Source organism: Panicum virgatum, chromosome 3N (assembly GCF_016808335.1).
Source record: "Panicum virgatum strain AP13 chromosome 3N, P.virgatum_v5, whole genome shotgun sequence".
NCBI classification, from domain to species: domain Eukaryota; kingdom Viridiplantae; phylum Streptophyta; class Magnoliopsida; order Poales; family Poaceae; genus Panicum; species Panicum virgatum.
In genome coordinates, this window is record NC_053147.1 from 4,427,768 (window position 1) to 4,497,275 (window position 69,508).

Here is a 69,508-nt window from a genome sequence, read left to right on the forward strand (position 1 = left end):
CCTCTTCAAGCAAAAAGAGTCTCGCCGCCAAGCACTCCTGCAAACACCAACCAAGGCGACAAGACTCATCAAGCTCAAGTAAACAAGAAGAAGAGGATGAGGAAGATAGTGATGATGAATCAAATTCAAGTGATGAAGAATATCCAAGGGCCGTGCTATACCACCACCGCAAGATTGCCGAGCATGTACATGAGCTCTATGAGCTTGGGTACAAAACACTCATTAGAGGGAGTGCGGTTGGGATGGAAAAGATGGCGAAGAAAAAGAAAGTCAAGATCCTAAGCTCTCTCCGCCATCTACAAGCCCAAGAAAAGTGGTGAAAGCTCAAGTCACAAGAAAAATTCCAAGAGCTCCACCACCCATCGCCCTCGGAGATTATCACCACCACCCATGTGTCTTATGGCACTAGGTAATAACGATGTAAGTGATGACTCCTCCTCAAATGATAAATCCGATGTTGAAACCGATGAAATTAGTGAGATGATGACACTTCTCCATAATCAACAAGAATATCTCACTAAACAAAATGAAGAAATCAAAGCTCTCAAGGGTAAAGAAAAACTTCATGCTTTATTTGTCTCAAGATATGAGAACTTGCTAAACAAATACAATTTGTTAGACAATGAGCATGAAGAGCTTAAAATGAAATATGAGAGTCTTGAATCTAAAAGTGAATCATCATCGGATAAATCTTTTCTTTGCAATATTCCTTGTGCTATTCCCATTGTCAAGGTAGATGTGTCTACCTCTTGTGATCTAACTCCTTGCAATGAGGATGTGATTGTAGAAACATGTGATGATCTCATTGCTAAGGAAAATGATGAGCTTAAACAAGAGGTAGAAAGGCTAATGGCGGACTTGAGGCGGCTCAAAGGAAAGTACACTCAAGAGCAAGTCCAACCTTCTCAAGATAACACCTCCACGGGCGTGAAGAAGCTTGAGAAGGGAGAAACCATGACTTACTTCAAGTGTTGCAAAGAAGGCCACAAGTCCTACCAATGCAAGGAGAAAGAGGGCAAGTCAAAGGGCAAAGAAAATGGCAAGCCCAAGAACTTGAACAAAAGCAAGAAGGGACACAAGAAGGCTAAGGAGATCAAGAAAAACACATCTCCATACTTGAAGGCTTCATACATGTACACCAAGCCCACCCACAAGAACAAGCAAAAGAGCAACCACTACATACTTGAAAAGAAGAAGAATGGCAAGGTGGTGGCTCATGTCATGGGGTGGAGAACATATGGATGGAACCGGCCTATTTGGGTGCCCAAGGATATTATTCATACCATGGATGGCTCTCAAAAGGTTTGGGTCCCTAAGACTTAAGCACCAAACAAGTGAACGGGGAATTTGGAGGCTTGGCAAGGTTTGGGATGCATGAGTAGGGATGCATCATGCAAAGATGTAGTAAAGCCAAGTTATGGATTAAAGATTAGTGACCCAAATTCCCCTCCCCTACATATGAGGTAATGAGCAAGGTAAAAGGATGATCTCAATTCATTTGATATCCTTCATGCATCATTGTAGCTCAATGCCTCTCTAGGATTGCATGATCTCATCTTCAAAATTGGTCTTTCATTTGATATGCTTTCCTAGATATTTCATATGGTAGGTTGTCTATGCTTCATCATATCTTGTTGCAACCTACATGAGCTTAATTGTTGTCCTCTCATGGCATATGTCGTCCATAGCATATCTTGCAATTTGATATCTCTCATACTCGTGGTAAAAATGCTTTTGATATCAATTGCTTGCTTAAAGTGATTCAAACACTAATGCACACATTTAGAGGGAGCTAACTCTATAACTTATGTTTGTGTGACTAATATGCTTTACAAGTGCTATTTGTTGTAGTCACCTAGAGCTATCTCCATGAGTTCAATTTCTTTTGAACACTACCCATACAAGTCACAATTGGCATCACAATTGGTGTCAAGATAGGAGGTGCCACAAACTTTGAAAAAGGGGGAGCTTGTTCAAACAAAGGGAGATATGCCAAAGTTAGTGGGTATAACACTCTATCACTAGTAAATTCCTTTTGCTACTAATGCTCTTTGTTGCTAGTGGTTATAAAGCTTTTAGGTGTTTGATGATAAAGGGGGAGAAATGTACCCTAAAAGCAAGCAAATAGTTTGGAGTAAATGATGCCATTAGCAAGGGGGAGGAATGGAAAATGCAATGCAAAAGGATGCATGGTGATAGGGGGAGGTACTTAGTCAATGTGGGGGAGAAGTGCAATTTGATGATTCCATGGACTAAGGTACAAAATTTTTTCATTGCTCATATGGTTCAAACCACACACAAGCCATTGTTCTACAATTGGTATCAATTTCAAATACCGGTGGCTTTTAAAATGAGCATTGAAATGTCATCCGAGCAAGCTAAGTAATTTCTAACTTTTCAAATTGGTATCAATTTCATATCCTTGCAATTCATCTTGCTTGCTTTGGTTGTGTTGTCATCAATCACCAAAAAGGGGGGAGATTGTAGTGAAAATGGCCTCGGCGCTGCCGAGCTCTGCTCAGTGTGCAGCGTGTGCGCGGCAGAGAAGAAGAAGGAGAAGGGAGGGAAAGGAAAAAAAGAAAAAGGAAAAGAAAGAAAAAGGGGAAAAAGAAAAGGAGAAAAAGAGCATGTGGTGCGGCGGCGGCGGTCGGCCATGCGCGTGCTGCGGCGTTCGGCTGGTCAGTGACGAGCACGTGGAACGAGGGAAAAGAAAGAGATGGGACAGTGATTGGTACTGGTGTTGGGATGGCGGATCGCCGGGAAAAATTTTGGGAGATCAGGATCTCGGACAGAAGGATTTGGAATGAATTGAGCTCAGCGTCGAAAAGATTTTGAAAAAAATATTTTTAGCGAGTAATTTATTTGGGTGGATTTTCGGGATGTTACAAACCTACCCCACTTAAAATGAATCTCGTCCTCGAGATTCGGCTGGTTCCTAAAGAGATGGGGAAACTCCTTTTTTAGAGCATCTTCGCGTTCCCACGTAGCTTCTTCTACTCCGTGTCTGCTCCATTGCACTCTGCAAATCCTAACCTCTGAGTTCCGTGTTCTTTTTGTGACAGTGTCTAAGATTTTGACAGGCACTTCCTGATACCGAAGATCCTTTTGCAGATCAATTATTTCCACTGGTACTATTTCTTCTCTAGGTACGCTCAAGCACTTTCTGAGCTGAGAGACATGAAATACCGGATGTATATCCAACATTTCCTCAGGCAATTAAATACGGTATGCTACCGCTCCAACTCTTTTCACTACTTGGTATGGTCTAATATACCGAGGAGCTAATTTTCCTTGAACTTGAAACCTTCGAGTCCCCCGAATCGGAGAGACCTTAAGGTATACAAAATCTCCAACCTCAAAACATAATTCTCTTCTTTGCTTGTCTGCATAACTCTTCTGCCGTGATTGGGCTGCTTTTAGCTTCTCTCTAATCTCAGCCACACGTTCTTCTGCCTCATTTATGAGAGCTGGTCCAGTTAGTGTACGCTCTCCCACCTCTGACAACATCAAATGGGTCCTGCACTTTCTTCCATAGAGAGCCTCAAATGGTGACATGCCTAAACTTGCCTGATAACTGTTGTTGTATGAGAACTCCGCATAGGGTAAACTTTGTTTCCAATCTTTACCATAGGTAAGGACACATGCCCTTAGCATATCCTCCATAATTTGGTTTACCCTTTCAGTCTGTCCATCAGTCTGCGGGTGATAGGCCAAACTAAAATCTAATTTGGTCCCCATGGCCTTATGCAGACTTTTCCAAAACTTGGAGGCGAACTGGGTCCCTCGATCTGAAACAATTCTACTAGGCACACCGTGCAGCTTTACTATATTATCCACATAGAGCTGGGCTAGCTTTTCTCCTCCATAGTTGATCCGTATGGATAGAAAGTGAGCGACTTTGGTGAGCCGGTCCACTATTACCCAAATGGAATCATAATCTTTCTGGGTCTTGGGCAATCCTACCACAAAATCCATTCCTATCTCGTCCCATTTCCAAACTGGGACAGGTAAGGGTTGTAGTAATCCTGCTGGCTTTTGATGCTCAGCCTTGATACTTTGACAGGTGTCGCAATAGGCAACGAATTGGGCAATGTCTGACTTCATTCCATTCCACCAATACTTTTGTTTTAAATCCAAATACATTTTGGTGGACCCTGGGTGGATAGAATATGCCTAGTTATGAGCCTCGTCCATGATCATTTGCCGGAAGTCTCCTTCTTTGGGCACACAAATCCTATCTTTGTACCACAAGGTTCCCTATCGTCCACTCGAAAATCTGGTGCTTTGTTCTCTCCGGTATGTTTGCGGATTTTCATTAAATCTTTGTCCGAATCTTGGGCTTTTCTGATGCTGTCCTCTAGGGTAGGTTGAACACTCAGCTTGTGGCTAGAGCCTCGAGGGGTAATGTGCATATTCAATCGTGCCATTTCCTCTTGAAGACGGGCATTCTTGGGTCCATAAGATTTCCGGCTTAAAGCATTGGCTACCACGTTAGCTTTGCCAGGTGGTAGTGGATTTCCACATTATAATCCTTGACCAGTTCTAACCATCTTCTCTGCCTGAGGTTTAGATCTGGTTGTGTGAAGATATACTTCAGGCTTTTATGATCCGTATATATCTCACACTTGTTTCCAATCAGGTAGTGCCTCCAAATCTTGAGGGCGTGCACTACGACTGCAAACTCCAAATCATGTGTTGGGTAATTCTGCTCATGAGGCCTGAGTTGACGGGAAGCATATGCAATAACTTTCCCATCTTGCATCAGTACACACCCTAGTCATTGTCGGGATGCATCACAATAGATGACAAAATCCTGATGAATGTCCGGTAAGGTGAGTACTAGGGCGGTTGTCAATCTTCTCTTCAACTCCTGGAAACTCCTTTCACAGGTTTCCGTCCAAACAAACTTCTTTTCCTTCTTAAGTAGCTCTGTCATGGGCCGGGCGATCTTGGCGAATCCTTCAATAAACCTCCAATAATACCCAGCTAAACCAAGAAAGCTTCTGATTTCACTAACATTGGTTGGCTGCTGCTAATTGGAAACTGCCTCAACTTTCTCGGGGTCGACTGCTACTCCATCTGCGATCAGGATATGACCAAGGAAAGCTACTTTCTCAAGCCAAAATTCACACTTGCTGAACTTGGCATATAGCTTATGTGCTCTTAGCTTTTCCAGAACCACTCTTAGGTGTTGTTCATGCTCTTGAGCACTTTTGGAGTAGATGAGTATGTCGTCAATAAAGACTATGACAAACTTATCTAACTCATCCATAAATACCTTGTTCATGTGGTTCATGAAATAAGCAGGTGCATTGGTGAGTTCAAAAGACATCACAGTAAACTCAAACTGCCCATAACGGGTGACAAAGGCTATCTTTGAGATGTCACTTTCCTTAATCTTGAGCTGGTGATATCCTGATCTCAGATCAATCTTGGAGAAGTACTTGGCTCCTTTTAGCTGATCGAAGAGATTATCAATTCTAGGGAGGGGATACTTATTCTTGATGGTGACCTCATTCAGTGCACGATAATCTACACACATCCTCATACTTCCGTCCTTCTTCTTGACAAATAGGACTGGGGCTCCCCATGGGGACGAACTAGGTCTGATAAAACCACTTTGTTGTAATTCTTCTAGTTGTTTCTTCAGCTCTGCTAGTTCTGAGGCTGCCATCCTATAGGGTCTCTTGGCAATAGGAGAGATTCCGGGGATAAGTTCAATGACAAACTCTATATCTCTGTCAGGTGGCATTCCGGGGAGTTCTTCTGGGAAAATATTAGGGTACTCATTCACAACTGGAACTCCTTCTAGGGATTTCCCATCCATACTGAAAACCATTGGGTCTGGTCCACTTCCCCGAGTATGGCATGTCACTTGCATCCCATCTGAGTTGGTTAGGTGTACTACCTTGTCAGCACAACCTATGAGGCCATTGTGTAGGCTTAACCAGTCCATTCCAAGGATCACGTCTATTACCTTAGACTTAAGTACTACTAGGTCCGCTAGGAATTCTACCCCACTTAAATTGATCCTTACCCATAAACAACCTAGTTGACACTTGATGTCACCTCTAGGCGTTCGGGTTAATAGGGGTGTTTTTAGTAGTACCGTAGGTATTTTATGCTTATCCACGAAGCTTGACGATATGAACAAGTGTGATGCTCCAAAATCAAATAACACTGTTGCCAGAGTTGAGCTGACTAGAAACTCACAAAGTACCACTCCTTGTGCACCCTGAGCCTCCTGCGCGTCGATGTGGTTGACGCGGGCTCATCCATAAGGCTGCTGGCTATTGTTGTTGCCCTTGTTGTTGCTGCCGACGGGGACACGGTTGGCTTCGGACACCGGCGGCCTAGACCCATTCACCGAGTTGGAGAAGGCTGATGCAACAGGCTTGTTTTTGGCATAGGGGCAGTTGGCAATGTAATGCCCTGTCTCACGGCAGTTAAAATAGGCCCTAGCATTATTGTTGTTAGTGGTGACTTGGCTGGCATTGTTCTGCGGGACTTTCATGGTGTTCTGGTTCCTGAACTGTGTGTTAGGGGCCTGGGGGCCTGTCACTTGGGACTGGGTCCTATACTGCATTGGGGCCAGAGATCCTGGTGCAGTATAGCTGGAGCTTCTTGGTTTCTGGAAGCGGTTCTGCTGGCGGGCCTTGCTTTCCAGGAACTTACGTTTGTTTTCTTTCCTTTCTTCAGCTTTGGCCCTTTCTGTGAGAATGGCCATGTTCATCAGAGTATTGAAGTCCGGGTATATATGAGGGGTAAGCAAGGTTCGGAGTTCTGGGCTTAATCCCTTCTCGAACATGTCCTGTTTCTTTTCATCCTTATCCACTTCCTCTAGTGCATAGCGGGCAAGTTCCATGAACTGGTAGGTGTATTCTTCCACAGACATGCTCCCTTACTGTAATGCACGGAACTCATCCACCTTGCGCTTCATGGTGGCTGCGGGGATATGGTAGCGGCGGAACTCTTTCACAAATTTGTTCCAAGTGATGGTGGTGGCATCTTCGGCAGCGGCACAGTAATTCTCCCACCAAGCTAAGGCAGTTCCGGTGAGTTGGTGAGCTGCCAGAAGAACTTTATCTCGGTCTTGGCATTCGAATGGCTCGAGCTTCCTTTCGATCACATGCAGCCAGTCATCTGCCTCCAAGGGGTTGCTGGATCCGGCAAAGGTGGGTGGCTTGGTTCTCAAGAAAGCTGTCAGCTTGTCATTCATGGTCTGCTCTCGTGGCCGCTTATTGACGAGGGCATTGGCCAGGGCTTCCAGTATGAGGGTCTGATTTTTTATCACCTGTGCCAGGTCCCCGACAGCTGGAGGTGGTGGCAGTGGTGCTTCTCCTTGGCTTCCTCCTCCTTGCTGGTTTACCTCCTGCTGTCTCTGAACAGGGTCCTGTCCGTGCTCATTTTGCGGTCCTCCTGAGCCAGGGGCTGCAGAGGTGCAACTGTGGGAGGCTCTTGAACTGCGTCGGGAAGCCATCTGTAGATTGGGTAGAGTCTTTATGAGACTGGGATTAGGATTAAGTGATGTTTAAGTTATTTAGTTCGTAATTTTGAAAAGGCTGAATCCACCTCCTGCCGAAAGCACACCAACTAACGACAAACACACAGACTAGCAAGCAACAAGCACAAACAACTCCATTACTGCAAGGGGGGTACAACACTGGGGCAAGGCCAAAATGCGTACTACACGTCCGGCTACATAACTCCAAAAGAAGGGGGGCACAACTCTAACTTTGGACCACACGGCTTCATCTCTTGACGGTCACTAGCACTTAGGCAGACTCATTGACTTGAGTGGGTTCTCCCCTTGGAACAAGAAGAGAACACACATCCTCCAGGGGAATGAGCAGTCCTTGCTCGCCGTTCTCTAGGTCTCCGTTTTCTGGGGGTTGCTTAGCAGCTTCTCCTTCAACGGCGACAGTAGACCCTTCAGGGTTCTCGGGTGGGGCTTGTGGGTTCCCCAAAAGTGGACCCCATCCTATGATGGGCGTCCCAAGTTGGACATGGTTTTCCCCAATTGTCGAGACTGGCATTCCACTTCAGGTCCATTCTTGCATAAGCCGGTCCCGGGCCTGCCTGAGGCTCTCCTGAGCAACCGCTTGACTACTGACCGCGGCTGCGGCTCTTGCCTCGGCTTGAGCCACCCGGATCTGATGCATTCTTACCTCGAGCTCTGCTTGCTCGGCCCGATGGGTCTGCTCCCTCAAGATGTTGGCTTGCTCGTCAAAGAGCTGATCCAAGGAGGCTAGGTAAGTAGCCACTTGGTACAGGGGGTCCTCTTTATGGTGGCGCCATTCCAGGCTTCTCATGCGAGCCTCCCAAACTGGGGTTCTGATGGCCGGAGGAAAGAACCTCATTGGTGTGGGGGCGACGTGTCCCTCGAAAATCCAGCACAGATAACAGAGCGCCTTCCTGACGACCAAGGGATAGGTGTCTTGGTACCTAAACCCGGTGGTAGTCACTCGCCATGGCTGGATGTCGGGGTAGCGGTCACTTTTGGCGATGACCAGGATCACCCTGCAGCGGAGGGTACCATGGTGCTCGTACTCCCTGCTGTAGTACCTTGGGCGTTCCAAAACACCAAGGCTCTCCAGGGCATTGATCAAAAGGCTGGGGAAGCTACCTTGGGCGTTCCAAAACACCAAGGCTCTCCAGGGCATTGACCAAAACACAAAGATAGGGTGAACAAGCTTTGCACAGATACTTGGGTACAAAGGGGATAGATGGTCTTTATTATTACAACAGGGTGGGGTACATTTTCCATAGATACACGATTATTAGGATAGCGGCTCTAGCTTAGGTGTACTACTCTCCTATCATGGGGACTCTTCCTCGATCTGGATAGGGCGCTTCTTTAGTGGAAGACACTGCTCCAACACCTCATCCTCGGTCTGAGTACCCTTATCCCAATGGGTTTCTTCAGGTTCTTCTTCTAGCAACCCAGCTTCTGTCCTAAGCGCCTTGTCGTTTTGTCTTTGGGTTTGGAGAGCGGCTAGGGAGTTCTCAGCTCGTACGGCTCTTATCCGTTGTGACTCCATCTCTTGGATTGCCTTTTCTGCCCTGCGGATTTGGTATTTCAGTTGTGTCGCCTGTTCGCGGTAGAGTTGATCCAAACCGGTGAGGTAGATGGATAGGTGGGAGACCGTATCTTCTAGTTCTTCTTCTTCCCTTCCAAGTCCTCTCATCTGGACAATCCATGAGCATCCTCTTCCTTCAGTAGGCGGGAAAAATCCCATAAGAATCCGCTAAAGATGATGTTTGTAAACCACACGCAGACGTCGCAGGGAGCCAGGGCTTTTCGGACGGCCTTTTGGTCGGTGTCTGGAATGTAAAAGCCAGTGGTGAAGATGAACCAGGATTCCACGTCAGGATAGCGGGTGCTTTTTCTCACAAAGATCATTATGTCACACCGACGGGTGCCCCAGGAGTCGTACTCCCGGTAGGTGTACTCTGGTGGGTCCACAACTCCGACGCGTTCCAGGCTGAGTAGCAATAACTTAGGGAGGCCAGGCTCTGCGGGGCAGATTCCGCCACTCCATCCAATGTCAGCCATCTGTAACAGGCAAGAGTCAGCGGTGAGTGTTTGTGTGGAAAAAGGGTTAAGCAAGAAAAGTCCTAATGTGGAAAGGCTTAGAAAAAGGGTCTCGATCCTATGGGTCACGTCCTACGGCTAACCTACGGCTCTGATACCACCTGAACCGTCCCCTCATAAGAGGTGACTTAAATGTGATACAGATATCAGTCCCAGGAGACTGATAACACATTTATTATCAGATGGTACATCACCGTACAACTCTACGTGGTAATGGGCAACGAAGCGCCACTATCGTGAGGACAACAACTAAAACCTAAACAAGGACATTAACTACGAAGAGGTCATCAGAGTCTTGCGCCATACGAAGCTTCTTGCGGGTGACCCTATCCACAGGCAAGGTTGGGTGCAGAACGGAACCCCTACTCAACGTCCTTGGGGATAAAGTCTGGATCTTCCTCTGTAAAAATTAAGCAAGGGTGAGTACAAACATACTCAACAAGTCCAACCACACCCACGGAGGGGGTATAAACAGAGTACATGCACAGGATAAATCAAGAACAAGACTATGGTTTAGTTTGCAGAAAGCTTTTGTTTTGAAATAGAGTTTTTCTTAAAACAAATCTTTAGTACTGAGTGGGGTTGATCCTACACAAAGGATCCAAGTTTTAAATTGCTACCAGACTCCTCATCCGCCGTAGCACATGGCACAGCTGCCGGACACTTTTCCAAAACAACTCACGCCATCCCATCCATTCCCAGAAGAAGTACTAGTTGTGTGACCAAACGTAACTCGCTCAATACCGTGAGCACGGCTATTCGAGTAGGTTTTAACTCTGTAGAGGTGTGCAACTTTACCCACAAGCGGGGTACCACAGCACGATCACCTTAGTGTCGATGCAGATCCCAACAAAACCATTACCCACCTTAGCTAGACCTAACTAGCTAACACAGGATCCACCAAGGGGTCATTGACCTATCACCAAGGTTTACCCGGGGGATAAGTCACCATGATCTTATCCCTTCTCCTTGATCACCCGTTGCTCTCAGCTCTCCTGATGGCTATCAGACTAACTAGTGGAGTTTATGCTAAGCTGTTGCCACACACAACGGTCGAGTGGTTTGCACGATAGTTGATTTAGGCAAGATGACACATCAACTCGGTCCTTACTGTGACAAGATGGATATCTCCCATCCTTCTTGCTCAACCACAAAGGTACGAGCACACCTCCTTGCAATTCACACAGAAATGACATCCATCTCATCGAGACACATCTTTTATTTATTTTCAACAAATCCACCTTTTTTCCTTCCCACACACGCACACATTTTCCTTTATAAATAATCATATTTGATGTGTAGTAGAATGAGTATAAGGTCCTAAGCAATTCTAGCGGTGATTAACATCCACATAGAACTAATCGTATGTAGACATCAATCTAGGTGGTCAAGGAATGGTTACAACAAGTCAAGGGGTGGCTATCCAATCATGTCTTAGCAGTTAAAGCATATGCAGTTTTGTAAAACAGGCCAATAGGTTGTGTTTATAAAACTGGGACAAAATATGCATCAAAGGATAGGATTGAACTTGCTGTTCACAAAACCTTCCGAGAAGTCCTGATCGTGGTACTGTCCTTCGGGTTCGGGGTCGCGGTACTGGTCCTCGCACACTTGCTCGCGGTACTGCTCATCGACGGGTTCTCCCTCTGTAACACCCTAATTTAAATTCCAGCATTTTATTAATAAATTTAATTGGCTTTATTTAATTTTCCAAGGTTTATTGTGTTTAGAATGGCATTTAATCTAATTTTTGTTCCACAGGAAATTAAAATTTTGTCTAAGTTTAAAATTTGTTGTTGCATTCATGCTGGTGCATTGTTTTATTTGTTTGAGTACTAGAGCTAAATTCAAATTTGAATTTGAATTCAAAGGGCTTTAGTTTAAGTAGTGTTTGAAATAGGAAAATAGAAATAGAAAGGAGAAAGAAAATAGGAAGGAACCCAGCCCAGCACCCAAATCAGCCCAACCCGCTCTTTTTCCACGCGGGCCCAGCTCTCCCCTCTCCGCGGGCCAGCGCCGCTCGCTCGCCCCGCACGACCCACCGCGCGGCCCAGCTCAATCGCTGCCTCAGCACGTGCTCGGCCCGCTAGCGCACACGGCCCAGCGCACCGTGCGCCGCTCAGCGCCCGCTCAGCGTCGCTCGCCCCGCCGCTGACCAGCGGGTCCCGCCTATCATCCCCCAACTCCGCCTTCACCGCGCTGCAACGGCCGCGCCGCAATCCCCGCCGGGATCACGACGGGCACACCCCCCCCCCCCCCCGAGATCCCCGGACTTGCTCCTTTAAACCACCTGCGATCCCCTGCGCCCCATCCTCACCCCCGCAGCCGCCGTAAACCCTAGCAGCCGCCTCCACCAGCTCCGCCCCGCGCCGCTCCTCTGCGCCACCGCGGCCACGCCACCGCGGCCATGCCGCCCCGTCGCACCGGAGCCCCGGCCAAGAAGCGCGATAGCTCCGCCTCGACGCCTGGAAACTCCCCGAGCCGCAGCCATCGACCCTGGTCCACGCCGCGCCGGGAATTCGCCTGACATCCGCCTCAGGTGAGCGCCGCCGCCCCCGTGATTCCATGCCGTCGGCGTGTTACGGCCCTCACTGACCATGTTCCACCTCCGCAGCACCACGGCGCAACGATTCGAGGGGATCCGAAGCTCAGAGAAGCACCCCCGCACCCAGACCGCGAAGCTCCCCCATCGCCGCCGCTCGACCTCGCCGCCGACGTCCCGCTGCGTCACGCCCCCGCCTGATCCTAGTACTCGGTGAGCATCACGTCGGCCCCTCCTTTTTTGCGCTGGATATTTAGGCCCGTAGCCCACATCCGCGCCTAGAACACCACCGCCGGTGCACCACGGCCGCCAGCGCCGCCCTGCACAGCCGCACGCCACGCCAGTTTCCCTACGTGCCTCCTAGTGCCCCTGGACGAGTTCGCCTTGCCGCGCGCTCGCTCCTCGACCAAACCCAAGCCAAATCCGAGCCCAGAGCCACTCAGCACCTGCACGCCGTCAGGCACCACCGCGCAGAACCGCCGCCGCCCGTGCCCGCGTCGTCCAGAACCCTGCCGAGCTCAACCGAGCCTCCAGGTGAATTACGTGTACCCCGACGAGCATCCTAGACCCAGATCCGGGTCGGATTGACCCCTGGGGCACCGGTTTTGTCAACCCTGGCGACCCCCCCCCCCCCCCCGCCGCAGAGCAGAGCTCCGGCGGTGTTCCGCCGCCGCTCCCGCGCGCAAATCCTCTCAGCCACCCGATCCAAGATCGACGGCCACGATTAGATTTAGATCCCATCGAATCAGAGCCCTCAGATCTCGATCCAACGGATCAGATCTGAAGATACCTCTTCGGCCTGTAATTTTTGCTAAAGAGACCCTGATCTATCCTATATTCAACCCGCAGTCCATAGTAGTGTAAAACTATTTGCACTGAGGCCCAGTTTTTAGCACTTAGGCCCCTGCGCTTTCCAGTATTCGAACCCGCCGTCCAGCCCCTGCCTTTTTGCGAGTTAGACCCTAGAGTTTTAGTTTAATTATATTTTAGTCCTCGGTTTTTTCCCAGAACCCCCAACCCCCTGGAACTCCAGTTTTCTTACAAAGAGGTCCCTGGAACTTGTTTTTTGCCTAGATTTTGCGTTTTAGCTCCGTTTTAGGCGTTCTTTATGTCCACACGATCGTTGTTCCGCATAGAATAGTTTTAGAGTAGTTTTGTTTGCTGTTTTTATGGATTGTTGTACTGTTCCTTAGTATTTGCTATTGTTTGCATGTATGTTTATGTTGTGTATTGTGTTTGGCTATGTGTTCGTGAGTAGACGTTGATCCATCTGAGGAGCCCCAGTACCAATACCCGGAGCAGCCGTCTTCCGACAAGTTTGAGCAGCAGCAGGAGCAGTATGAGGAAGGCAAGTATAACATGAACAACACCCATCACTTTTAAATACATTTTCATACTGCATTTTAATATTGTATGCCTATAAGGATTTCCTAGCCACTTTATATCCTTTATATATATCCTTTGGGTTGTATTTTGGTTAGTTGTGCTAGGTGCCGCGCTATAACACACTTGGTCCTTTTTAATTAATTTGATTAATGGTATATGCAACTTAATTCTGAGAGTGGCCCTCTGTGTTGGCTTGAGTGGCTCACGTCTCGTTAAAATATGTTTTGTTAGAAACATGGTTTAGGGGGCCAGCACGGTGCTTAGTGCTTGGTTGGCCACTCTCCATAAGGACCGGTTCATAGAGCGACAACCTGGGACAACAGCGCTACCACAAGACTGGAATGAGACGGTCTTGGCTTACTAATTAGGTCTTTTTGGTTTGGAGTAACTTACCTGCGGGGCAAAGGGTGGTAAGCTTCAATGGTCCCTGCTCCTCCGGCTTGGTCTGTGCTTGGTTTGCGCACCTGTGCTTGTACCCCCGTGAGGTGGGCCCCATCGTCGCCGATCCAACTCTTTCGCGGTTACGCCCTACCAACGAGATTCTTTGTAACGGCCTCGTAGTGAGTTTGCTAGCCATCTCACCTAAGAAAGTGGGATGAACAACTAGCGTAGCTCACGACTTGTGGGTAAAGATGTGCAACCTCTGCAGAGTGTAAAACTGGTATACTAGCCGTGCTCACAGTCATGAGCGGCCCAGATCCTCCTTTTGATTAGTGGGGTTATCTTCCTTTGACGAGGCAGGTTTCCCCGGGTGGCTTGGTTCGGTATGGTTCTCAGTAGTAACATGATTAATTTTGATTAATTATTATGTAACTGGGTTTATGGTAATTCATCAACTTGTAGTAAATAGCTTTAATAAAATTTTGCCAAGACTTAAAAGCTAATGCAGTCTGTCAGCCAACCTTAGAGCCTCATAGTTTGTGTTATACTTGTTGAGTACAAGTTGTGTACTCACTCTTGCCTACCCTACTCTTTTTCCTCTTGGGACATTCTACTGCTGCTCAGTTCCTGCCGATGCGAGGGAGTTTGCTCAGCGCTACCAGGACTACGAGGACTTCTAGGCGTTTCGTCTCCCAGTCAACGTCCCTGTGGCGCCCTGCTCAGCTTCAGAGAGTTTTTATCGTATTTGTACTTCGCTTCCGCTGTATCAGACATTTTTGTCATTAATGTAATAAATAACATTCATACTCGCTTTATTATATCTTTTTACATGATATGTGCTGTGATATACTGTTCATTCTGTTGTATATACGTGTGACTTGATCCTGGCACATATATGACTACTCGGTTTATGTCCTTTTATAAACCGGGTGTTACACCCTTGTTCACACCGTGATCTACGGCGCACACAATAAAGAAAAAGAAATAATGGTTTTATCGTTGAGCTCGAATCAGGGAAAAATTAAGATATGGATATGGGAAGAATATTTTCGGGAGATTTTCTAATGGTGCATCCAAAATTATATTAGAAATGGCGTGGTAAAGTTTCGGGGCAAACGGAGGATTTTTGGCGCATGAAATGATAGGTCGAAGAGGGGTTTCAGGGCTAAATAAGGATATAGGGGCTTCTTTGTAATTATTTTTGGGATGGCAAGGGCTTGATTATAATTATTGGAAACATTTGCATCACTCAGGAAATGGGCAGGGGTCTATTTGAAATTATGTTTATATAGTGGAGAGGCTTATTGGAAAATACTTTTAGAAGAGGAAAGGACTTGGTTGTAATTTTTAGAAATGTCTGGGTTGAACTAGAAAGGTTAGGGGTCTAATTGAATTTACTTTTATGTGGTGGGAGGGCTTATATGGAAAAGGGTCTAGTGAGAGGGGGCTCTTAAACAAAAAGAAGAGAAGGGAGGGGCCTAGGGGCAAAACTGCCCCTTCTTCCTCCTCGCGATAGGGGAAAACAGGGGAGGGGACGCAGGGGGGGCGGTGGCCCTTGCCGGCCGTCCAGGGCACGGAGGCGGCCGGGGATGGGGGCAAAAGTGAGAGGGGGTCGAGGGGATTCCGTCCCCCTGCTCACCTCGGGCGGAGGCGGCTCAAGGAGGCGCGCCCACGAGGTCCGGCGGCGGCGGGCAGAGGCGGGCGTGGAGGCGGCGCTGTCAGGCTGGGGCGGAGCTACGGCGGCGGCGGTGGTGGTCGTGGGGGCTGGAGCTCGGTGGAGGGCCTATTTATAGGCCGGCGAGGCGAGGGAGAAGGGCGCGTGCGGTGGCCGGCCGGACGACGGGTTCGGCGGCCATTAATACTGTGGGGGCGGCTTCGGTGTCATGGAGCGGCGCGGTGGCGCTCAGAGGCGACGGCGAGAGGACAGGTGGGCCGAGGGGCGGCGCAAGTGGGAGGGGGCGGCGGCCAATGGCGAGGCGGGGGCGCCGTGCGGGGCCGGCTGCTCGGCGTCGCCGAGCTCTGCTCGTGCCACGGCGAGCGCGAGCGACGAGGCGGCAAGGGTGTACGGCGGCGCAGGCGATGGACGGCGAGTAGGGCAGCGCAAGTGTGAGGGCTGGACGTGGCCGGCTGGTGGGGCTCGGCGCTGCCGAGCTCTGCTTGGTGTGCAGCGCTTGCACGGCAGAGAAGAAGGAAGAAGGAGAAGGGTGGGAAAGGAAAAAAAGAAAAAGGAAAAGAAAGAAAAAAGGGAAAAAGAAAAGGAGAAAAAGAGAGTGGTGCCGGCGGGATTCGCGGCGGCGGTCGGCCATGCGCGTGCTGCGGCGTTTGGCCGGTCAGCGACGAGCATGTGGAACGAGGGAAAAGAAAGAGATGGGACAATGATTGGTACTGGTGTCGGGACGGCGGATCGCCGGGAAAAATTCGGGGGATCAGGATCTCGGATAGAAGGATTTGGAATGATTTGAGTTCAGCGTCGAAAAGATTTTGAAAAAAAAATATTTTTAGCGAGTAATTTATTTGGATGGATTTTCGGGATTTTACAGACTACCTGCATTGGGAACGGTATCGTTCCCTGCAGCACGCAATAGGTAACAAAACGCTGCAGCGGGGAACGGTACACCCTACGGTAAAGCAACGGAAGCAGCCTGTTTCGATAAACCAAGCAGAGATGAAGGGCGCCCTCTACATACACCATGGCACGGGACCCACCCACCCGACCGCCGCCAGCAGCCGCGCCGCCGCCGCCTGCCCCGGCCGCCCGACACGCCGGCCGCCCCCGCCCCTTCGCCACGCCCGCCCGCGCCTACCGCCGCCTACCCGGCCGCTCACCACGCCATGGCCGCCCCTTGCCCCGGTCGCTGCCGCCGAGGTCCTTTGCGGTGCTCCACCCGCCGCACCGCCGGGAACCGCGCCACTGGGGAGTCGTGCCATGGACACGGCAGCTAGCCCGCTCGCACTCCATGGCCTCCGCGACGCCACCGCCGCGCGCTCCACTGCGTCTACGCCGCGCCACACCTCCGCCGCCCAGCAGGAGCAGGCCGTTGCAGGACCTGCTCCCCGCCAGGACCTCCATTTATTTATAAATAGATGCTGCTAAAATACTGAAACACGTGAAGCACACAACCCAAATACTCCTCAATGGTAAAACCATTTAGTTTTTTCTCGGAGCACCAAACAGACGCGCCGCCTTCACAATTTCGCTTTGCTTCGCCTCAACGCAAGCTTCGCGATGACGCCACGTGCCATTCATCACTATCATCCGCCCGCACCAAACACGCCCTTAGTTTTGAGACCCATACTGATAAACCTGGCTGCTACGATGTCGACATGTGTCTGATCTCTACCAAACTTTACTGCCTTCAAGTTTTTCGCGCGTCCGCCGCACAAACAGTCTACTCAAGCTTACCATCACATTCCTTCTTAACTTGACTAATGTTGTCTTCGTCAGCATCTCACCCTCCATATACTTTTTCCGACCACTATTGGTCCTCGATATGAATGAAATCAAAATCTCTCTGACGTTTTTATTGGATTTTTTTATTGCTGTGGATTTGTCTTCACGTCTTTCAACTGTGTCTGGACATGCATATTGCTATAGAGAAAGCAATCTTTATATATGGATATCTATCCGCTACTCATAATTAGCCAACATCAAATTTAAATGAATCATATTTTTAGCTTGCCTACAAAAACATCCAATTTGGTACGGATTCTCCGCTGAATCTGCCAAGAATTAGAAATGATTCTTGGAGCTCCTGCAGATGAGCTGTGAAAATCCCATGGAAACAGCTAAGAGATGTGCAAGAAACGCACGGTCCTCGAGGATGATCCATCGTTCAGCAGAGATTTGTTTTTTTGAGCTGTGGAGCAAAAGAAATCAAATTACATCATGTGAGCATCCTGGTTAAAGATTTCAGTCTTGTATCTGTTGCATGACCTACACGCTCTTCCTTCATTTCAATCTAGTTTCAGTCGTGTTAAGGCTCTGTTCGGCTGACCGCATGAATAGTGTAGGACTGGTAGAATGAATAGTATTCTGTGAGAGGAAATAAGTCAAGACAAGTCGAGACAAGATAAGCCGAACAGCCTCTAAGTGATTGAGGGGTGTTGTGGATTTTCTTTCGTTGTTGTTGAGCTGCATTGTCCCTGTCGTGGTGACTTTGCTCTAGGATGTTTTCTGAAATTGTGTTGCTGATTATCTTTCTTTTAATAAAATATACGCCTCAGTCTGTCAGTCATGCTATGTTCTGGAGGAGGGGGGGCGGGGGTGTGGAGGAGTACCAGCAGAAATAACAGATGAGAGTGCCTGTGTGAAGTTGCCAAATCTGCTGGGCCTGCCACTGCATGGCCACATCTCAGCATCCGGCCCGTCTTTTTCTTTTTTATATTTAAAAAAATTTAAAATTTCAAAAATATATGTCTATTTCGAAAAATATACCCCGGTCGCTCGGTCGCTCGGGGGGCGACAGGGGTCGTGTCGCCCAAGCAACGGGCGACATGACCTTAATGTAATTTTTTTTTGAATTTGCAAAGAGGTCCCTGGCCGGGGGTGTGTGGAGGGAGGGGGCCTGTCGCCCCCCCACGGGCGACAGGCCCCCCACGGGCGACAGGGGGTCTCCCATCCTATATAAGCCCTGGCCTCCATTCTCTTCTCATTTGAGCCTAAAAATTACACCAAAAATTCAGAAAAAAAGAGAGGGATGAGGGGAAGAAAAGCGGCGAAGCTCTGCCGAATTGCGCACTCTACCGGTAACTTCCGTATGAATCCATTGATATTGTATAAAAATTTAATTTAATTATCGGATTAGTTGAATTAGATTTGATGCTTTAGAACACTCGTTTAGTATTACAATTTCAGTACTATTACAGACTTATTTTTAAATTAATTATGAATTACAATAGAATTATGACAGTACCTTATTGATATTGCAGCATAAGGCAATGCCTGCCTCCAATTGTGTAGGATTTTCATGGACCGAAGAAAAATCTGGTATAATACTTAATATCATGACCCATCTTGTTATCAGTAAGAAGTTGGATCCGTTAGCGGATGGTACGATAGAGATGGTGTTGTCCAAAGTAGTAGAGTTTAAAGATTTCACATTATTTCGAGTTATTACAACGCAAGATGTAAAGGGACACCTGCTAGAACGTCGGAAGATATACATGAGAGTATGTGAATTAGCGAATCATCCTAATATCATTGGATTCTTACAAAGTTCTTGTAAGATATGGATGCGGCCAGAGGTGTATGAGATGCACATTAAGGTAACTCTCATTCAATTGTAATCTCATCTGTCATTTGGAATCTATATGTATGAAACAGTAACATTGTTATTTAATTATATGTTAGGATTACCCCGAGGACACGGAGTTGATTAACAAATCGATACCAAATTTCCGTAAATTGGTATGTATCTTCGGTGGACTTATGCCACAAACTAGGCGAAGGAGGTGGAGAAGATGTTCGGGTGATAGTACTTGGCCTCCACAAGAATAGATGACCGGATGTTCGTCAAGTCATGCTGCAGCACCTCAAGCACCAAGTTGTGTTAACTTGGATGACGACATGGATGACTTCATGCCCCCCAAACCATGGCCTCCAACACATGATGTTCCTTCCCCTGTACATGAATCTAGATCCAGAAAAGAGAGAAAGGGAAAGGGAAGAGGTTCGTCAAGTCATGCTGCAGCACCTTAAGCACCAACTTGTGTTAACTGGGATGACGACATGGATAACTTTATGCCCCCCAAACCATGGCCTCCAACACATGATGTTCCTCCCCCTGTACATGAACGTAGATCCAGAAAAGAGAGAAAGGGAAAGGCAAGAGGTTCGTCGAGCCATACTACACCACCTGCAGCACCACCATATGTCAGCATCTTTTACGGCTTCAATGTTTGGATATGTTGCACCTTGCACTACCTCATTCCCTCTGTACTCTCACTCCTGATTTCATACGTCTTTTGCAACATGATTGCCAAAATCATGCTGCTTCCACTCTTTTGGCAATGAGTACTGCTCGTCATCAGATGAGCCCTCATATTCTTCTATCTCCATTGCGGTTTGGTCTTCTGCCTCCATCTCGTCCACAATGCTATGTATCCTCTCTCCCTCATCAGCAAGGCCCTGTGGTCCGATGTTTTGGTTCTCTATCTCTTCTTACTCATCTTGCTCAACATAGTTGGTTTCTCTTCGAATACTCGGAGTTGCTTGATCTGCACCATGTTGGATTTCATTTTGTGTCTTCTCCCGGATTTGAACAAGAATGGCCAGAGGCCACCCACGCTCTAGAGCTGCTTGCATGTACTTCTGCCAGTCATCAGTGTTGTGTATCATCATCAATTCTCATAAATCACTTTCTACCTCCCAATTAACAAGAGACTAGATGGTCATCACATGTGTCTCCGGATCAACACGGAACCCACGCTGCAGCCACTTACATATGGAACCAAAACTCCTTTCCAGAGGTTTATCTATGGCGCTAGATGTGTACTTAAAGGCAGAAATGTCTACTCCATTTGGCCCATACAAAATATTGTAGTCACCAAAAAATACTTGAAACTGCATCTTGCTCGACATATCTGTATATCACAGAATACTTATCGAGTTATACTCTTTACTTCACTAACTTATTCAATAATCCGTAAAAACGAAGTATGGATTTCAACTACAACATATAAGTATTCATAACTACGTGATGACACTCAAATTCTATACTGCATATGCGAAATTCTATTCTAAATCGTAATTAATTTATAAACACGTCTCTAATAGTACTGCAATTGTAATAATAAATGCGTAGTACTAATTTTCTAAACTAACTTACTACTACGTAACTAAAGTATCATTAAACTCCTACTTAAATGGTTCTACTATAGCACTAATTAAATTAAATTACTCTACAATACCAATGGAAAAATACATAAGCTAAATGTACTACCCTGCAGATCACAAGTGCGCAATCCGGCAGGGCTTCGCCGCTTCCCTTCTCCTCACCCTCTCTTTTTTTCTGAATTTTTGGTGGAATTTTTGGGCTCAAATGAGGAGGGAATGGGGGTAGAATGCTTGCAAGACCCGGTCGCCCGAGGGGGGCGACAGGCCTCCCCCTGTCACCCGTGTGGGGGGCGACTGGCCCCCGTGTCGCCCGTGGGTGGGGCCCCTATCGCCCAAGGGGGGGCGACAGGCCCCTTGCCCCCACGCGCCCCCGGTCAGGGATCTCTTTGCAAATTTGAAGAAAAAATTACATTAAGGGCATGTCGCCCCCAATGGGCGACCGGGGTATATTTTCGAACTTTTTGAAAACAGTCTTATATTTTTGAAATTTTGATTTTTTTTAAATATAAAAAAGAAAAAATCGCGCACCTGGCAATGTGACGCTGTCATCACCAACCACCGCCGGGCGGTGGCGACCGGCCTCGAGCGCCCCAGAAACATCGTGTCATCGTCTGTACCCACAGCCTCCACGTCCATGGGCCCACCCGCCACACAACACAACAGTCAGAACAAGGCAGGCCCAAACAGCATCTCAAGACAGCATCTATCCGCGTTGCCAAGGCGGGCCTGCCGGTGAGTCGAGAGCGGCGGCGCGATGGCGGCGGCGGCGGGAGAGGAGGTGCCGAACAAGAGGGTGGTCCTGAAGCGCTACGTGACGGGGTTCCCGTCGGAGGACGACATGGAGGTGGTGACGGCGACGGCGCGCCTGGCCGTGCCGCCGGGGTCGACGGCCATGGTGGTCAAGAACCTCTACGTCTCCTGCGACCCCTACATGCGCGGCCGCATGACCAAGCACGAACGCCCCAGCTACGTCCCGGACTTCGTCCTCGGGGAGGTAACAATCAAACCGTGACACGCGATGTTTTTATTTTATACATAAACCTGAAACTTTTGCTGCTTCCTATCGCTAGCTGGTCATAAACTACTCCGGTAGGTCGTGGTGTGAGTGTTCCGTGTTGAGGCGTCAAGCAAGACTGTGTGACCACACACGCAGAGATGAAGCTTCGTACTATTTTTGCAGTAATTTTATATTAGAGGATTTGGATTTATCTTGGTTGAATTACAAGGAATTTTGGCGAGCTTGGGAGCTTGTGTTCAGGTTCCCAGATTTTCTGACTGTGGGTTCGGGCGATTACTCTTCAAATCAAAGCTTGCAATCTATGCGCTGAAAGATCCTAAAATGCAATTGGGAGTCTTCTGTGCTCTGTTGAACCTCTGCACTGGAGATGGGTCCCCTTTCTTCCATGTAGTACCTTATCTTTTTCAGCTGGAGACCTTACAATTCTGTGGTCTCTGTTCGTACAAATCTGCAGGTTTTGGTTAATTTTGGCGTCAGCAGGGTGATAGCATCTGGGCACCCGGATTTCAAGGTTGGCGATCTTGTGTGGGGGATGACCGGATGGGAGGAGTACACTCTCGTCCCTAAACCGGAGTCATTTTTCAAGATCAACCACCCTGAGTTGCCTCTGTCCTACTACACAGGTGTTCTTGGTGAGTTGTAGACCAATCAATCTTTTCTTTCAACCAAATTGTTAAACCATGAATACACCTTCCTCCAACATTAAGCAAAATAATATCTTATTCCTTTTCTTTGTTCCATTTGTCTAACCTACAAATCAGAATTTTTTTTTCCATTCGGGTGATTGTTCATTGGCCTTTTACTGAATCCAAATATGTTACAGTGCTACCTAGAAAGAAGCCTATCTCAAATCCTTTGTTCTCACACATTTTAAGGCTGTTTTCTAACAATGCTACAACCCAACTACTCAGGCATGCCCGGCCTTACTGCTTGGGCTGGATTTTTCGATGTCGGCAAGCCTAAGAAAGGCGATTACGTTTTTGTCTCAGCTGCATCAGGTGCCGTTGGTCAACTTGTTGGGCAGCTTGCTAAGCTCACGGGCTGTTATGTGGTTGGCAGTGCTGGTTCTGATGAGAAGGTTTGTGAAGTCTTATCTTCATTTTGTCTTTGCTATGATATGCTCTCTTGATCTAGTTCATGTGCAGCTTTGTGAAGTCCATTAGTTACCTGCGTACAGCCATTTCATTTTCTTTTTTGTGGTTGTTTAATTTGTTTCATGCAAATAATCACAGATCGAATGTTCCCTTATAGTAGTCCAGTGTCATCCATCAACTGAATGATTATCTGGTCTTGTTCAGGTTAACCTTCTGAAAACCAAGTTTGGCTTTGACGAAGCATTCAACTACAAGAAAGAGCAGGACCTTGATGCCGCCTTGAAGAGGTTCCTGAGCTTCTATCCATTGTACACTTCAGCATCAAGAGCACTGATTTGACATCCTCTAGCTCTCATTGCTGTGGTACCATTGCTCTGCCTCTGCAGGTACTTCCCTGAGGGCATCGACATCTACTTCGAGAACGTTGGTGGCGCGACACTAGAGGCCGTGCTGTCCAACATGCGCAATCACGGGCGGATCCCCGCGTGCGGCATGATCTCGCAGTACAATCTTGAGCAGCCGGAGGGCGTGCGCAACCTCTTCCAGATCGTCGCCAAGCGCCTGCGCATGGAAGGATTCATCGTCATGGACTACTTCAGCGAGTACTACAAGTTCGAGGAGGAGATGGCAGGGTACCTCAAGGAGGGGAAGATCACCTACGTCGAGGACATTGCTGAAGGGCTGGAGAGGGCGCCGGCGGCGCTGATCGGGCTCTACTCCGGGCGCAACGTCGGCAAGCAACTGGTCGCCGTCGCTCGGGAGTGAGTGCTGGCCATCCATGTGACGGTGAAGACAGAGTGTGTACATTCTGAATAATGCCTGAACTTTCAGAGTTAGGTGTGCAACGAACTGATGGCTTGTGGTGCTTGTAGTCACAGACTCACAGCTGCTTACGTGAAAAGTTTCAGGTTTTCTGTTCAGTCTCATAGATTCGTATACTTGTGGGTTTTGTGTAGAAGATGAAACATTGGTTTCTGAAATTGAAAATTATTCAGATGCATGGCCAAGTCATTGTGAATTGTACAGACCCTTTTTGTTGGTGCTGAATAACCTGGACTTAATCTGAGTAGTGCGCCCAAGACAACTATGCAATCTCTAAACAAATTTAGATAACTTTTTTAAGAAAATGAGGAACGGGGTGTGCGATTGTACGAGGTTGCCAACCCAGAACATGTGGATGACTGTGCGATGTAGTGCTCTGATTCTTCCAGAAATTAGCTCTCATTTGATCGGTGGGGATGGATGGGTGCGGTCTTTAATTTTTTAAATCGATTATCTTGTGTTCATCATAATTCTCCTCTGCTCTTAACAATCTGTATGTTCATCCATGATTACTTAGAATCTGCAATCTGTGTTTAGTTGGTGAAAAAAGTCACATTTCGTTGTTACTTGACAAATAAAATCAAATTACAAATTAATTAGGTTTAAAAAAATCAACTCATGCTAATGAATTAGATTCTAATCAATTAGATTGTATAATTAGTTATTTTTTTCAATTGTATTTCATGCTCGTGTCCAAAGATGCAATTTTTTTTTGAACTAAACATAGCCTTAGAATCTTAGAATCTGCTATCCCATAAATCACAGCCTGCTCATGTGCTGGAGGGTATCCACCAGGCTGACATGGGGCCCGCCGATCTGCGTTGTTTCCCGTCGTTCTGATAGATGGGTTGAAAGGAACTTTAAAAGATGCTATTAGAATCATGCAAATCACATTTTGAAGTAACCCATCCCTGAAACTTGTCTGCCATCCATGGTGGGTAATCATCTAGTTTATTGGCTATTGTATTTAAAACCGTGTAAATCTGTTGCCCATTCACATGTTCGATGTCTTGATAAAAAATTGAAACTAAAGCTACAGATTGATTGAGAAAAAAGAGAGTTGTAGCAGCTTGTTCGAGGCCGTCACAAAACAGTGGAATCTGCGGGGCACGGAGAACTGCATGTTCAAGTTCTTTGTCGCCAACCTTCAATGCAAAGATCGCCACTAATCTGGCCCCTTTGCTCTGCAAATTGGCTAACTTGTCTTTTATAATCCGGAGTATATGTAATATGTAATAAAACAAAAGAGGAAACAGCATTGGATATTTTGATTGCGTGGCAAAAGAAGAGGATGTAGCAGCTTGTTCGAGGCCGTCCCAAAACAGAGGCAAATCTGCGCGGCACGGAGAACTGGAGTTCGTTGTCGCCAACCTTCAATGCAAAGATCGCCACTTTTCTGGCCCCTTTGCTCTGCAAATTGGCTTCTTTGTGCCCAAATTTTCAATCCAAAACTGATCCAAATCAACAGACCCAAAACAAAAACCGAAAGCATCTACCCATCAGATCTCCCGGAGAGAGAACGAAACCAAACCAGAGCAAAACCATTAATCGGATATATCAGCTAGTAAACAGCAAGAAACGAAACGAGAAGAGATCAACAGCTGCTAGAAGGGATAAGGACGGGGTCGACCGGGAGGCATCCGATGGCGGCGCAGCAGAGGGCGCTGGGAGGGGATCGGAAGGGTGGGGAGCACGGTGGCTCGTTTTTATAGGGGAGGTTAGCTGGCATGGTGCGGCGGCGGCGACGAAACCCTAACCCTGGATTGCTCGCATCGTCGTCCTCGTCCGTGCATGATGGGCACCGGCCCTTGTCACTGTAAGAAACAGGCCCGCTCGCCGGCCCGGATTTACCAAGGTTGGGCCTCTATTGGGCTCGCCTAAAGAACAGGGGGAAGGGACGACGCAAAGCCCACCGCCAATCTTTGTTCTTTTGATGAAACACACAGGTGCATTGCAAAATTGGATTAGCAGTCATCAACACGGAGCTAAAATGGCTCCTTATACAGATCATAGTTGATGAGTCTTAAAATGGATCCATGGTTGTCTATTGCCTGTGTGACCCTGCTAATCGGAGCAAAAAAAAAGTTTGTTCATATACTAATAGTTGCATATTATGAACAGAGTGAGTAATACCAGTCTCAGTGGAAAGTGTCATCGCACAGTTACCAAAACTGTGAACTAGGTAACCGAGCCGGAGAAGTGTCATGGTGATGACACTCCTCTCGCATTCCATAACACTCTTCGTTCTCTCTTCTGCCATGTCAGCATATTTAATGCTCATGCCAATGATGCAAAGCAAATTCCTCGAGGCTGCCGTGTAGAGATACTGGTTCCTTAAGGATAATCAGATAGCAACTGAAACGAAGGATCATATGAAGAAACTTCATGGTACAGAAATGTATTGGAGTTGGACAGAGTACTATCATGGATCATTGCACATTTGACATGCTAATACGCGACGAGGTTTCTTCCCACAACACCAAAAGGTTGATCCAATACCACATGGCAACATATGCCAACATGGACTACGCAGGATGGACCGCAGCTGCAACACAAAAGTTAGACTTAGGGCCTGTTTGGCTCCAGGACTTTTTCCAAAAGTCCCTATCACATCAAAAGGAATCTTACTATTTTATATTATTAAATAAAATCTGTTTATAAATGTTTTTTGACAGCTGAGTGCTTTTTCGCGAGACGAATCTAATGAGCCTAATTAATCGATGATTGGCTACAGTGATGCTACAGTAACCATTCGCTAATCATAGATTAAGATACATCATTAGATTCGTCTCGCAGTTTAGCCCCAGGGTTCTGCAGTTAATTTTATAATTAATATTTATTTAATACTTCTAAATACTAAAAAGTCCCTGGGACTTTTTTGAAGTCCCTGTTTCTAAACACCCCCTTAGATGCTTCAAAAGTCCCCAACTTGTACCCTTCTTCAGCACCACCGACCAGAGCAGCGTTCACCATTCAGGTAGGTCGAGACATGAGGAGGCCACCGATGTCGCAGGTGAGCTTCTCCTCCTGGATCACCTCACCACCGGTGTCTTCATCCACCGTGGTTCGGATGTCTAGCTTCATGTAAGGCCTGCATCGATCGAACAACAAAGGTGCAGATATCATATCACTGTCCAATGTCCATGGTTTCGCATGTAGAAGAACAGAGGATGAGTTATTTGTTGTAACCGTGCAACGTCTGCGATGCTGTTCGGCGTCAGGTCGGGGAGGAGCCCCCGGAGCATCTTCATCATCTGCGCGCGGAACAACTTCATCTCGCACTCGCCGTTGGCCGTGAACTCGATCGTGCCCTCGGAGACGCTGCCCGGGTTGCCGACGTCGACGCGCACGCACTGCGCGAACTGCTCGCGCCAGCGCAGGCGCCGCAGCGCCGGCGCGCGCACGGCGAAGGACCTGTAGTCCACGGCCCAGCGGGTGGAGCAGCTGACCGCGAGCTCCTCAAGCTCCGGCGCGTCGACGGCGACGTCGCCGAACGGTGCGTCCTCGCGGCCGGCCGAGCCGACGTCGACGTCCTCCATGGCGAGCAGCTTGAGCCGCGGCAGGAGCACGACCACGGCGCGACGCTCGACGCGGCAGTCCTCGATGCGCAGGCGCTCCAGCAGCGGGCACCACTCGCCCGGCACGAGCGGCACGGCGACGGTGACGCCGGAGAGCGTCAGCGAGCGCAGGGAGCGGAGGCGCGGCGCGTCCTTGAGCACCGCTTGAGAGAGGGAGAGAACGTCGAGGAGCTCGGCGCCGGTGCCGTCGATCATTGGCACGCGGTGGTCGCCCCCGCGGAGCTCGAGCTCGCCGGCCAGGAACGGCACGTACATGACCCACCTGTCCAGCCGGCGGAAGAAGGCGTCCAGGAGCTCGCCGGTGGTGAGGGCGCAGCTGCGGGCGAGGGAGATGCGAATCCTGTGCGGTTGGACTCGCTCCATGAGATTGTCGGCGTGCGTCCTCATGTCGCGGTCGCCGGAGCAGTAGGTCAGGTCGAGCATCTCCACTGGGCGGCTCCTCCTCTCGTCCCCGAGCGCGACGCGGAGGCCGTAGATGGCGGCCTCGTAGATGGTGCAGCCGTCGACCATAAGCAGGTCGCGCAGGTCGATGTCGACGACGGGAGTGGTGGTGTGGAGGCGGAGGCGGCGCCAGGCGCGGCACACGCCGTAGAGCTGGATGACGTCCCAGTAGGGGAGCAAGGCGAGGATGCGCTCGCGGACGTCGGGAGGCAGCGCGGCGAAGCGGGCGGCGGCGCTGCTGCGCTCGCCCCTCTTCCCCTTCTTGCGCGTCCGCTGCTCCGGCGGCGGCTCCGTCATCTTGCCTTGCCCCTTCTTTCGTCCTCCGATGGTCGGCGAGACGCGGGATGGGTGGAAATGGAATGGGAATTGGGGCGCGTTTGGGAGGGCGAAGCTGAGATTCTCTTGGGAAATGGGGATGGTGGCGGGATCCATTCACATTTCGAAGACGCGCGCTGCTGTTCGAAGTTTCAAACCCGAACAGTCTCCCGCCATTTCACCTGCCTCCGTCCCATATCGAGCACAACAGTATTTCGCTAACGGTGGCTGGGAAAAAAAACGAAAGGAGCAGACCCCGTTTCAAAAATGCAGGGCGATGGTACGTACACAACATATTATATTGAGACTTCTTTTTTAAATAAAAAGTCTGGAAAGAATTTGCTAATCTGATATTGATAGAGAAGAGTTTGTTACAGAGAAAAATTTATACAAAAGAAACATGTGGCCTAAGCGCGCCCACATACTCATATTCAACTTGTTTGGCTGCCTGGTGGCTGATGTCTTATACTGATTTGTTGTGAAAGAAAAATAGTAATACTATTGATTTGATGTGAGAGAAAAACACTGCTGGCTGGTAGCTGACCAGCCAGCCGAATACAGAATTTCTCAAAGGTTCTTTGCTACTATGTGGTGCTACCAAAGGGGCCGTTGTGGATCTAGGATAGCTTGATCAGGGAAATTAAAGGCTGGTCCATAGACCAATCGTAGAAAAAAATGGTCTTTTCTTAGGATTTTTACTTTAGTTATCGTTTGTGATACTGCCTACACTTGTTCACCGTACCCTTGATTTTGTATTTATGCTTTTATGATGAACAGTTATAACTAGAATTCTACAAGAATTCAGCAAATCCATATGATCGGTACCGTATATTATTATCTCTGACATTTGCTAGGAATGCAATCAAAATATTGACGCAGCTGATCAAACTATGAATATCTATCCTGGATATTTAACCGACTGGATCCATAGGCAGAGTAAAAAGATAAAAGGCAAAAATAAAAAAATTACAAAACAAACATTTCTCGGTTACCACTAACTTTGTTTCTACTTACAATTAAATTGAACAACACTTTTATCCAAGGAAAATAATCCAACAAAAACCAACAGAAGCATAAATTAATTAGCGAAAATAATACAACACGTGCACAATCAGGCTGCCGCATTACCATGCCGAAGGAATGAATATCTACAGTCAGGGCATCCTCCTCGCCTCCGATCATCTACCTAGCGCGGCGAACCCTCCGCCGCGCATCATCTGCTTGAACTCCGTGAAGTCGACGCGCCCGTCGCCGTCGGCGTCCACCTTGCTGATCATCTTGCGGCAGTCCTCGGCCGCGCGGCCCTGCTTGAGGCCGAGGCTGGCCAGCACGGAGCGCAGCTCCTCGACGGTGATGTAGCCGTCGCCGTTCTGGTCGAAGACGTTGAACGCCTCCCGCATGTCCTCCTCGTCGCGCTTGTCGCCGTCGTCGGCGCCCTGGCCCTCGCCGACGATGGAGCGGTAGAGCTTGCCGAACTCCTCCACGTCCACGCACCCGTCGCCGTTGGCGTCGATCTTGCCCATGATGGCGTCCAGCTCGTCGTCGGGGATGTAGATGCCCAGGTTCCTCAGCGACTCGCCCAGCTCCTTCTTGGTGATCTGGCCGTCGCCGTTCTTGTCGAACATCTGGAACACCTTCCTCAGCTCCGACGAGTCCATGCTGCTGCTGCTGCTCGTGGCCCTGTCTTCTTGCATTACTCCGATCCCGTCCTCCTCCGATCGATCAGCTTGCCTTGATTGATTTCTTGCATATATGTGCGATTCCTGGAAAATGGCAGGGAAGGGTCGGCCGGTAAACGGTTTTGTTCGCCGGAGAAGAGATTGTTGTGTGGCGTGGAGCAAATGGCGGTGTCTATCTTTGTCGTGCATTCAACTGCTGGTAATTGCCATTTGTGTATGTTTTGTTAGATGCTCGAAGAAAACTAAAGGCTTTTTTTGGATAGCTCCTCCTCCTATTTTAGACTTGCATGTCTAGAATTGTATGAATAGTTCATAAACACCTAATAACATACTTGGATACAAATTTTTTTTCATCGATAACCTCATTTCCTACATTGAAGGCATCGCATATTTGATCTTCTTCAATATTGAATTCTAATTCAATAACAAGTGAAAGCCTTTTATCCCAAGCAAGATGTAGTATGTTGCTTCAATATCCTATATTACAAAAAAAGGAGGAAAAATCCACTGCCTTTTGAGTAACCAACATAGACAAGAAACTCCAAAAAAAAAAAAGAGTAAAATGCACCAAAAGTCCACCAACTTGTAAGGGTGTACCATTTAGGTCGACGAAATACAAAAGTGCATTTCTAGATCCATCAACTTGTAATTATTGTCACTTAGGTTCATAAACTATGAAAGTATATTTTTAGATCCATAAACTTGTAATTTGTGTCACTTAGGTCCATAAACTCCGAAAGTGCGTTTTTTTGGTTTCATGAACTTCATCCATGAGCAATCGTGTAGCTATAGACCCTAAAAGGTCGCCCCAATATAGCTATCCATGAATACCTTTCAACCCCTCACCGAGAACCACTCTGGGTTGACCCAAATCTAGCATCGTCACAAGATTTTTCGCCACAACAACTTGCACCACCATATCCGGCCACCCACGCCACAAAGTATATAATATCCCCTACCACGGTACACATGTTGTTGAGTACGTCTATAACCTTCTTCATCTTTCCAAAGCAGTCACCCCCTACTCTCCACCCATATTACGGCAGTCTGAAAGCCTTTGAATCCCAATACATGTTAATAACCTCCAAAATAAGTCTTGCATCCCCCTCTCCTCTCCATATGCACTTGATTTGAAAATGGGGTTCAAATTGAGGAGAAACTTACTCAGCATCGGCTGAGATGGTTTGAACATGTCCAACGAAGGCCTCCTGAGGCGCCGGTGCGTAATGGGATCCTTGAGCTAGTCGATAATGTAAAGATGGGTAGAGGTAGACCTAAACTGACGTGGGATGAGTCGGTTAAGAGAGACCTTAAGGATTGGAACATCTCTAAAGAGATAGCTTTGGATAGGAGCGCTTGGAGACTAGCTATCAATGTGCCTGAACCTTGAACTTATTTCTTTCGGGTTTCATCTCTAGCCTACCCCAACTTGCTTGGGAAAAAAGGCTATGTTGTTGTTGTTGTTGTTGACAAAACTCCAGCAATGTGTGGGAACCGTATAGATTCATATTGGTGCGATATCAATGCATTAAGACACTAGGTGGAGAGGTATGGATCTAGATGACACAAATTACAAGTTTTAGAACCTAGGAATGAACTTTCAGAGTTCATGGACCTAAATGACATAAATTACTAGTTTATGAACCCAGAAATGTAATTTTGAAGTTGATGGACCGAAGTGACACCCTCTTACAAGTTGATGGACCTCTGGTGCATTTTACTAAAAAAAACATAGACAAGCAACCGTAGATACATCTCAAAGAAGGGTTCAGATTGGATTATAGACAGGGTCTCTGTTTTTAAGGCGCCGCCTAGGCATCGCCTAGGCGACAAGGCGGTTCCCATCGCCTTGCTTAAGGCTCGCCTTAGCCCGCCTAGGCGTCGCCTAGGTGACTGAGCAGCTCCCCATCGCCTCGCCTTACCGCTTTAAAAACCTTGGACAGGGCATACCAAAATCTTAATATGACTATTCCTATTTTGATGAACACTATAAAAGATTGATCGTTATTAATCACCACACCAACTTTGCATTTTCCTCATCTGCCTTAGACAATTCAGTTATTCCTTCTGTTCCAGAGTACACCACTTTCAAAACATCAATATTGCTACAAGGTCAAATTTTACTACCTATTTCTTTCAAAGTAAACAACAAATCACGACCACAGATCATCGACACCCAGATGACACAACAAAGTTTATCATTAACAGCATAAGTCTGAAGAGACAAAAGGCAGCATCACACAGTTACCAAATATTATACTAGTCACGGGCTCACGGGTCATCGTCGTATGGAGCATAAGTGCCCAAGTTCGATGGTAATACCAGGATTGGCTTTCCATGCTTCTTGAATTCAAGGAACGCAGGAAAAATAGTTTCTGACAAATGAAAGTTGCCAGTCAGATCCACTCGATCCAAATTACCTGAAACAAAGGAAAGATCGGTTAGTTATCAACCAGTCTTGATTGTCCGGTGCCCATACAAACAAATTTGCCTTGAATGTAGTTAAGCAACAAATAATAATTTAGTAAACTATTTATTTTCTTATTACATGTCCTCTGCTTCAAGGCGTTACAAATGACCTCCAATGATTCAGGCGGTAAAATGTTGGCTGCTGCATTGACTGAGACAAGGTTTGGTGCTTGCAATATTAATCTGGAAACAAAATATGCTGCTCTGATCCCACCACGATTCTTACTGCAATATATAGGCGAAGCCAGTGAGGAAGCTGACAACTTGTTGAATGGCAGTGTTTGTTTCTACCTGATGTTGATATGGGAAAGAGCAACTTCCATTGGCAATGCTTCCTCGAGTTTTTGGAAACCTATTGTTCCCAGGTCAATATCTTCAACATTTAGATCCCTTACATGTGAACCCAAGAATTTGGCCAATGCAGTTGCCACAGAACTGCAAGTGCATTCTGATCAATACATTAACATAAGTGAAAACAACATGATAAAATGCATGAAAACAGATACTACTCACCTCCCTAAAGGATTGTCTGCTAGCGATAACACATCAAGTGGTTGCTTAACGGATGTGAGGCACTCAAGAAGCTTACTGACACCAATACTGGACAAGTCACAATTCTCCACATTTAATCTCAAAAGTGGATTTTCCTTTTCAATTGCCCATGAAATAAAAGGGATCAACGATCTGCAATTTTATGTGCAGCTGTTGAGTGCTTCAGTAACTCAACAAAAAACAGTTTAAAAGAGGCAACAAGTTACCACAGATATTCAGAATGACTGTGCATGTACGATTGATGATATCTAGAGGAAACTGAAGACACACATTCTGTACTGATTACATCAGTGTACATATGGGTATTCTGTTATATCAGACAGTACCTGATACCTTCATCCATGATTGGATTGCAACTTATATCTAAATCCCTTAAGTTTGGCAGTTTTATTAGGATTTTGTGAAGATCTACAACATCATCCTTTTGCAAATTATTATTCCTGAAATGATAAGAATCAAGAAATAGAAAAAATACAATTAGGCCATCAGAAATTCTGAAAACAACCAGCAACAGAAGTCTTTTGAACAGCCAGGTTATGGTAAGGACAAAGAAATACCTCAGGTTAAGGATGGACAGGGAGTTCAAAGAAATATCTGATTTTAGTACTAATGAGGAGCTTGTAGAACTTCTGTTCATTTTTGAAAGCCAGCCTGGCATCTACAAGAAACAATCAATTTAACGGGTAGAGAAGATGTAAAAGGATAAAAAGAGAAGGTTTTCCTGTCAACCCACATTATTGTCTGATATCTCAAGAGTTTGTAAACCACAAGACGACTCAAGGAGAGTGTGAATAATCATTTGAGCAAATGATGGCTGCATTTTACTATCATGGAGTGACAGCAAGTGCAATGACCTGAACATTCACAAGAATTTAACAGTGTTTAAATGTTTCACATTGTAATGAACTGCACTGAGTATCCATACAACAAATGCATATAAGTTGCAATGATGACTTAGCTGAGAAACACATAAGTGTAGTAGAACAATAAAGGAATAAAAATAAGGTTCATGCTCTTTTGTCAAACCCTAATATGTATAAAAAAACAAAACCAGTTAAGCATATAAATGGCATGCGGCACTTACTTGGCAGATGATAGAAAATTTAACAGACCAACAGAGGTGTTCAGAGGCCTGGCTTCACAGATACGGGATGATATAATACGTAATCGTTCGATTCCATGGCTTTGAGATCCCTTTTGCAAAACAGCCACACAAATTTTATCCATGACAGCAGGATAAAGCTGGCAGTGGATGAATTCAAGAGATAGCAGTGTCTCTGCATGGCAGCTCAGAAGCAGACATACACCATTTACCTGTCAATGAAAATTCAGAAGAAGAAAAAAACCTGGAGCCATTAATATCTTACTGCCATATCACTAAAAAGAACCATAAAAAACATTGGACAATTAGACATCATAGAGAAAATGGTAGTATACTAGTATTGACATAATTTAATCACTAACAATATCTGCAGCTTGTTTCAGCTTTTGATATATAATTCTCATTTGGAATGCTTATTCACCTAGCCATAATAGTCTCACGAATTCTGACAGCACATGCAAAAATAATCTGGGCAGTTATTCTTGGGGCTGAAAAGAACATGATAAAATAACATGTTGAGCATTTCTTTATGCTTTCACTGAATTTCAGAGAATGGTTCCGATGCCATACATTTTTGTTCCAGATGGTATGTTATTCAACAGCAAATGTATTATCTCAGGCATAAGATTACCTCAGGCTCTGCTATAATTCTTATGAACATTAATCTTTCCAGCTTGCAATGCTGAAGCAAGTCCTGAGAGACAAAGCATTCCCAGCAGTCAGAGTACAACCATCAAAACATCATAAAAAGGATTCACCATATTTCATGATAAATGTATTCTGGAACCATGTATAAAGAAAGTTAAATCAATGATGTAGATACCCCCCATTTGACAAATAAAATGGATGCACACACAACAGCTACATAAAAGAAAACAGAGTGGAGAGTCAAGGAGCTCTAAGCTTCTATAAGTTTCTGCACTTACGTCAGCAGTTAAGCACTTACATAAGTTTCTGCAGTGCAAAGAACGCCTTGCAGTCTCAAGCACCTGGAAATAAGGAGAAAAGTCAACATTAAAGAACTACAAGTGACTAACAAAAGACAAAAACAGCAGGTGCGTGTGATTAGACCCGCTGTTACATCAACACTGTAGGACATATAACATTGCATATCCAAATTATTATAGATATTAATAAGTCCTCAATCATGTGTCTTAATGAATTGAACATTCATATTTTGCAAGTGCTGCAAGAAAAAATAAGAATTTTAGAGCTAAAAAAGAAATGAATATGAACAATAATTGCTGTATGCTGGCACCTTGCATAGCAACCAAATCTGCTAGATTGATATTTTAATCTTGAATGCTGTTGAGAAATGTCCTCGCAACGGTAGATGGAATTCATGGATTTAGCTGGAAAATCATGAAAAAAAAATAGAAACGTCATTGCAGCAGTGGATGGGTTATCCCAGTTTTAGGTAATGATATCTTCAAATAATCAAAGTCAGTCCTGCTAATCTAAACAAAAGAAAAAACAGCGAAGTCACTTCAACAGGAAATAGGTACCACACTGTTAGATACATATGGTTCAGGTTTGTTTCTCAAACTAAACTACATGGCATATAACAATTAATCAGTTAACCAAGAAGTAACAAACGACATTATGGGTGTGTTTAGATCCGCGAAAATCTGGTAGAAAAGGTCACATCAGACACTGTAGTATACTGTAGCACTTTTCATTTGTTTGTGGTAAATATTGTCCTACTATAGGTTAACTAGGCTCAAAAGATTCGTCTCGCAACGTACATCAAAACTATGCAATTAGTTTTTTTATTTACCTACATTTAGTACTCCATGCATGGGTCATTTGCTATATTTAATGTTTCGATGTGATTTCGATGTGATGGAAAGTTTGGAGGAGTTTGGGGGAAGTGAACACAGCCTATAACATATATGTCAGGAAGGAATAGTGGATACTAACCTGATACGCTCAACTCACCAATACCTCCAGAAAAAGAAGGAAGCAAGGCACTCTCTGTAGCTTCATCCAGGCACCTGTTAATGGTAACAAAACAAAAGCTCATATGTGATGTAGGGGTTAAAGAATTTCATACAGAAAACCCAAACGCAAGTCATCGTACACATACTCTTGTAAATGCCTTTCCCAGTACTGTTGCTGCCAATCCACAGTGACCACACTATCATGCCCAGGCTTAACACCAAAGGGCCAGCGAAGTTTGAACAATGACTGCCAAGCTGTGTTGAAATCTTCGCACCTAAAATCACCATCGTATGCGTCAGATATTGATATTGGAACCAAACACTGAAGATTCTCGTTGGCAGTCCAATAGGGAAGTATTTACAAAAATGCATTTTTTTAATAAATGCCTGTAAAACCTTGAACGTTTTATCCCACGCTTGTGGTCATCTTGCCCTCCAAGTCCAGTAGCAGTAGTATCAGCAGAAGAGCAGCACCTGAAATACGCGCAATTACAAGCATAATTATCATCTCTCCCTCTACGAAGATTCAGGATTGTGTCAGAGAAAACACCATATGACACTGCAGATGTAGAATGGAAATAAAGATGGAGTCAAGCTTATGAATGGGGCCTTCTGGTTGCTGCGTACTTCTAATTGGGACAGAAAGGGAGATAAGCAGGGTACCGTGCATGGGCAGCGTGATGGAGCGACTCGAGCGCGGCGGGAGGGAGCCGGGACGCCAGCCGGTGGAGAAGCTCCCAGGGAAGCACCTCCGCCACCTGCTCCGGGCCCAGGTGGTCGTCGTCCGCCTCCCCTCCGCCTTCTTCTGCGCACCCGCCAAGAGCCCCGCCGCCGCACCCTCCTGGCCATCCAGTTCGGCCCGCGCCCAGGCCTGCGCTGTCGCGGGTGAGACGGGCGGCGACCGCGTCCAGGCACAGCGAAAGCAAGCTTGGTGCCGGATCCCCGACCGCCACTGCCGACTCCGCCGTGACGAGCTCCTCCATGCCCGTCCGCTACGCCCTTCCGACTTCCCGCGAGCCACCCCTGTGCGGCGCGTCTGTTCTCCCTCCGCCGCCGCCGCCGCCGCCACTGCCGCCGTCCCGTCAGTTAGCTAGAATTTTCGACGGAAAAGAGTCTATACTTAAGGTATCTCCGACCATTCCCCCGTCCAACTCCCCCAAACATACTATTTACTATATTTTACTACCTCCCTCCAAAAAATTCCTCTCCCTATAACTCCTTCTCTCCAACCATTCCCCACATATCTATTCTCTCTATATACTATCACTCATTAACTAATTATTTATTTATCGTTTTTTAATTTAAAAAAATCATACAATATTTGTACTGTCATAATACGCATTATCATCGTATTACGGGGCTCAAACGGGATTAATATCACGAAAAAACGGTGTGATTAGAGATATAGGGGGAGTTGAAACTCACCTTATATATGGGGGGAGTTTCAACTCCCCCTGTGTATATACGGGGAGCTTTGGGGGGAATCGTTGGATCAGATTTCCCCCCAAAACTCCCCTACGTGGGGTGGGGGCGGTTTACAGGGTACCGTTGGAGGTAGCCTAACCGTCTGGAGTGTCTACTTCACCCTAATTTTAAAATCGTCTATTTTACCCCCAAACTATCCAAAACCGGTCAAATAACCCCTGCATGGTTTCGGACGGCTGTTTGCTACAGTAACACAATTTTATCTTTATCTTTTTTATTTATTTCCACTAAATTTTTAAAAATTCATAGTAAATCACAGAAAAATTATAAAATAAAAAATCTAATTTTATTGGACTCCACATGAGTAGATCTACACAGTGAGCATATAATATGGTATAGTTTTGTACAAAATTTTTAATATATCTTTAGATCTATACTTTTCTGTAATTAATTGAAATAATTCATATGTGCAGCTTCTATGGTCTAATTAGGGTAACATTTTTATGGTAAAAAAATTATTGTATGCTTTAATTGTAGTAAAAATTTCATACTAAAAAATTATTGTATGTTTGAATTGTAGTAAAAATTTCATACTCATTGGATCAATTATAAATTAGTTATAGATTTAATAGATTTGGAGCATAGATTTAACGAGCATAAATCTAAATAAATCTATAACTAAATTATACATGGTCCAATGTGTATGAAATTTTTATTACAGTTCAAGGATACATTAATTTTCTTACCATAAAAATTTCACCCCAATTGGACTATAGAAGCTGCACATATGAATTATTTCAATTAATTATAGAAAAATATATATCTAAAGCTACATCAAAAAATTTGTAAAAAAACTATACCATATTATATGCTCACTGTGTAGATCTACTCATGTAGAGTCCAACAAAATTAGATTTTTTATTTTATAATTTTTCTGTATTTTACTATAATTTTTCAAAGATTTAGTAGAAATAAATTTTAAAAAATAAAATCGTGTTACTGTAGCAAACCGCCGTCCGAAATCTTCTGGGGGGTTATTTGATCGGTTTTGGATAGTTTGAGGGGTGAAATAGGCTACCATTGGCAGTTCAAGGGGTTAAGTAGACTTTTTCCAATTTTCGACGCGGAGAGGGCGACGCAGCAGTGTGGCCCTGGGCTTGATGGGCCTCATTCCCGAGAGGGGCCTTGGTGGGCCTTATTTCCGAATGGCTATTTGATGATTGAGTTGGGCCAATAATACACTCAATAGTATTTTGGAAAAATCTTTTTGCCTCCCTCAACTTTGGGCCGAATCTATTTTTTCTCCCTGAACAACAAAAACGTCCTTCCAGTCTCCTCAGACTCACAAAACTGTCCACATGACCTCCTTGAACGGTTTGAGGGTGATGTGGCAGTGATTTTTCTCCTTTTCTTTTATTTTTTATTTTGACTAAATTTTTGAAAAAAATCACAGTAAAATATGAAAAAAATCATAAAAGGAAAAATCCAATTTTTTTGAACTACATATAAGCATATCTACATATTGAACATATTATATGGCATAATTTAGTACATATGTTTTGTTGTAGACTTAGATATATATTTTTATGTAATTAATTTATTGTTATAGTCTCCGACCTTACGATGAAATTTTATGGTGGTCTAATCATTATATGATTGAGATGTAGTAAAATTTTATAATTGTCGGATCATATATAATTGAGTTATTGATTTATCTACGTTTATCTATAAATTGGTCTAGATTTATCTAGGTTTATATAAATAAATCTATAGCTCAATCAAACATGATCCCCTAATTAAAAAATTTATACTATAGCTCAATTATATAATATTAGCCCACCATAAAATTTGGGGAAATTGTGTTTCTACCCTTACTTTGAACTCCAATTGCGATTTTACCCCTACTTTTTCTGACTTTGCATTTTTACCCCTACTGTTTCGAAATGAAGCCTCGTTCTACCCCTACTCCGTCAACAACACCTAACACTGTCAAAGAAGACAATTTTGCCTTTGCGAATATACCCCTACTTTTTTTAGAACTTTGTGAATATACCTTTGTTTTGTATTATATTACAACAACATTTCAATATCAATATGAACAAGAAATTGACATAATTTGGGCAACATCATGACACATAACTAAGTTCAAACCACATGCATATTATCTGGCAGCTAATTTTTTGCCACCTTTCTGGATGTGAAGCTAAATTTTTGCCTGAATCGTCGCACACCAAGTCATCTAACCAGCATGGAGGGAACACGCGAAAAGACTCGGTGCCTTGAACTCAGTATATGCTCTCTCTATCTCAATGGACGAATCAGCTTGGAACAATGCAACTTGCAAATCGATCGTGAGAGACACTAGCATTGCCGAGCAAGAGCTAGTTGAATTCCTAGCTTTGCCGCATGCATGTCGGACGAGCTGACGTACTCTGAGTCTCTGACAGCCGGCAGCCGGTCTCGTCTCCACATCCAATCCTTCCTAGCTTTGCTCCTTCTGCACGCGCTATCCACAGCCGCAGCTACACCGCCCCCTCCACGCGTAGGCCACAGCCCTGCATGCGCGGGCGGCAGCCACCGCCGCAGGCCGCGCCCCTGCCTCGCGCGGGCCGCAGCCGCCGCCGCCGGACGCGCCCGCAGCTGCACCACCCCCGCGCGCCGCTGCAGACCCCACGTGCCGCGGGCAGACCCCCGCGCGCCTCCCTTAGCTCCGCTCGCTACGGTTAGAGGAGGAATGGAAGATTAACGGGAGGGTGAGGGGAGGGGGTTGAAGATATAAGGGGTAGTCTTGTCTTTTCATCTTATTATGAAAGGTTTTTTTATTTTTATAATTCATAAAACATTTGCTGCATCTAACGATGTCAAAAATAGGGGCAAATGGAGGGTTCGCATCGAAACAGTAGAGGTAAAAATGCAAAGTGAAAAAATAGGAGTAAAAAAACAATTGAAGTTTAAAACAGGGGCAAGAACGCAATTTCTCTTTGGACAACAGAAACTATAGATATAAATTAATTACGGAAAAGTATATATCTAAAATTTTAAAAAATTGTACTAAAGTATATCATATAATATGTTCAATGCGTAGATACTTACGTGGAATTCAATAAAATTGGATTTTCTCTTTTATAATTTTTTTGTGATTTACTGTGATTTTTCAAAAATTTAGTCAAAATAAAAAAAAATAAAAGGAGAAAAACTGATGCCACCTCACTCTCAAACCGCTCAGGGGAGGTTATATGAATGTTTTTGTGAGTCTGAGGAAGTTGGACGGACAGTTTTGTTGTTTAGGGAGGAAAAGCAGATTCGATCTAAAATTGAGGGAGACAAAAAAAAATAGCTTTTTCCTAATATTTTTTCCAGGGAGTTACACCATATCTTGGGCCTTTGTGTTAGCTTGGTGACCGATTGCCACACTGCACCGGTCCAGCTGCCAGCCTGCCACCATGGCCTTCACTTTAAAATTTTGCCCCACCACCCAAACAAAACCCTAGAAGATCGCAGGAGGCAGAATATAGGTTGGAAAGAAAGAAGAAAAAACTTGGATGCCAGAATGAAATACCATACCAGGCCATGCTACAGCTTCCTCCAAAGAGAAATCTAATAAAGTACTCCCTCCGTTTCTATTTACATGTAGGTTTGTTATACATCAGATTTAATCATCTTTAAATGAATTTATAGATAAAAATAATAACATTTACAATCAAATTTGTTTTTTTGAATCCACTATGAAATGTATGTCGATAGTGCATATATTGGTTAGTACATATGTTGCTGTGTTTTTCTACCACTACTACAGAAACCTACAATAATCCCGGTTGGAAACTAGTTTTTATCCCGGTTTTCCAACCGGGACTATGTAGCCGGGACAAATGCATCACATCCTTTTATCCTGGTAACTATGGAACCGGGATAAATGAGATTTTTCACAAACAAAAAAAAATCAGCTCTGCGCACGCAGCTCGTCTACGCACGCATGCTTTTTTCTCCAATTCCAAACGTTTCTCCATAATTGCAATAACAAAATCAATTACAAATGTTTCTCCATAATTGCAATAGCAAAATCAATTACAAATGTTTCTCCATAATTGCAATAGCAAAATCAATTACAATCACACAAAATCATTCACAAGCACATAAGAATCCCAGTCCATATACATATTTGGAAAAAAAGTAAAAAAAATCTGAAGACTAGCCTTGTGCGCCGTGCTGCCAGCCGCCCGGGCTCGCCGGGCCGCACCGCTCGCGCGGGGCCACGCTGAGCCACCGCTCGCCGGTCCTGGCTGCGCCGCCCACGCCGGGGCCTAGTCGCGCCGCCCGCCGGGGCTTGGCCGAGCTGCCCCCGCCGGCGCATTGCCGCGCCTCCCGCCGCTCGCCAGTCCTGGCCGCGCCGCCCACGCCGGGGCCTAGTCGCGCCGCCCGCCGGGGCTTGGCCGAGCTGCCCCCGCCGGCGCATTGCCGCGCCTCCCGCCGCTCGCCAGTCCTGGCCGCGCCGCCCACGCCGGGGCCTAGTCGCGCCGCCCGCCGGGGCTTGGCCGAGCTGCCCCCGCCGGCGCATTGCCGCGCCTCCCGCCGCTCGCCAGTCCTGGCCGCGCCGCCCACGCCGGGGCCTAGTCGCGCCGCCCGCCGGGGCTTGGCCGAGCTGCCCCCGCCGGCGCATTGCCGCGCCTCCCGCCGCTCGCCAGTCCTGGCCACGCCGCCCACGCCGGGGCCTAGTCGCGCCGCCCGCCGGGGCTTGGCCGAGCTGCCCCCGCCGGCGCATTGCCGCGCCTCCCGCCGCTCGCCAGTCCTGGCCGCGCCGCCCACGCCGGGGCCTAGTCGCGCCGCCCGCCGGGGCTTGGCCGAGCTGCCCCCGCCGGCGCATGGCCGCGCATCCCGCCGCTCGCCGGTCCTGGCCGCGCCGCCCACGCCATGGCCTAGTCGCGCCGCCCGCCGGGGCTTGGCTGCGCGGCCCAAAGCCGAGCTGCCACCGCCGGCGCATGGCCACGCCTCCCGCAGCTCGCCGGGCACCCGCCCGCGCCACCCACGCGAGGGCCCAGCGGCGGCTCGCCGGACCCCCGCCCGCGCCGGTCCTGGCCGGAGGGAGTGAGGAGAGAAGGGGGGCGCGGCGCCGCTGAGGAAGGGGGGCGGGAGGAAGGAGATAAGGTAGAGAGAGGAGAGGGAGAGAAATTAGAGGAGCCAGGGACTTAGAAAAATATCGGGAGGGAGAGGCCGGTCGCCTCTTTTGTCCTGGGCGGTTGTTTGGACCGGGACAAAAGGTCCGCGCAGCTTTTGTCTCGATTGGAGGCACCAACCGAGATAAAAGGCCACTCTTTTGTCTCGGTTGGTGCCTCCAATCGGGACAAAAGGCCCATGTCTCCCCGCTAGCCCGGCTAGCCGTTGGAACCGGGACAAAAGCCGCCTATTGTCCCGGCTAGCCGTCGGACCCGGGACAAAAGCCGCCTATTGTCCCGGGGCCAAAGCCAGCCGGGACAAATAGCCTGGAACAAAGGCCTATTCTGTAGTAGTGTACAGATTTAGTTAAAGTTGACTAATTTTGACTTAGAACAAACTTAATACGATATATAAATAAAAACGAAGGGAGTAGTATAAAGATCATGACAATTCGTACTTTCGTAGAAGTTAACAGCTCTAGCCAAGGAGACAACAACGCAAAAAAACACACTATTAGATCTCATACATTAAGGTAGAATAATAAATGAAAACAACTCTTCATGCTGCGGACAATAACATTTTTGGTCGCAGTTTGTTTTTACAAAGAAGAAATGCTGGAAACAGTTAAATTTTGAGACGGGATTAGTTAGATTAATGAACACGGGATGACACAGCAGGGAAGCAGTGGAAGAATCCCAAAAATGGCAAAACGGGAACGAAGGACCCGGGGGGAAAGAGGGCTGCCTCTCTGTCAAAACCATCGACCACGACAGCGCCATTTCCTTCCGTCTCTCTCCTCCGATCCTCTCTTGCCCTAGGGAGAGGGAGAGGAAGAGAGAGATCCACGCCACCGTCCCAGCCTCCCAGGGAGAGAAACACACCGGCAGCCACTGGAAACGCGCTACGTCGTCGTCGTCCGGCCGGCCAACCGTGGGCCGCGCCGATGGGGAACTGCTGCGTCGCCCGGCCGTCGTCCTTCAATAATAATAAGCGGCGGGGTGGAGGCGCTAGCGCCGGCGGGCGCGCCGGCGTCGGGAACCGCGGCGGCCGCCTCGGCGGCGCCAACGTGCGGTCCTACTCCACGCTGTCCTCGATCTGTGACGCCGCGGCGCAGACGCCGTGCGCGCCGCTGACCGTGCTGGGGGCGGGCCTGGCGGCGGAGGCCAGCGCCGAGGAGCTGCTCCGGCGGTACCAGCTCGGCGAGGAGCTGGGGCGCGGCGAGTTCGGGCTCACGCGGCGGTGCACGGACACGTCCACCGGCGAGGTGCTGGCGTGCAAGTCCATCAGCAAACGCAAGCTCCGCAGCAGCGTCGACATCGAGGACGTGCGGCGGGAGGTGGCCATCATGCGCTCCCTGCCGGACCACCCCAGCGTCGTGCGCCTGCGCGAGGCCTTCGAGGACGGCGACGCCGTGCACCTCGTCATGGAGGTCTGCGAGGGCGGCGAGCTCTTCGACCGCATCGTCTCGCGCGGCCACTACACGGAGCGCGCCGCCGCCGGCGTCATCCGCACCATCATGGAGGTCGTACAGGTACATACGTGCGCATTGCCTGCTTTGACTCTCTCTGCTCTGCATGGAAACAAATTTGACTTGCATATGTGACCAGATTGTGCATGTAGCTAGGATACAAACAGAAAAGGTTTGAAATGAGATGAGAAAACAAACAGAAAAGTTATGGCTCACAAATCACAATTTACATATTTTATTTGCACTAGTTTACAGCAGAAACATGTGAAATGCGCATACATGCATGATTTGGCTGGAATCCTGTAAAATGCCAGCACACGCATTCACCACACTGTATGCTTAATAAGAAGGTCTGAATCTTGTTGCCATCTTCCAAATCTGAACACAAGTTCATGTTTTGCACATTAATGTCATGCAAATGAAATTGAATGGTGTCCCTTAAAAAAACAAATTCCAAATGTCAATTAAATTGAACCCAAAGGTATGGTTTTGACTCAATGCTTCTCCAAAGACTCAAGATTCTCTACGCTTACATGATCTGGCACATCACAACCTCTTCATTTGCAGCATTGCCACAAGCACGGCGTCATGCACCGGGACCTCAAGCCTGAGAACTTCCTGTATGCCAACACATCTGAGAACTCCCCTCTGAAGGTTATCGACTTCGGTCTCTCTGTGTGCTTCAAACCAGGTAGCTTCCAGTTACTTTTTACATGCATGCTTGAAGAAACTCCCTAAAAGTAAAGCAATTTTCTCATTATTGCGAGCACTCTTCACTTGTTTTTCAGGTGACAGGTTCAGTGAGATCGTCGGATCCCCCTACTACATGGCACCTGAAGTCCTGAAGCGGAACTACGGGCAAGAAATCGACATCTGGAGTGCAGGAGTCATACTCTACATCTTGCTATGTGGTGTCCCACCTTTCTGGGCTGGTAAGTTGCACCCATTGATGTCAGGAACTCCAAATTTTGTCCTGGTTCAGCAACTCATCGACTTTCTGCACGCTGATCCTTTGCAGAGACTGATGAGGGGATTGCACAGGCTATAATCCGGTCGAACCTCGATTTCTCGAGAGAGCCTTGGCCAAAGGTGTCGGAGAATGCAAAGGATCTTGTCAGGAAGATGCTTGATCCGAGCGCCTACTCTCGGTTGACTGCCCAGCAGGTTCTTGGTTAGTTGTTCATTGTTGTTTAAAAATTCTACTTCTCCTCACCCAAATTGAAACTTGTTTGTCTGAACAAGTGTAACCATCATTTGTTTTGATCCACAACAATGTAGAGCATCCTTGGATACAGAATGCCAGTGCAGCTCCCAACATCCCTCTTGGAGAAGCAGTGAGGACCAGGCTGAAGCAATTCACGGTGATGAACAAGTTCAAGAAGAAGGCCCTGCTCGTAAGCTTTTCATATCTGATCTACTGGCCGATCGATGTCTATCTAATTTTTTGTATACATACAAAAAATGTCAGTTCGTTCTGAAAGTCGAAGCCGAAGAACTTGTCTTGAGCAATTTATTGTCCAGGTTGTGGCAGAGTGCATCCCAACCGAAGAGCTTGAGGCGATCAAGGAGCTGTTCCACATGTTGGACACCAACAAGGATGGGCACTTGACGATCGAAGAACTCAGGAAGGGACTGCAAACGACAGGGCACAATGTCCATGGCACAGACGTGGATATGCTCATGGAAGCTGTGAGATCCTCTTCTTCATATCGGTCATTTTGATTTCTTCAGAATGCAGTGATGTGTGGCGTTGCTCCATGTATAGATAGATTAGATACATCATGATCAATCAAATCTCATCTCTGAAAAAAGATAACCACTAAGATGGTCCGGTGTTTGCATACTCTAGGCAGACATAGACGGCAATGGCACCCTGGACTGCAAGGAGTTTGTGACAGTCTCCATCCACCTGAAGAAGATCCGTAGTGAGGATCACCTGCCCAAGGTCTTCAGCTACTTCGACAAGAACGGGAGTGGGTACATCGAGATCGACGAGCTGAAGGAAGCCCTCTCTCCAAGAGGCGATCAGAAGGCGATCGACGATATCATCATGGACGTCGACAAAGACAAGGTTAACTAATTAAGCGCATTCATTTGCAGTACTAGTAGTAGTAATTAACAAAGAAAATGCACGTACGTGTTGTTTCGACAGGATGGGAAGATCAGCTACCAAGAATTCGAGCTGATGATGAGAGCAGGGATGGACTGGAGGAACACGTCACGGCAGTACTCGAGAGCAGTCTACAACACCCTAAGCCGCAAGATGTTCAAGGATGTGTCCCTCAAGCTTGACATCAACGGTGGTGCAGAAGCGCAAGCACTTGGTGCGACAGTGGCGAAAGAAGAACGAGAAGCGGTTGACTGAGCTGATTAGTGATCGATGCCTTGCTGCTACCTGCTGCAAACCCAAGTAAAAATGTACAGTTGTCCAGCATGTTTTTGTACAGGTCACCACATTTTGGCATGCAAACGTACCAGGGGTGGTCCATTGACCCTGTTTCAGGTGCAAATGTCAAGGAACTCGCTCGATTACATCCTTTCACTTTCTTGAAAAAAAAAATGTGAGCGCATGCTGGGGGCACCACGCCGCCGGCCAACCTCGCCTGGCGGCACTAGTCGTCCCCTGCATCAGTTGAACAGGTACCGCAGAAGTTAGCTTGTCACTTGGTACTTGACCAGTTGACCCCTTTTTTTAGAGAAAAGATGGCCACCGTCCAGTAATAAATTCAAGAAGTGTAAAATTCAAGAAGTCCAAAAAAATCATCAAAATATCTTTTTTTAGAATTACACACATTTATTATAAAAAATTATGATGAGATCGAGCTTAATATTTGTTTATCTTGTACTCCATTGTATTTTCGTTTGCTCTTTTTTTTGTCTTTCTTGTACGTCTGCTCGGATACATAGAAACACGGAACGTATAAGCATTAATGTGTGGCATTTGTGGCAGCGGCGGAGCCAGCAAAAAAAATTAGGTGGGGCGGGCTTGTGCGAGAAACATGACTCATACTATCCAATATCGTATTGTATCTCACAGTTCTATAGGAAAATCACACGAATACGATATGAAATGTTAATAAACGGTACATTTTTAAGATCAAAAATGGTACCTTCCAAATAAAAGGTCGTAGAGTCTTGAACACCACAATATATGCGCGCGGCGGTGGGTGCCAGCGGGCGGGGGCTGGCAGGGGTCGGCAGCGCGCGGCGAGGGCCGGTGGCTGCCGTCGGGCGGTGGGGCGGGGGTCCGCTTTGGGCCTTTTTTTTGAAAGCACCCAGGAGCACTGGAGGAGTCATGTAAGATTTTGGGCGCCCACGCTGACCGGACTCAACGCAGACGAAGCTGCTCGAGTAGTCTCGAAACGCGCTATACCGAGGCTTACGCACACCACACCCACACACACACGCCAGCACACACGCACACGGCCTCAGCACCCGGTGCGTGACGGGGGCTCGAACCCTACCGGCAGCCTCCCATCCTCGGGAGTTACCACTGGGATGCCCGTGGAGTCTGATCTAGCCGCAAGGAAGGATTGTGAATGGGCCGGCCGGCACAAGCCCAAGCCCAAGTAATAGTTCGTCGTTCTTCTTCCTCCCGTAGTTTCCCGTTCCTCTCGACTTCACCGCAAAACACAAGCAGCGGCCATCAGCACCGCCGGCCGGGATTGGGGCCAGGCCGTGGATTCGCCGGAGGAGGAAGGAGGGTCGGGTTCCCGGCGGCTAACTGGGGCATATGCCCCACCCTGCCGGATGGGTGGCTCCGCCTCTGATTTGTGGATTGTGTGGTTGCATATGGTCAACTGACACATATAGACAGCCAGGACAGCAATGGAAATATGAACCGAAAAAATGGTTGCACAGCTTGCTGTATGTACTAGGATAGATGGTAATTTATAAGAATTGCACATGTATCCTACCATCATATATAAAGGAGGACTTAGCTTTAAATTTGTTTCTTCTGTTACAAATTTTAACTGATCAGAGCAGCTGGTTTCTTATACTTGCACTCCATTGTATTGTATTGTTTTTTTTGTCTTTCTTGCAGGTCTGCTTAGATATATACAAACGCGTATAGTTGGTCAATGGGCCGGCTCGGCACGGCATGACCCGGGCCCGACTCAACCCGACACAACTAGGCCCAGCCCAATTGGCCCGATTATTTATCCGTGTCGGGCCGAGCCGGCCCACGTGCCGAGGCCACAGGCACGGGCAGGCCTGAAGCCCAATTTGGCGTGCCGGGCTGGCCACGGCGCGGAGGAGCTGCCGGCCATGCGGTGTCGGCCGCCACGACGCGGGAGGATGGGCAGCGCCGGCCGCCACGACGGGGGAGGAGAGGAGGTGGCCAACCGGCCGCAGTTCGAGAGGAGAGAAGGGGTTGCCGCCGGTCGCGGTGCGGGGGAGAGGAGGTGGCGCGGCGGCGACGGTGACGGCCGGCGGCCACGGCTTGGAGGAGGAGGAAGACGCCTTCGCCGGCGGCCGCGTGGAGAGAGGGGCGGCCCCGGCCACGGCCCGGAGGAGGAGGCAAGCCAACACCGGCGGGCGGCGGTGTCCCGGAGGAGGAGGGGGCGGTGGCGGCGTGCTAGAGGTACGGCGGAGGGGCGGCGCCGGCTGTCGCGCGTCGACTCGGAGGGGAGAGGGGGACCAGTGCCACGCGCATGCTTGAAGGGAAGGGAGTGGCGGGTTGGCGGCGGCGCTTGCCGCTTGGGGAGCGACCGAGAGAGAGGGTTGTGAGAGGAGGGTAGGGATATGTGGAGGTTAGGGTTTGGAGAGATTGATGGGCTGGGATGTGTAAATGTTTATTTGAGCCTTTTGTGCTCGGCCCGGCCCGCGTGCTTCTGTCGGGCTGTTGGTTAATCGTGCTGGGCTGGGCCGGCCCACGTGCCGAAGGCGCGGCCCAGGCACGGCACGACTCCCGTGCCGGCTCGGCCCGGGCCGGAGTCGTGCCGGCTCGGCCCGGGCCCGGGCCAAGCCGGGCCTTGTACCGGGCCAAAAAAACGTGCCTCGGGCCAGCCCATGGGCCTCGGGTCAAATGGAAAACTATATAAACGCATATACTTAGGCCAGTCTCAGTGCAAGTTTCATTGCACAGTTTTCGAAAATAGAGAACTAGGTAATCGTGTCATGTGAGTTTCATGGTGATGAAACTCTTCTCTCGTCCCATGAAACTCTCTCTTCTCTTTCCTCATAATGATCATGTCAAGTCATCAAAAATGCTGATGTGGCAAATAGAATTTAATGCATGAAACTCTCCCACTGAGATTGGCCTTAGCGTACAAGCACAGACGCATGACATTTGTGTGATGTAGTTGCAATATGTATTAGGATAGATTGTAATTACAAGAACTAGCAAACGTGCTTGGTGTTGCAACGGGATTAAAAACTACAATAATGAAAGACGAAGATGACCGTGACATCCATAATATAAGTTAATGTTGTAAGTAATATGACAATATATCCTATTGAGTCTGTATTCAATTAAATACAACATCGATAGTCTATATTAGCTTATGCCGACCAATCGTCAGACGGTACATAGAAACTAAATACCGACCTATCGTCGCTTGGTACATCTTGTATCACTGATCACTGACCGACCGTTCATTGAAAACTTATTGCAACCAACGGTTTGTCGATATTACTGGAGTTTTAGCGACTCACGTCTGACACTAATTTAGTGTTTGTAACGAACATGGCACCATTTATGCCATTTCGAGTGATTTTGGTGATCGAATGACAATACAACACTTGGACTAATATGATTGTTAAGATGATCATTCTCAGGCTTTTAGGTTCAAGTGATGACAAAGAGAAAGAGAAAATAGGCGTAGCAAGGCCCGAAGGGGGAGCCGCCCCTTGCGGGTCTCAGGGCAGCGCCCTGAAAGCTCTTCGGATCAGGAGCACCAGAAGAACCGACGCCAAGGGCATCGGTGCATCCGATGCTTGTCGGAAGAACCGACGCCATGGTACTTTGGTGCAGAAGGGAGTCGAAGCCAAGTCAGCCTATAGGCACCGGTTGACCCGACGGGTCAAAATGGGGCATCGGTGCATTGGCCGTCCTTTGTACCAGAGACGATGTCAGGTGCCCAGGAGAAGTGTCTTCAGCACCGGTTCAACCGATGGGGCATCGGTGCATACCACCGGTGTAATGACGTCAGCGTCCAGGAGAAGATTCCTTCAGCACCGGTTGAACCGGTGAGGCATCGGTGCAAAGCATCGGTTCAACCGGTGGTCTCTGCGTCAGCCGTCAGGAGTCCAACGGCTACTTCGTGTTATGAGTGACCGGATGAACCGACGCTACCCCGCCAAGAGGCATCGGTTCTTCCGGTGGTACGCAGATTTTCAGCTAACCGTTGGAGCAACGGCTACAAGACTTGGTGGCCTATATATACGCCTCACCCCGGCCATTTGAAGCTTGCTGGAGTTGCTGGACATCCCACACACACCCAAGAACATCTCCAAGCTATACAAAAGCATCAAGATCATATCCTTAGCCCTTAGCACACTTTGAGAGTGTTGTGTAAAGGATTAGCTCTTAGTGAGTGAGATTGCAAGGCCTTAAGTCTTTGTGTTGTGGTTCTTTAGCCAGTGGCGAAGCCAGCCTGACAAGTAACCTAGGGCGGAACAGTACCAGTGAAACAGGGCAACGCGCCACAGAAGACGCGCGTGCAGGCTCGCTGGCCGCCGGTGCCCGGCGCTCCAGGCCTCCGGCCGCTCCGGCGTAGCAGCGCAGGCCGCCGCAGCCCACGGCGCCGGCCGCCAGCCGCCTCCGCCCTCCGTCACCCGGCCGCCGCCTCACGCCCCCGCCGGCTGCCTCCACCTCCGTCCACCAGTCGAGGCAGGTTGCAGGTGGCCAAGCGCACGGCCGGCGGGAGGCGCCGCCGCCGAGGGCCGCCCGAGGCAGCCTGCAGCGGCGCAAAGGCCAGATGACGAGGCGACGAGCTGCGGCAGGCGCAGGCGGGCGGGGCCAGGGGTGCGGTCGCGTCGCGCGGCTGGCTTGGGCTGCTGGCCAAGCGGCCACCAAACCCCACGCAAACCCTAGGCTGCGCTGGGCTGAAGCCTGAAGCGTCCCGCAGCCCAATACTCGGCCCACGAGCCACCAAGTCTCGGCCCAGTGCGCGGTTGCCTGTCTTCCTCTCAAATTTCAGCGTCGTCCTCGCTTCTTGCAGGCGCCGCCGCGATTTGCTTCCTTCCTGGCGGCGTGGAGAACTGAGGTCTGAGGATATCCTCTACTGCTCGGCCAAGGGGACCTAGGGCGGCCGCCCGGGCTCGCCCTAGTGGTGGCTCCGCCCCTGTCTTTAGCGAACCAAAACAAGAGCTTGGTGCGCCGGCACCTTGGAGCGTGAAGCTCGCCGGCAACGTCATCGACCCTCCGACTTGGTGTGGAGTGGCGACGACACTTTGTGCGGGGGACGTGGAGACCCCCATCCTTTGTGGAGAAGCTCCTTAGTGGAACCCGGGGCCAAGGTGACCGTGATTGTGTTCACGGAAGAGACTTGGTGGCCGAGTAGCAATACTCTTAGTGAGTGCTACAACAACGTGAATGTAGGTGTGCCTTTGTGGCTAACCGAACCACGGGATAAACACCCGCGTCAAGAGTTTGCTATCTCATATCCCTCTCTTTAAGCTTCCGCATTTCATACTAGCAATTTGTGTGCCTTTACTTTCATAGAATAGTTTCTTGATAGGAAAGGCTATAGGTTGCTAAACTCTTTTGGGATAGGGGTTTCACACTACAACAACCTAGTTGCACATCTAGATAGCTTGTTTTAGTTTAAGTTTTGTGTAAACTAGTTGGAGCCATAGATCTAAGTTTTTATTAGTGCCTAATTCACCCCCTCCCCCTCTTAGGCTAGAGCACCCGATCACTTTCAGTGTTGTGGTACAGTATTTGTGTATAGGTCACCACATTTTGGCATGCAAACGTACCAGGCCGGGGGGGGGGGGGGGGGTGTCCATTGACCCTGTTTCAGGTGCAGATGTCAAGGAACTCCCTCGATTACATCCTTTCACTTTCTTGAAAAAAAAAATCTGTGAGCGCAGAGGAGGCAGCAGAAACATTGAGATTAGCAAACTAATCACTCACAAGTATTTCACTAAACACATTATGTGCACATATAAAAAACAGCCCTATAGTATCAATTCTTCAACCATGATGATGTCCAAACTTCACAATAAGGAATATGCTTGTAAAGATCAGCTCACTAACACATCAATCCCTATCATCAACATATCAAAGAACTCATGTACGCATAATATGCCCATACACCATGAACTTGAATAAAGTGACACTAATAGCAAACAAGATAGCAGCCAATCAACATGTATAGCAAGATAAATACTGAATCACAAGTAGACACAAAAATTTACGTGGAAACCCCTTGCGGGGAAAAAAATCAAGAAAGGCGACAAGTAAGCAATCTACTATGAAGATGAAGAATACATGATGTGGGAGCCAACAAGGTTGAGGGAGGCTCCAAATCCCCTCTGATTTCACTCTCTAATGGATGGATTTGGTAGATCAAAGCCTCACCCCTCACATCTCCTTTCTCCCCCTCTCAACCCTCAAAGGGGAAGAACAAACCACCTATTTTTTTTTCTGAAAGTAAACAAACCACCTACCGAGAAGGGGATATCGGGCTCCCTAGTTGGGCTGGTTTGCCCACATTGCAAAAGTTGAAGAATATCATAAATAAGCCTCTAGACACCTAATCAAACATATAATCTACATTTTGCATAATATAATTGGTCAAATGAGCTTCAAAATGGTGTTAATAGGAGCTGCAACATCACATTCTCTCACAAGAATTTAGCATCAGCCACTAGCCACAGCTAGCCAGCCGAACAGAGTCATTGAAGCTTCTTCACCCTTTTTTGCATTTTAGGTGTCCAAATTAAAAAGGAAAACCATCCTAGTGGATCGGTGTGGTAAGAAAAAATGGGTAATCTATTCCTTAGCAAAATTTTGTTTGAAGATTATGTAATGCTTACTCTCAAACTTTATGTATATGGGAAATGCCGTGGTAATTTTTTCTACCGAAATCTGAAAAATAGTAAGGAAAAATATCTGAACCGGTTTCGCTTCCAGTTTTGTCAGTTTTCTTCTTTTTTCTGTCAAAACTATATTCGGGCGGGAAAATCAATACACGGTGCTAGTCGGGGTGGATTTTTTCTGTCCCGTTTTCAACCCTAATTGATCAGGCGTGGCGCCATCCAATCGTACGTCCATGGTTCGGTTGGGACTTGGGAGGACCACGTAGGGGTGGTAATGGGCCATGACCCTAATGGTTTCTTCACAGCCCAATAAAGCCCTTAAAATTTTTAGTTCAAAAATACATATGTTTAGAGCCCGGCCCTAAAAGGGCCCGATCCTTAGATTTTCTAGTTCAAAATGTTAGGCCCTTTACCACCCCTAGGACCACGTATATTGGACCAGCTAAGACTCTTTGTTTCCATCGGCTTTTTTAGCCCGTGTTACATCAAAATTAAGGAATCTTACTATGTAGAAGTATCAAATAAAATTTGTTTATAAAACATTTTTGACATATGGGCGTTAATTTGCGAGACAAATCTAATGAGCCTAATTAATCCATAATTTGCTACAGTAATGCTACAGTAGCCATCAGCTAATTATTACTACCTCCGTCTCAAAATATAAGTATTTGTTGATTTTAACTAATTATGTTTGACCATTTGTCTTATTAAAAAAATTTGAGCACGTTTAGCAGTAGCAAGCTTGTTGCCTACGATCAAGTACTCCTACGCATAGCGGCAGTCACGCTTGTTGCCTACGATCGAGTACTCCTACGCATAGCGGCAGTCCACATGCGCTGACCAAACTCAACGCAGACGAGACTGTCCGAATAATCTCGGAACACGCCATACCGAGAACGCACACCACCGCACACGCACACACACACCCAGCACACACGCACACAACCCCTTTAGGGGGGCTCGAACCCCCACCGGTACGCTCTCATCAGCAGGAGTTACCGCTGGGCCAGAGGCCCATCCGCGCTGTGCAGTATTTCGCGTGGTGGTGGTATTCGAGAGACGAGCTGGCCCATCCATCCTGGATATCCGGATATCTATGTATGTACTCCTTTCCCGTCGACGGCCACGCCACGCCGCCGCCGGCCCGGCCCGGCCCCCTTTCCCTTTCCCGTTCCCGTTCCCGAGCTAGCGGAAATCGTACCATCCACAGCCACACACCTGGCGGGGCGCCACGTCGGACGGTCGGGCTGATGCTCATCCATCCACGCTCCGGCTCTACTACCGGACGATGAGGGTGGTGCTGCGTCGCGATGGTGTGGTTGGACACGGCGAGGGACACAGACGAGACAGGACAGGAAAGGACAGGGGATACACAAGACGAACACGCCCGCGCTCGTACACGACCCTGACATCCGATCGTCGATCTCTCCACGCACCTACCATACCTCATCGAATGGCAATGGACGTACCTACCTTAATTAGAGGAGCTAATGACGTGATTACCCGAGATAATCGATTGCTGAGATTTTGGCAGAAGCAAGGAGCATGAAAAATCATCACAGTAATATCTGTATCCCGTGATTGATTCACTTCCATAGCCGCTGCCTGTGTCCGTCCCGTCTTGCACGGAGCTCGTCGTCCTTGCATGGCACATGGTATTATCTCCCGGTGGGCCCCAACCCACCCACCCGCCCGGCCCGGTACAAATAGCCCCCACCCCCACCCACTCAGCACCATTTCGCACCTCCCCCCACCAAAGACGCGCCCGAGATGTGGACCTCCGACTCCGACCCCGAGCTCGCCGCCTCATCCTCCTCCTCGTCCACCACCTCCGCCTCCCCGCCGCCGTCCCCGCCTCCCGCTTCCCTCCCCCGCCGCCCGCGCAACCGCGCCAGCCATCGCCGCCGCCGCCGCGCCGCCGTCCCCGCGACAGCCGCGCCCGAGGCCGAGGACGTGTGGCGCGGGGCGCAGTGGGAGGCGGCGTGGCCGGGGCGCCGCTACGCCAGGCCCGTCCTGCTCGCGGCGGACGCCACCGGCTCCCCGGGCGCCGCGGACGACGGCGTGGGCCGCTCCAGGAGCCTCACGGACGACGACCTCGAGGAGCTCAAGGCCTGCGCCGACCTGGGCTTCGGCTTCAGCTACGACGAGATCCCCGAGCTCCGCGGCACGCTCCCCGCGCTCGAGCTCTGCTACTCCATGAGCCAGCGCCTCCTCGACGACGCCCCCCACCACCACCACCACCAGGCCGCCGACCCCGCGCCGCCCGTCACCAACTGGAAGATCTCCAGCCCCGGTAAGTAAGAGAACCATCCGTGCGGGACTTGCCGGCTTGTCGGGATTCTTATTCCCCGGTCGCCGGAGAAACCCAACTTGTCCTCATCAAGATGGAATCTTTCATCTTTTTCCCCGGCACGGAACCAAGAACGCCCACCCGATCCACGACGATCTGATCCCTTCTTCTCTGTCGCCATCTGTCCTCACTCCGTTATCTTGTCTGCTCTTGGGTGGCGCAGGCGACAGCCCCGACGAGGTGAAGGCGCGGCTCAAGTACTGGGCGCAGGCGGTGGCGTGCACCGTCCGCCTCTGCAGCTGAACGCCCGGCGACCGCCACGCCGCCGGGAGAAGCGATCGCCGACAACCGAATGGCCGGCCGGCCGACCGATCGATCAACCGAGAGGCTAGCATCCCGCTGGACGATGACCGGATCAGATCGATCGCCGCTCCTGCTGTAAAGCGACGACGATGGAGGCGCGGCGCCCCTGCTGCTGCTGCTGCTGCTGCGACGGCGGGCGTTGGCGGCTGCCATGATTGCAGCCGGGGAGTTTGGTGGGGGCATCGTTCGTAGCGGACGTCGTGGGAGGCTGGGGAGGCTGGTTGCCGACTTGCTGTGCTCTCTGATCCAGCTGAGCGATCGACCTGCTGTCCAGTGCCAACCCCGCGCCCAGCCAATCTCCAAGAAATAAACAATAGCGATCCAAATAATCATGTTCAGAATAACAGTTGATTAATCTAGTGAGTGCACATTGGGTAGAGGATCACAGTGAATAAATAAATAACTGATGGATCCCAATCTTGTTGCTGCTGTTCTTAATCATTGGTTGTTTGCTTAATCATGAGTATCTGTCTGTGTATCATTTCTTAATCCTTCTACGCTGTTCCACTTCACCACTTGTTTATCTTGGTGCAAAGATTGGCGGTATGCGGGCTGCGCTTTGACTGCAACCAGAACCAGAGATGCTGGTAGATCAGAGGAAAACAGACGCAATCATGTGCACATCCGTTTCTGAAGATTATTAATGCGTGTCCAGCTCGGTTCCTAGGATTCCAAGCCAGATACCACCTGGAGTGGACTGGACTGGAGGCTGGCTGTCTGGTTTGGAGCACTGAACTTTGAGAACATGACAATCTCCAGTCCACTACTCCATGTGACCAGTCAGACAATTAGTGCGTGTTTTTGTCCTGTTGCAATGCATTTGCAGTGGCCTATTTGTCCTGAAGCTGTAAATGATTGTAACAAAAAAAAAAGAATCAAAGAGAGTTTCTTGGTGTGTTTTATATACGCACAAAAATTTGTGGTTGGGCATCCTTTTCATCCGCCGTCTGGTACTAGAACTTATGATGCGATTAAGCTACTGCAATCAACTTGTTCCACTAACTAGTAATCAAAACCAGTGAACAGTTTCAAAAGCAAAAAAACAAAAAATCCACTAGCTCTTCCACCTGATCCGGCGCCGGTTACCATTAGCCCTGCTGATCTCTCTGTTGCCGCGACCACAATCATGCGGAAACAGAAACGCCAAAAAGGACCCCACTTGAACTCGATCGGAGGAGAGACGATTACTGCTTCAGCTCCGTCCGTTTGCGCCCGGCGGCCACTGCAGCCTCACATGAACGTCGTGAGCCGTGTGGCCATGCCTGTCCGCCTCGGCCTCCCTGTTGGTCACATGAGTTCGCGTGCCCGTGCCCGTCAATCTCTTCGCCTGATCGTTGTGCTAGACTGCTAGCTGCCACATGTCTCTGGCAGCCGACATGTCTCTGCACTGTGTTCGGCAGGCTGGAGCTGGAGGCTGGAGCTGGACCGGTGTGAGAGAAAAATACTATTGGGCTGGCTGGAGCTAGAGGCTGGAGCTGGAGTAGTGTGAGAGAAAAATACTGTTGAGCTGGAGCTGAACCAACAAGCCGAACACAGTGCATGGTCATCTGGTCTCGGTGCCCTGCCCATGGTAATTTCTTCTTGTTTCGTGTCAGAGCATGGTTAATAGTAGAGCCATGTGCTTGGCTATAAATCAAGTAATAAGAGTTAAGTCATACAATAGTTGTTTCATATTTGTTTCTAAAAACTTTTTTTATTATTATGTGATGTCATATCTTACCTTTTTTTTCTACTATTCCTCACATGCATTTTTATTTAGGCCCACAAATGTCTATGCTTCTGTGCCAAGTTTGGTGCTAGAACAAAAGTCAAGCTCTTTTTTCTTTCCTCCGTTTTTTCCTCCACATCAGTAAAAATGTTGATTAGCTTGGCTTTAAGTCTATTGTTGTACCTGCTCTCGTGGAGCCGCTGCGATTCTAGTATTCTACTGTTAGTTTTAGTGGAAAGAGGAGACACCTGTCTCGGATGCGCTGGCCGGACAGGGCGGTGTGGTCTGGACGAACAGTGCTGGCAAGGCAAGGCAGCCGTTTCCCATGCAGAGATTAGGCAACTGCCAAACCACACACACGCTGACGCCTGTCAGAGGCTGGATCGATCGATCGATCACGAGGCTGGCACATTACCTAGCTAAGATAGACCATCATCAATCAAGGAGCCTGAAACAAACCGTGCACGAGAGAGTAGCTAGCCCTAGATAGCCAGCAGCCGTAATGCACAAGTGCAGAGACAAAATAGAGACACCACCACATTGTGTTGTGGGAGGCATGCAGGTGCCCACATTACTCAGATTCAGATTTACTTCAGAATGATGCATGGCGTGATCGAGCACTGTTTTCCTCCGGCGGGACCACGACCCACGTCGTCGTCTGCTTGCTCGAGCTCGACAGGTCCAGCAGCCCAAGATGTCGACGTGGCATCCGCCTCCTGCAGGAGCGTCCCAACCCAACTAAGGCCGCGTTTGGTGGAGCTTCGGCTTCGGCTCCGGTTCCGGCTCCTGCTCGCGCCACATCAGCCTCGGAGCTAGAGCTCCACCAAACGGCCGGGACGGTGGAGCGGCTTCTGCTGCCGTGATAGAGGAGCTGGAGTCCTTTTTTTGTCGTGCATGGAGGAGCCACAAAAACTGGCTCCGTGGCTCCGGCTCCGGCTTTGCACAAAGAGCCCTCCGCAAGAAGTCCTCCCAAACGGGCTCTAACGCATGCACCTCGATTGGTATGCAGGCAGGGTTAAAATATCCGACCGATTAGCGGTAACCGCCGGCCTCCGGTTCCGGTTTACCGGACCGGTTTGACCGGTTACCGGTAGAAACCGGTTAAATTCAAATTTGAATTCAAATGGCGCAGTTCAACCGGTTTGTACCGGTATACCGGCCGGTTTGACTGGTAACCGGTCAAATTCAAATTTTTTTCTTTTTTCGTTTAAATTCAAATGCCCGCAAAGTATACTAAATAAATATTTGTATAACATATTTTAGTCTAAATAAACCCTTTAACACTCTTTTGTACTACTTTTACATTGTATTTGTATGCATGTTTTTTTTATTTAACTTCAAATCCCCGCAAACTATACTAAATGAATGAATTTTGAAGAAAATTTGACACCATTAGATTCATCGCACCTTGAAGTATTTTTAGAAATTTTTTAAATTTTTTTTCATTTTTTTGAATTCAAATTTAAATTTGGACCGGTTTCATACCGGACCAAACCGGAACCGGTCCGGACCGGTTTGACCGGTTACCGGTCAAACCGGAACCGGTCCGGACCGGTTTGACCGGTTACCGGTCAAACCGGACCGGTTACCGACGGTTTGGTGAACCCTGTATGCAGGACGCATGTGGAGTGTAGGCTGTTTCAGAAGTCCCATCTCTAGGTGCAAGTGCATCAAATTAGCTATTTACAAGTACCTGGGGGAAAAAAGGGAGATTTTTAATGTTTTTGAGTACTAGCTACTAGGTGTATTCTCAAGCATCTATCTGATCTTAAGCATGGGCTGTGGTTGGAATCTTTGTATTTCTGGTATGAGCATTTGATTTGCAAGCGTGCGAGTGGACTGATGTGCGTGGTTGTGTTGGTGTGCACGCTTGTATGATTCAACTAAAAAGAGATCTCTTTGATCACCCTTTTTCTGGATTCGTTTCAGAAAGTTATGTGCCCAATCAAAAAGCATCCATGGGACCATAGCGGCAAAACGGGACGCAAAGATTCATAATATATACAAGGTCACTGTCACCAAGAATTTCTCGGACGTACAAAATGATTATCGGAATATCCGGTGCTATACCTTTTGCTTTCAAATGCGTAATTGTAGTCAACCTCATCCCAGAACCATTACATTTTGTTCATTTAACCATCTATACAAATTTTAAATTAACAAATCTTGTAGGGCAAGAAGCAAAATGTTAATTTGATTCGAAAGTACATAAAGCATTTTCCTATTCTGTATGAAGTTCTCTGTATGTAGTCTTGTGCAAGCTTCTAGTACCTCCTTGCCAATACATGCAGTGCTCATCTCCAAGAGTTTGCTATCTCAATTTGGCATCCATCTATTTTTGAGAAAACAAGAAAAAAAAGGACTCCAACAGTTTGGCAAACAAACTTGGCAAAAATAGCAACTTGGCATATCTCCCCTCCGCACGCGTAAATATACGCGCGCCTACTCCGCTTGCCATCGCGATTTTTGCCGCGAGCGCTGGCGCGTCTTCTCCCCGCGCGCCTCTCCTTCTCCAGGGTTGAAACCTCCGCCGCAATCCATCGACGCCGGGAGGTGCTCGCCAGGTTTCTAGGTACGATCTCCCCTCTATCTTCCTGCCGATGGGTGTCTCCCGTCGCTGGGGTCTGATCCGGCCGCCGCCGATCAGCGGCGCCTGCCTGCTGCCGAGGCCGCCGGGGCAACAAAACGGCATCTGCACATGAGAACGAACGAACCAGCTGCGTCAATTGGTCAATGAAAGCGGCAGCGGCTAGCTATTGTCCTATCCAGTAAGCCGATTTGTGCAGACGAGAACAAGTTCAGATTTGTTTTACCTGCTACATCGCAGAAGTGTTTGTATTATTTTAGGAGTAGAGTAGTATTTCCAAACTGCAAAAGTGATCGATCGCAGCGGTATTGAATCCATAGCATATTGGTTTACATCCGATCTCTTTTTTTTTTTTGCACGAGGGAGGCTCTGGTCATTGATCTCATTTTTTTTAGACTCATTCAAATGGAAGAAGATGGATTCTTGACAGACATTCTTCTCGATCGAGATCATGGTAGTGTTGCTGGTGGTACGGAGGACAACTTCAACATTCCCATCACACAAGGCATTACTTCCGACGTTGGAGTCCGCAGCGGCTGATCAAGCAATGGGATCGGACGCCGGCGCGGCGCGCGACAGGAGGAACTGCGACGGGATGTGAAGCAGCAGTAGTTGATCCGGGCCCAGTAGTTGAGCATATGTGGGCCTGATTTTTAATTTTACCAAGCCTAAATGACAAACCCTTGGAGATAGTCTTCTTTTTGACTTGGCATATATTTTAGCAAGTTGCCAAATCACAAGATTTTCCAAGTTAATTTTGGCAAACTCTTGGAGATGCTCGCTGCTCATCTCTCATCTCCAGAATACTTATTCGTTGGGAATAGTGTATTGCATTGGGAGGTCACAGGGTAAAAAAAACTTGACCTGCGGGGGGTGAGACCGTCCCCACGGCATTGTTTGAGAGGTAGAATGATCTTCTCACAGCAGGCCAAGAAAACCCCCGAACCCCTGCCCCACCCGTACACGGGGGCCCGTCGCCTTGTGAGTTAGGCCGGGCTCCACAGTGCTTTGGACGTGGGACAAGCGAGGGAGTTTTTTTAACCCCAGAGCTGAAATTCGCCCCCGAGGGGGATCGAACCCAGGACCTCTGGGGAGTGCCTCCAGCGATGCTACCACTACGATAGCAGGCCTTTGGCGGAGGTCACAGGGTGATTCGATTAATGATGGATCATTCATGTTATAGTGTTGTTCTTAATCATTGGGTTCGTTCGTTGTGCTTGATTTGTTTAATGCCAACGCCTCCCTCCTCTCCCGGCTCTCTCGCTCCCTCCAACTGTTCTGCGCAAAGATCTGCAGTCTGCGCTTTGACTGAAACAAAACCGAACCCTGTTAGATTCAGATAAAAAGAAATGCAAATCATGTGTTACTACAGATAAAAAGAAATGCAAATCATGTGTTAGTACTCCCTCCGTTCCAAATTATAAGTCATTCCAAAAATCTTGGAGAGTCAAACCATTTCAAAGTTTGACCAAAATTATAGAGAGAAATACAACAATTTATGACATCAAATAGGTATACTATAAAAATATAACTAACAAAGAATCTAATGATATTTAATTGGTATCGTAAATGTTATTATCTTGTTGTATAAATTTGGTCAAACTTCGAAAATTTTGACTCTCCAAAATTCTTAGAATGACTTATAATTTGGAACGGAGGGAGTACGTTGTGGCAGATCAGAATGTGGAGCTTAAGTTGACCATGACAGTTACCTTTGGTAGGAGTGTATGTATATATACTATATAGTCAGCTCCATGTGAATCCTGTCCTACTAAAAGAGTAGTATCTATCTTCTAATTTAATAAAAAAAGTCTAAGAAATGAGATGTGCAGGGCATCTTTAGTTAACTCTTTTCATTTCACCTGGAAATCAAAACGAGTGCACCGGATGATCAGTTAACTGAAGAAAAGAGAAGGAGGCAGGAGCCGTTTCTATTATTTACTATGGTGAAAAACTACCGCTCATGCTTGTACCCACTGACCACCAGTAGTCACCTGATCCGGCGCCTGTTCCTTTCTTTGCCGGTTAGCCTGCAGCTTCCGACGATCAGGCGGAAAGAGCAGAGAAACGGCGGAAACGAATTGATTGCGTGGGGGAAAGATGATCGGCGACAGTTCCAGGCACGCCTTCCACCTACAGTTTCGTTCGACCAGTACTACAGCGCCTCACATGATCGAGCACTGACTGTGAGTGTGAGGCCACACCATCGCCGGCTGCCGTCATTTCCACTGCTGCTGCTGCTGGTGGCCACATGATCGATTTCGCGTGCCTGCTGCTGCTGATCATGAGTTCCTCAGATGGAGTAGTTAATGGTGCCGACGGTGCCCTGTTTCCTCTCCTAATAATCATCGTAGTGCCTGCAAGGCCAATCATTAGCTTGACGGTGTCTCCAGGCGCCCTTCTTGGCCGACATGGACTTTTTAGTTTATTATTTTATCCGGAGTAATTTTCCTCCTCGTTATTCACGAAACCCATGACATTAGCCGAGAAAACTGAAATGAACATGGCACCATTTACGCCATTTCGAGTGATTTTGGTGATCGAATGTCAACACAACACTTGGACTAATATGATTGTTAAGATGACTATTCTCAGGCTTTTAGGTTCAAGTGATGACAAAGAGAAAGAAAAGATAGGCGTAGCAAGACCCGAAGGGCTGCCCCTACGGGGGTTCCGCTACCCGGTTAGCGGACGGGGGTCGAGGGGGAGCCGCCCCTCGCGGGTCTCAGGGCAGCGCCCTGAAAACTCTTCGGATCAGGAGCACCGGAAGAACCGATGCCTAAGCATCGGTGCATCTGACGCTTGTCGGAAGAACCGACGCTATGATGTTTGGTGCAGGAAGAAGTCGAAGCCAAGTCAGGCTATAGGCACCGGTTGAACCGACGGTCCAAGAAAGGACATCGGTGCATTGGGCGTACTGTGTACCAGAGACGATGTCAAGTGCCCAGGAAAAGTTTCTTCAGCACTGGTTCAACCGACGATGCATCGGAGTATTGCGTCGGTGCATTGACGTCAGCAGAAGAGAAGAAGACTGTGAGTGACCGGTTTAACCGACGGGCAAGCATCGGTTCAACCGGTGGTCACTGTAGCAGCAGTCAGAAGTTCAACGGCTACTTTGTGTCTTAGAGTGACCGGATGAACCGACGCTACCCCTGCCAGAGGCATCGGTTCTTCCGGTGATACGCAGATTTTCTGCTGACCGTTGGAGCAACAGCTACAAGACTTGGTGGCCTATATATATGCCTCACCCCGGCCATTTGAAGTTTGCTGGAGTTGCTGGACATCCCACACACACCCAAGAACATCTCCAAGCCATACAAAAGCATCAAAATCATATCCTTAGCCCTTAGCATACATTGAGAGTGTTGTGTAAAGGATTAGCTCTTAGTGAGTGAGATTGCAAGGCCTTGAGCCTTTGTGCTGTGGTTCTCTAGTGAACCAAAACAAGAGCTTGGTGCACCGGCACCTTGGAGCGTGAAGCTCGCCGGCAACGTCATCGACCCTCCGACTTGGTGTGGAGCGGCGACGACATCTTTGTGCGGGGGATGTGGAGACCCCCATCCTTTGTGGAGAAGCTCCTTAGTGGAACCCAGGGCCAAGGTGACCGTGATTGTGTTCACGGAAGAGACTTGGTGGCCGAGTAGCAATACTCTTAGTGAGTGCTACAACAACGTGGATGTAGGTGTGCCTTTGTGGCTAACCGAACCACGGGATAAACACCCGCATTAAGAGTTTGCTATCTCCTATCCCGCTCTTTAAGCTTCCGCATTTCATACTAGCAATTTGTGTGCCTTTACTTTCATAGAATAGTTTCTTGGTAGGAAAGGCTATAGGTTGCTAAACTCTTTTGGGATAGTGTTTTCACACTAGAACAACCTAGTTGCACATCTAGATATCATGTTTTAGTTTAAGTTTTGTGCAAACTAGTTAGAGCCATAGGTCTAAGTTTTTATTAGTGCATAATTCACCCCCTCCCCCTCTTAGGCTAGAGCACCCGATCACTTTAAAAAACGCCACTCGTCTGACAACCATTTCCGTCATGAGAACTTACCTGTGAATGATCACTTGACTGTCAGCATCACAACGCAAGAACGACAATGCGTATTGCTCGGAGCAGATTAAGCAGGCCTCAAAGAAGCTAAGGCACCGACGATCATCGCCGTCTTCTTCTCTCCGGCCTGGATTGTTCTTGCAAGCAAATTATTACTTGGTAGATAAATCAGGTTTATCTGTTCTGTTGCAGCTAGCATTGCTTGTGGCTGCATTGTTCGTCCAGCAGGGCTGGATGGCGCAGGGACAAAAAGGAAACACACCACCTTTTGGTTGCAGGACAGTGGCCCTCACGCACTGTGGCTCCGGCACCGTGTTGGATCTGAAATAGGGATCTCATGGACCACACCCACCCTCTGCTTTGCTCGGTGCCTCCATCTCTCCAGATCCAGGCAAGGTTGTTCATGGCGGCATCGATCTACCTTGTTTGTGGCATCCAACGTCGATTATATCCGTGTGCTGAATCTCCATGAGAGGGGAGGTTTTTCCGGGGCTTGCTAGTTAGCGCACGCGCGCCAGGAGCCAAACTAACAAACGATTTCTGACAAGGCTAAACTTTTCATTTTTGAATTCCGTGTCATTCTCTTTCCGTTTTTCTTCCGCAGACACGGGCCACAGCTAATAATCAGCGCGCTGTTTGACGATATTTTGTACCATATAAGCTATATGTGTTGATATGGATCATGTGTGCTATCCCTAAACCAGTGAGAGTAGAGAAGCATGAAGAGAAAGAAAACAAGTTAATCTCGCTAGTTGCATGGGCTTGGTACGTTGTGACCAGCACAGCAACTACTACGTATATGCATGCACGTTTCCCTGGAGCTGCCGATGTATACGTATACAGGAGCAATACGTGACGTATCAACGTACGGCCGGCCTGCTAGACAGGCGCGGTATATCCGAGAAGGCCCAGATGAATGGGAAGGTTCTGGAGGCCCTTGTCATGGGCGGCCAGCCAGAGCGCGATCGCCTCGGCGAGCAGCACGGCAAATATTGTTGCAAGGAGTCCCTGAACTAAACAACTACCAGGGGCTTTCTACGTATCTCTATCTATCTCAGGCTTTAGGCCCATATGTCAGAGAGCATCGCGTATATGTTTATCTGGTCACCGATGCTAAGATGGATGAGTTCCAGAAGATAGAGATCGATCTCGAGTTCTCGACTAGCAAGCAAATAGGGATATTCTGTTCAAACTAACTACGGCGGCGCCTGGAGACCGGCGCAGCCCTCGATCTGTTTCCCTGGCAGGTGCTTATATAAGGCCCTGCCTCCCTCACGTCTGGGGGCTTCGGCCTTCTCCACAGGGAGCGCAGCCAGAGGGAAGGTGCACCCCAGGCGATCCCCATCTATCGGAGATGCCGACGTCTTACACCTCTTGCTCGCCTTGACGAGCGGAGGAGATAGAGATAGGAGGCCATAAGAGGTGTGCTCATCGTAGTCCACGCCACGCCTGCGCCTTCATCTGCCGATCTGCGTTGTCCAAGTCTGCACCACGCCAGCCGGCGCCTAGCTTCTTCGAGCTCGCCGTCCACCGTCCACCGTCAGCAAGGAGCCGGAGTCGGCAATCGCGCTGGCGCCGTCAAGGGACGGGGGAGCAGCCAGGCCACGGACCAAGGGCGAGTCGCGCCCCAGCAGATCGCCATGTCGACGCCGTGCACCTCCTGCTCGCCATGACGAGCGGAGCAGATCGCCATGTCGACGCCGGGCACCTCCTGCTCGCCTTGACGAGCGGAGGACAGATGCTTCCGGGGATTCTCTCGGAGTCAAGGAGGCAGGCGCAAGGAGAGCCGAGGAGGTCACGTCCGCCTACATCTTCGTCCTCTTCGCCGCCATCGTCTTCATCTGCACCACGCCGGCAACGCTCTCACCGTTGTTGCTGCGCCACGCCGGCAACGCCCTCGCCGCCCCGCCGTCGTCTTCACCTGCGCCACGCCAGCGACGCCCTCGCCGCCGTCTTCACCACGCCGGCGGCCGCTACCATCCTCGCCATCCTCGGGTTCGTCATCCACACCTACCAGCCGTCCGCAAGGAACTGAAGTCGGCAACCACGCCGGCACCGAGTGGAAGCCGGGGAACGAGAAGAGCAACAAGGACGAGGCCCTGGCGCCGATGTTCACCTTCGGCTCTCTCTCTCTCTCTCTCTCTCTCTCTCTCCTCTCTCTCTCTCTCTCTCTCTCTCTCTCTCTCTCTCTCTCTCTCTCTCTCTCTCTCTCTCTCTCAATCTTTTGTTACAGATTGCATGCACATGTTCTTGGCCCAATGGCCCGGGTCGTCGTCCATCCATGTCGCCGGAGCACTGTACCAAGGCACGACGGTGATGATCGAGAGGCCAAGCCGGAGCCCGGAGGTGAGGACAGGCGGCCGGCAGCGAGACTGGCTGCCGAACTGACGACGGCGTCATCACGAGGTGGCCTCGCGGCGAGTCCAGCGCTGCACATCTACGCAACCGTCGAGGAGCCACGCCGAGCTGTAGGCTTGTTTGCTAGCCAAACGCCTGACGGAGCATTTGCACACATGCAAATTCATGCGTGCCTTGCCACAAGCTAGCAAGTGTACCTACGTGTGTTGATGAGAAAACAAGAGTTACACAGTTCCATGCACAAGAGGGTACGTGCATGCACTATCACATGGAGGAAGCTAGTGCATGTACATGTTGATGTCTCGCCATTCGTCTACGATCAACCGCTACGATGTCGACTCGCCGGTCCTGCTTGCCGACTCTACATCGACAGCCACCTCAGCTCGGCTGCTGGCGGCACCCCTCTACATCGACAGCCACCTCAGCTCGGCTGCTGGCGGCATCCCTCTACATCGACAGCCACCTCAGCTCGGCTGCCGGCGGAGCGGCGCGGCATCCCTCATCATCGACGGCCACCTCGGCTCGGCTGCCGGCGGAGCGGCGTCATCTACGTCCACCTTCTCATCATCGATGGCACCATCGTGGCTGGCGCTGCACATCACACCAACTTGACGATGACACTGCCGTGGAGACGCCGAGGCACGGCGCGGCGAGACTAGCGCTTCACATTCAAGCCTGGCATCGACCGACGACGACCACACAGCTGTGGAGACGCTGAGGTGCGACACCGGCACGACCGGCGCTTCACATTCAAGCCCGGCATCAATCGACAACTACGCCGCCACGAAGACACCGAAGTGCACGCCGGCACAACCGGCGCTTCACGTTCAAGCCCGGCATCGACCGACAATTACGCCGCCACAAAGACACCGAAGTGTGTGCCGGAACGACTGGCGCTTCACGTTCAAGCCCGGCATCAACCCGATGACTACGCCACCACGAAGACGCTGAGGCCGGCGGCATGACCGACGCTGCCCGTTCAAACCGCCGGCGCCGACCAGACGACACCATTGCCGTGAAGATGCCAGGATGAGAGGCGACGCCGATGTCAGGCTGCCGCAAGATGCCGTCACGCGCCGACGACCCGAGGAGCCGCGCGGAGCAGCTAGAGGATCTGCACCTCAGCGCCTGGACGTGCGCTCACCTGCAAGATCATGTACAGCACGCACCTCGGCGCCTGGACGTGCGCTCACAGGCAAAATCATGTACAGCACGCACAAGTGCACATGTACGAGAGGAGAAACTAGCATCTCCAAGAGTTTGCCATATTTTACTTGGCATATCTTGTGTTTTGCCAACTTCTAAAAAGATATGCCAAGTAAAAAAAAAGCTTATCTCCAACAGTTTGGCATAATTCACTTGCCAAATCCAGATCTAACTTACATCAGGAACCCTAAGAGAGAAACAAAATTATATTTATGCCCTTCCACCTCTTGAAAACTAAAATCAGGAACCCTTCTCTGTTATTTATTTCTTTTTTCACCCTCCCACCTGACTAGAAAGCACGATGCCAAGCGCGCGGCGCGCGTGATGGAGGCTGGTTTTTTCCAAGTTGCCAAAAATTGCCAAGTCTTTTGCCAAACTGTTGGAGGAGTATTTTTAATGTTTTTGCCAAAAATCAAAGATGGCAACTCGATTTGCCAAACTCTTGGAGATGCTCATATAATAAGCTACAGCCGCATGCACAAATGCACATGTACGAGAAGCTAGCAAGCCACACATGCATACAGTAGCATGCGTGAAGATGTACGTGCGCCTCAAGAAGAAGCAACAAGCTAGTGCATCTCCATGCAGATGCCTTGCCGTGTCTTTGAGGATCCGCTAGCGACTCAACGACCCGACTCCACGCATCGTCACCCCACTGCAACCTCGTCAGGCCCACACCAGCGAGGCGGACGATTAAGCTGATGTTCCAGCTGCGCTACACCAACTCCGTCTAAGCGACGTCCGACTGAAAGCGATCGGGTGCTCTAGCCTAAGAGGGGGATGGGGTGAACTAGGCACTAATAAAAACTTAGACCTATGGCTCCAACTAGTTTGCACAAAACTTAAACTAAAACATGCTATCTAGATGTGCAACTAGATTGTTCTAGTGTGAAACCCCTATCCCAAAAGAATTTTGCAACATATAGCCTTTCCTATCAAGAAACTATTCTATGAAAGTAAAGTCACACAAATTGCTAGTAAGAAATGCGGAAGATTAAAGAGCGGGATAGGAGATAGCAAACTCTTGACGCGGGTGTTTATCCCGTGGTTAGGTTAGCCACAAAGGCACACCTACATCCATGTTGTTGTAGCACTCACTAAGAGTATTGCTACTCGGCCACCAAGTCTCTTCCGTGAACACAATCACGATCACCTTGGCCCCGGGTTTCACTAAGGAGCTTCTCCATAAAGTATGGGGTCTCCACGTCCCCCGCACAAAGTGTCATCGCCGCTCCACACCAAGTCGGAGGGTCGATGACGTTGCCGGCGAGCTTCAAAGCTCCAAGGTGCCGGCGCACCAAGCTCTTGTCTTGGTTCACTAGAGAACCACAGCACAAAGGCTCAAGTCCTTGCAATCACACTCACTAAGAGCTAACCTAGCACTCACACTTTACAAAGCTAGTGCTAAAAGCTAAGGATATGATCAATGAGCTCTTGTATGGCTTGGAGGTATTCTTGGATGTGTATGAGGTGTCTTGGGACTCCAGCAATCTTCAAATGACCGGGGTGAGGCGTATATATAGGCCACCAAATCTTGTAGCCGTTGCTCCAACGGTTAGCAGAAAATATGCGTATCACCGGATGAACCGATGCCTCTGGCATAGGTAGCGTCGGTTCATCCGGTCTCTCTAAGCACGAAGTAGCCGTTGAACTTCTGACAGCCGACACAGTGACCACCAGTTGAATCGATGCTTTGTACCGATGCATCACAGGTTCATCCGGTGCTTAAAGATCTTCTCCTGGGCGCTGACGTCAATGCACCGACGCAATACTCCGATGCTCCATCGGTTGAACCGGTGCTGAAGAAACTTCTCTTGGGCACTTGACATCGTCTCTGGTACACAGTACGCCCAATGCACCGATGTCCTTTCTTGGACCGTCGGTTCAACCGGTGCCTATAGGCTGACTTGGCTTCGATTCCCTTCTGCACCAAACATCATAGCGCCGGTTCTTTCGACAAGCGTCGGATGCACCGATGCTTAGGCATCGGTTTTTCCGGTGCTCCTGATGCGGAACCCCCGTAGGGGTGGCCCTTCGGGCCTCACTTTGCCTATCTTTTCTTTCTCTTTGTCATCACTTGAACCTAAAAGCCTGAGAATGGTCATCTTAACAATCATATTAGTCCAAGTGTTGTGTTGTCATTCGATCACCAAAATCACTC

The 69,508-nt window shown here is 48.5% G+C and overlaps 6 protein-coding genes and 2 non-coding genes across 10 annotated transcripts; 3 read left to right on the forward strand and 5 right to left on the reverse strand.

Annotated features, from left to right (window-relative positions):
- Positions 1-21,277: 21,277 nt before the first annotated feature.
- On the forward strand, positions 21,278-23,869 carry LOC120663783 (2-alkenal reductase (NADP(+)-dependent)-like). Of its 2 annotated transcripts, none has more exons than XM_039942686.1 (5): positions 21,278-21,733; positions 22,212-22,389; positions 22,669-22,835; positions 23,056-23,138; positions 23,238-23,869. In XM_039942686.1, exons 1-5 carry the CDS (start codon positions 21,494-21,496, stop codon positions 23,614-23,616), a joined length of 1,047 nt encoding a protein of 348 aa, XP_039798620.1. In that variant the 5' UTR covers positions 21,278-21,493; the 3' UTR covers positions 23,617-23,869. The 2 variants fall into 2 exon arrangements, with proteins under 2 accessions (XP_039798620.1, XP_039798621.1); XM_039942687.1 differs by having other exon boundaries at positions 21,413-21,733; positions 21,810-22,389.
- An 863-nt stretch (positions 23,870-24,732) lies between these two features.
- LOC120668249 lies at positions 24,733-24,858 on the reverse strand. The gene has a single exon (XR_005672346.1). It is a non-coding gene; the product is annotated as a small nucleolar RNA snoR86 (small nucleolar RNA).
- Positions 24,859-24,963: 105 nt separating this feature from the next.
- LOC120668248 lies at positions 24,964-25,084 on the reverse strand. Its single transcript, XR_005672345.1, has one exon. It is a non-coding gene; the product is annotated as a small nucleolar RNA snoR86 (small nucleolar RNA).
- A 1,220-nt stretch (positions 25,085-26,304) lies between these two features.
- On the reverse strand, positions 26,305-28,059 carry LOC120667326. The gene is made up of 2 exons (XM_039947430.1): positions 26,863-28,059; positions 26,305-26,764 (listed from the first exon to the last, which is right to left on the reverse strand). The coding sequence occupies exons 1-2, from the start codon at positions 27,987-27,989 to the stop codon at positions 26,647-26,649; spliced, it is 1,245 nt and encodes a 414-aa protein (XP_039803364.1). The 5' UTR covers positions 27,990-28,059; the 3' UTR covers positions 26,305-26,646.
- Positions 28,060-28,969: 910 nt separating this feature from the next.
- On the reverse strand, positions 28,970-30,154 carry LOC120663785 (probable calcium-binding protein CML28). The gene has a single exon (XM_039942691.1). It carries the CDS (start codon positions 29,873-29,875, stop codon positions 29,186-29,188), a length of 690 nt encoding a protein of 229 aa, XP_039798625.1. The 5' UTR covers positions 29,876-30,154; the 3' UTR covers positions 28,970-29,185.
- A 1,529-nt stretch (positions 30,155-31,683) lies between these two features.
- Positions 31,684-36,859, reverse strand: LOC120663784. Of its 2 annotated transcripts, XM_039942688.1 has the most exons (15): positions 36,413-36,856; positions 36,146-36,223; positions 35,896-36,024; positions 35,730-35,803; positions 35,068-35,161; positions 34,756-34,798; positions 34,441-34,503; positions 33,792-34,021; positions 33,441-33,561; positions 33,265-33,365; positions 33,034-33,147; positions 32,669-32,839; positions 32,447-32,590; positions 32,235-32,380; positions 31,684-32,106 (listed from the first exon to the last, which is right to left on the reverse strand). In XM_039942688.1, exons 1-15 carry the CDS (start codon positions 36,730-36,732, stop codon positions 31,958-31,960), a joined length of 1,977 nt encoding a protein of 658 aa, XP_039798622.1. In that variant the 5' UTR covers positions 36,733-36,856; the 3' UTR covers positions 31,684-31,957. The 2 variants fall into 2 exon arrangements, with proteins under 2 accessions (XP_039798622.1, XP_039798623.1); XM_039942689.1 differs by lacking the exon at positions 32,235-32,380 and having other exon boundaries at positions 31,970-32,106; positions 36,413-36,859.
- Positions 36,860-43,268: 6,409 nt separating this feature from the next.
- On the forward strand, positions 43,269-46,217 carry LOC120667330 (calcium-dependent protein kinase 29-like). The gene is made up of 8 exons (XM_039947432.1): positions 43,269-43,856; positions 44,361-44,484; positions 44,582-44,725; positions 44,812-44,964; positions 45,072-45,187; positions 45,315-45,482; positions 45,643-45,864; positions 45,946-46,217. Exons 1-8 carry the CDS (start codon positions 43,269-43,271, stop codon positions 46,156-46,158), a joined length of 1,728 nt encoding a protein of 575 aa, XP_039803366.1. The 3' UTR covers positions 46,159-46,217.
- An 8,295-nt stretch (positions 46,218-54,512) lies between these two features.
- Positions 54,513-55,918, forward strand: LOC120663787. The gene is made up of 2 exons (XM_039942692.1): positions 54,513-55,077; positions 55,298-55,918. The coding sequence occupies exons 1-2, from the start codon at positions 54,555-54,557 to the stop codon at positions 55,375-55,377; spliced, it is 603 nt and encodes a 200-aa protein (XP_039798626.1). The 5' UTR covers positions 54,513-54,554; the 3' UTR covers positions 55,378-55,918.
- The last annotated feature ends 13,590 nt before the right edge of the window (positions 55,919-69,508 follow it).

Coding starts and splice junctions, on each gene's coding strand:
- LOC120663787 (XM_039942692.1), top strand. CDS start 54,555: ATGTGGACCTCCGACTCCGACCCCGAGCTCGCCGCCTCATCCTCCTCC. Junction 55,078..55,297: donor CTGGAAGATCTCCAGCCCCG/GTAAGTAAGAGA, acceptor TGGGTGGCGCAG/GCGACAGCCCCGACGAGGTG.
- LOC120663783 (XM_039942686.1), top strand. CDS start 21,494: ATGGCGGCGGCGGCGGGAGAGGAGGTGCCGAACAAGAGGGTGGTCCTG. Junction 22,836..23,055: donor GTGCTGGTTCTGATGAGAAG/GTTTGTGAAGTC, acceptor GGTCTTGTTCAG/GTTAACCTTCTGAAAACCAA. Junction 23,139..23,237: donor CTTGATGCCGCCTTGAAGAG/GTTCCTGAGCTT, acceptor CTGCCTCTGCAG/GTACTTCCCTGAGGGCATCG.
- LOC120667330 (XM_039947432.1), top strand. CDS start 43,269: ATGGGGAACTGCTGCGTCGCCCGGCCGTCGTCCTTCAATAATAATAAG. Junction 44,726..44,811: donor TGTCCCACCTTTCTGGGCTG/GTAAGTTGCACC, acceptor GATCCTTTGCAG/AGACTGATGAGGGGATTGCA. Junction 45,483..45,642: donor TGGATATGCTCATGGAAGCT/GTGAGATCCTCT, acceptor TGCATACTCTAG/GCAGACATAGACGGCAATGG.
- LOC120663784 (XM_039942688.1), bottom strand. CDS start 36,732: ATGGAGGAGCTCGTCACGGCGGAGTCGGCAGTGGCGGTCGGGGATCCG. Junction 34,799..35,067: donor AGATTTGGTTGCTATGCAAG/GTGCCAGCATAC, acceptor CCTTATTTCCAG/GTGCTTGAGACTGCAAGGCG. Junction 32,381..32,446: donor CTTTCCCATATCAACATCAG/GTAGAAACAAAC, acceptor TATATATTGCAG/TAAGAATCGTGGTGGGATCA.
- LOC120663785 (XM_039942691.1), bottom strand. CDS start 29,875: ATGCACGACAAAGATAGACACCGCCATTTGCTCCACGCCACACAACAA.
- LOC120667326 (XM_039947430.1), bottom strand. CDS start 27,989: ATGACGGAGCCGCCGCCGGAGCAGCGGACGCGCAAGAAGGGGAAGAGG. Junction 26,765..26,862: donor AGCATCGCAGACGTTGCACG/GTTACAACAAAT, acceptor CGATCGATGCAG/GCCTTACATGAAGCTAGACA.